Genomic DNA, 60,814 nt, shown 5'->3' with positions numbered 1-60,814 from the left:
TTTGCAAGCAAGTGGCCCCCTGCTTGGTGCTGGAGGAGAGCCCTTACACTGTAGTCTAGAGTTCCCAATATGCTGGCCTCAGCTTCCCAGCGCGCTGTCAAAATAGCCGGACAAACTACAAAACAAGAGAGAGAGAGAGAGAGAGAGAGAGAGAGAGAGAGAGAGAGAGAGAGAGAGAGGGAGGGAGGGAGGGAGGGAGGGAGGGAGAGAGAGAGAGAGAGAGAAAAGAAAAAGAAAAGAGAAAGGAAAGAAGAAGGAAGAAAAGAAAGATAGAAAGAACAATAAAGCCGCACCAGGTTTGAGGTTTAGCAAGCCAAGAGATGTGCTTATTCGGCCATTCGAGCAAATATTTCAGGAATAATTTGTCTTTCACACCATGAGGCTTTTAGGAATTTAGAAAAATAAGCCACCAGCAGAGAGCAAATGAGGTTGCTACCATTCCTGGGATTAGCATACTTGTCCTGAGTCCCCTGTGAACCCTCACAGTGTGTCCTGTAAGCTGGGCACTGTTCTGTACACTCAGTGCAAATCCATTCCGTGCCTACTAGCATCCTGATTACTGGGGGTTCAGTTCTGCACCACCACCCCTCAGCATGAGGGACCAATGTGAGCCTGAGTTCCCAGAAGAAAGGCACACCTGTGTTCAACATTTTACAAGCCAGAGTGCTCGATGAAACTGCAAGAATTGTGGGGAGTTGGAATGCTGCATATCTAGAAACAAATTATCTTAGGCAATACTAGCCATCAAAACAGCCAGTTATTAAACACCTCTGTGATTGACAAAACGTTCTTGTGACTGTTATGTAATTCTTTTTGGAATGTTCAGACCTCTAACTTCTACCCAGCACAAAGGTGGGTTCTCCAGATGGCATCTGAGATGGCATCAGATGGCACCTGAGTCCTACAGCAGAGAGCCCCACACCCTTCCTGGTAACCAAAGTCTGTGTTCCTGGGCCATTCCCACTCAGTATTTGGCTAGTTACTTCCTGGTAACCAAGTCTGTGTTCCTGGGCCTTAGCCACTCAGTATTTGGCTAGTTACTTCCTGTGGAGCAGAACTGGCTTTGTATCAACACCCATGAAGGCAGTTGCTACGCAAACATGCCCTAACTCCCACCTCTTGAGGAGTTCATGCAGTATTTAAAATGGTGTGTCTCCTACTGGAGACACATGAAGCCTGACGGTGTGCTTGGTAAAGACGGTAAGTTTTCTGCTGTGGCTCCTGGTTACTCAGAAGTTAGAGATCATCTAGAAGATACGGAAATTTAAATAAATTTTTACTTATTGGGTGGGAGAGGCTCCTATGTAGAAGTCAGAGGACAACTTACAGGATTGGAATCTCTCTTTCCACCATGTGGCTTCCTGTGGTCAAACTCAGGTCAGCAGGCTTGATAACAAGTACCTTTGCCTGCTGAGACTTTAATCTTAGTCTAACATCATTTGCTGATTAAAGCTTATTTTTAAAATGAGATGATCTAAGGGGATGGTGTGAGATAAGTTCGCTGTAGCTGCTCCTGCAAACGTCCTCTATTTGGTGACCCTGTGTGCTTCTATGAAGCTTTTTCCAATGCTGAGTTTGTTTAGAGTTTAAAATATTTCATAATAAAATGTTTTTAGGGAACACTTTTAAAGGGGAATTTCCTTGTCCCTCCTTGGAAGGTGTACAGTTCTAGAAACAGAGAGCAAACAAGAAGAATTGCCTAGAAATAGAGAGGAAGGTATGGGGACTCCCAGATCCTAACATACATACATGCACACACACACAAAAACACATACATATACACAAACACAGACATGCACTGCCCCTGCAGGACCACTACACGAGGGATAGGATGAGTGAATCTGGAGAGAGCCCAAAGCTGGCTACAAGTATATTCTGTCAGGGCCACCACTGACCTGCACGTGCCGCTGGCTGTGTCATCTGAATGCCAGAACCTTCTCCCTTCTCCTGAGTCTCTGGCTTCCAGTGTGGGAGGTTGAGCTTGGAGAAGGACACAGGACACTTCCATCTGGGAAGGGTATCACAGATCTATCAAGATGTCAGACACCTCCAATGGACAGCACCATTATGGGCAGGAGCCCAGTGCCCATTGCATAGAAGAAGATGCCGCCATTTATCAGGGCTCTGCAACCTGGGGTACATTTTGGCTCAATTTCCTCATCTCTAAAATGAAACTATAACAAAGGATGTGTGGTTAGCAAAGAAACGGTACCTAACAGGACTTCAAGTAAAGTTTATCTGCTAATATGTGATGCCATGGTCTGAGGGCTGTATCTTCTGATGAGGTCCCTAAGTAAGCTTGTTGCATAGACTGACCTGCAGGGCATCTCAGCTAGCTGCAGCGGGGGTGCAGACTAGTACTGTAGCCCAGCCTATCGGCCAGGGCCTGAGAGAAGAAGCTCTGCAGCTAGTGAAGGAAAAACCTTGGGACTTCGGTTGGAGATGAGCCTGTTCATTGTTCAGCTTCCCTCCCCTGCCCCACCTCTACTGCTCAGCCTCCAGGCCCGGACCCATAGACTCGGGTGACTCTGGAACCTCCAGGCTGTTCTCAGCCTAGATGTCTGTAAGCTTAATGTGGAACAGAATGAAACAATCTCAGGACTTCCCAACTTCAGGATTAAAGCACCACCTTCCAAAGGTCAAATGTCAAGTCCCAGAATGCTTGTGTGGAAGTTCTTTCTTCTAAGAGGTTGCATGTTCTGGAGCAGTAGCAGTGCTTTGTAGCAAGTGAGAGCTCTACATGGAAAGATGGCTGTTGCCTGGGCCACTTAATCTCTGCTGAAGACCTCTGGGACTATCAGAGGAAAGCTGTGCAGGACCTGAAAGACTCTGAAGACACCCCACCCCCACCCCACCTCTAGCATGTCCCCTACTCCAGTGCTGTGATGGCCTTACAGAGCATACCCTACTTGCTTTCTATCTCAGGCAAACAGGCTAATGGAGTCTTTATCCTGCTGTGCTCACTGGATCAAAAACTCTAAGTGAATCTCAGAACCTAGTGTGAGATTCTGTTGGCTTTGAGCACTGAGGAGTAGGCAGCCTGGGGTAGCACTATTGTGGCTAGTTTAAAGATAAATTGGCTTTAAACAAGCAGATGGAATGGCTGAAGAGGAGGAGAAGCAGGGAATAGCAAAGCCTAAGTCCAGGGAACACACATGCCCGGAGAGGGCTGGATGTTGGGGAGTGTGGTGGTTTTAATGAAATGGCTTGCTTGGGGGAGTGGCACTATTAGGAGGTGTGGCCTTGTGGGAGTAGGCGTGGCTTGCTGGAGGAAGTGTACCACTGAGGGTAGGTTTTGAGGTTTCAGATGCCCAATCTAGGCCCAATGTGATTCACTCTTCCTGCTGCCTGTGGATCCAGATGTATAACTTTCAGCTCTTTGTCTAGCACCATGTCTGTCTGTACGCTGCCATGCTTCCTGAAGTGATGATAATGGAATAAACTCTGAAACTGTAAGCCAGCCCCAATTACATGTTTTCTTTTCAAGAGTAGCCATGGTCATGATGTCTCTTCATAGCAATGGGAACCCTAGGATAAGAAGCATGATGTTGGGGACGGTGGTGATGGGGAGGCAGGTTCCTGCAAGGTCAAATGGTCCAAAAGCAACCAGGATGTGGGTTTCCCCTACTCTCCACAGAGCATAGGTTGACAGGGCCACTGTCAGATACAATGTCAACTTCAGCTCTGGAAGAGAGTCGAGAGGACAAGACAAGGGTGGAGAAGATGACAGAAAGCAACGGCCACTGTTAAGCAAGAAACACTAGTGACTTAGGAGAAGGAGAGGTAGCTGGGGGGGGGGGAGGTGCTTAATACAAGCTTGGAAGAACAGGTAGGGTGGGTGAGGGGCAGGGAAGGCATGATGCCTGGGCTGGACTTAGCTGCCATAGTGGAACTGACGGGCGTGTGTGCAGAGATGAAGTGTGTAGTGGGCTCACTGGCTCTAGAGATAAGTCTTGTGAGGGTGGAGCCTAGGTTCACCCTGAGGCTGACCCCTCTTTGATGCCTGAACATGGAAGGACGATGTTTACTCTATTCCATTTGCTAATGGAGACAGGACATTTTTCTAGAGTGAGGGAAATATTCTGGAATCAGATGGTGATGACTTGTACTGCCTGACACAGGAAATGTGCCTCAAGTGGCACTGAGGTCTTAGAATGTGAGAAAAACAAAGCCACGTCTACAGATGCTGAAGAACTGGCAAGAGACACTGGAAAGACATTGGAGGGTAGCCTTGGGGCTCCTGAGCTGGGATGTGTCACGGGGACAATGCATGGCAACCACTCCCTCAGCAATCCTGGCCAGGACTCCATTTTGCTGCCTTTGTTGGTGTTGTTGGCATAAGTGGCCCTGGGGCACATTCTTCCCTTAGCTCTGGGCCAGACTAAGTTCTCTAAGCCAAACCAGTGCCTACTTTAGAGGCAGAGCATCAAGTCTTGTACAACGAGAAAGAGTGAGACCATTGCACAGTGCTAGCCTTGAACAGAGGCAAGACTACTTGTGGATGGCCTGTGGTCTGTGGGGAAAGATGAGACTAATTCAGGCCCTCAGGCTGGTGAGCAAAAAAGAAGAGAAGGAGGGATGGATAATAAGGATGAAGGTAATATGGGTGTGCCATCCTGCTCTGTGTGGAGAAGGCCTGGGGGACCTGATGGGGAGGAAGGGTGGGAGGTTGGTGGCAGGTCTATGCCTGTGGAAGACAGAGCCACTACCTGATTGCCCCTCCACAGCACAGGCTGGCATGGTCAGCAAGGCAGATCACTGAGGGAGCATTAACCTTTGACTCAAGAATTGTCTCTGCTAGCAGTGATTCTGATAAGAAGTCTCACATAATGGGAACCACATCAGACCACTTCCCAGCATGTCTCCTAAGCTAAAAGCAAACAAACAACCCCCAAAATAAAACACAAACTATAATGTCCAGCTTGCCCAGACAGGAAATGGTGTGGGAGGGCAAGACTGAGCCCTAGGGTACCTGGTCCTAGTGATGCTGGTGAGAGCCTCACTACCCTAGTTCATGGTGAAAGGGAGGTAGGAGGTTTGAGCAGCTGCATCATGTCTGCTACACAGTAGACACAGGATCTGTGAGGAGGGACATAGTAGATTATGATCCAAGGAAGGGTTTTGTTCAAGGCTCACCCAAGCAGCAGCCCAGAGGAACACAGCACAGGCTCTGCCTTGGGCAAGTGCAGGAAGGAATTATCCCCCACATGCGCACACACCTGAATGTACTTCTACACGTTAGGGTCATAGCCATTATGTCCCCCTATTTTTATTTTTTCTTGCAATCAGCTGGAGAAATACATTTTTTCTGTCATAAAATAAGCGAGTAGCAGTAATTCCTCAGTGACCCATTGCCCTGTGATGCCCAGCCCTGTGTAGTGACTGAGGAGGTCTGAGAAGTCTGGTCTGTGCACCCTCGGTCCCTGCACACCCTTCAAACCCTGGGCTCTGAGCCTACCCAGCATGAGGCTTGATCCAGACCACCAACTCCTCCTTCCTGCTCCTTCCTATCCTAACATGTCAGTTGCTCTGCCTGGACACCCCTGACCCCAAAGTCTAGGCTGATATGCTCCTGGTGAGTCCCCAAAGCAGTAGCCACCCTCTAGTGCCTCTGCAGTGATTCTCATGAGTACAGCAGCCACTAGGCAACACTGAACCCAAAGTGCCTCTGTGTAGGATCCAGGACATCCTGTGCAGAATGAAGGACTCTGTCAAGATGGCCAAAGCTCCTGAGGATTACTTACTATTTGCTTATCTAATTATCATCAGACAGAATTTTACTATGTAGCCCAGGCTGGTCTGAAACTTCTTGGGTAGATCAGGCCCTTAATCTTGTAATCCTCCTGCCTCTCAGTCTAGAACTGAAGTCTCAAACCATCGTGTCTGGGTGTGTGCTGTCAGCTTCGGATGAAGCCACCCCACCTGTCTTGCTGGGTAGTTAGCTCTGTGGGGTGGGTTTATCTTGTGTGTAGGTGCGGCACACACGCTGCTGTGCAGAGTATGACTTCAGAATGGACCCGCAGGTGAGGCAATGTCTACGCTCACCACTGGGTGTCTCCTGTGCTAGCGAGAATCCTGGGCCCTAGTGCTTGCCTTCTGCAGAAAGGGATTTACAAAAAAAAAAAAAAAAAAAAAAAAAAAAAAAAAAAGGAACCCTTTGTCCCTTTGTACCCTCCAGGTGAAAGGTTCCCAGTGACGCAGACCTGTAAACAAGTTGCAGAGACACGGGAGCTGGGACCCACGTCAGGGGAGACCGTGCAAACAGCATGCACTGACCTTGCTCTGCTAACCCTGGTGTTCCTGGGGAATAGAGTACAGGTGGAGCCCACAGCAAAGTTCTCAGGCCACAGTGTCCAGACTGTACCTTCTTTGGATAGCTGTGGAAATCAGCTGAGATGTGGCAAAGTTGAGAGCCTCAGGGCTACACCTACCTACCCCCCATTCCCCCCCTCCAACCAGAAACACCTTCTTCTACCCAACCTGGTTCTAACTTTCAGGGCATTCTAAACTCAAAAGTCAACACCACCCCAGGTCAGTAGCACCTGGCCATCATCAAACCCCAATTTGTTCTTGATCTCATCCGGGCTTACATTTACACCAGATTTCTACTGGGAGGGGGACATCCAACCTCAGGGATTCTACAAGGCTGACTGAATGGTTAAAATTGCATAGATGTGGAGGGTTGGAGTGTTGCAGGTCCAGAACCAAGTTATCTCGGACTGTGTTTAGGTCCCTAAATAGTCACTCCTTGCCCACTTCCTGTCTAACCTAATATCCTGTAGCTAACACCTTTAATCTTTTCAGATATATTCACAAACCAAAAGCTAAGAATGTCACCAGGCAGCACTTGGATCCTAGAGCAGTCCTTTGCTTTAACCCACTATCTAATGCTTCTATCAAAATATTTGAGAAGTACCTTGACTTCTGACTTCCTTCTGTTACTATAACTGACAAGGCTTTCTGCACTGGAGGGTTGGTACTTGGAGAACCTGAGTCCAGGTACTGAGTGTTTCTTAACACTGCCTTGTTCAGTTTCACCCGAGGTTGAACTTAAACCCCTGGGTCTGTGCCCTTCTGGAGCTGCTTTGTTTGCTGGGCACTGTGTGCCACAGCCAGGGTAGGGGGAGCATGTGGCTTCAGTGCCACTGGAAGACACCCTCAGCAAGAATCCAGCACAGGTCGTTTAGCCATCTACCACTGAGAACATTTATTCTGTGCCATGTTGCCTTTCATGAGCAACGTATGTCTCAGTGCACAGAGAGATGTTGCCCGCACATGCTCACGGCTGCCCTTGCCACTCAGAGCCTATACATGAGTTCATGTCATAAGATCCTGTCACGCTGCTTTCCCAAGCCACTGTACCACTAAACTCCCCAGCAGGTGAGTTAAAGGCATTTCCTTGCTGCTGTGGAACGCAGTCCTCGAAGAATGACAGCAGTTACCGTGTTCACAGCAGCTGTGGCCACTGGCAAGAGAGCTGTTGGCTTTTCCCACGAAAAGCAATAGTGGAGAGATTGTGACGTTTGAACTGATGTGCATGGCATCTGGGGCTCAGGACATGCTGTGAAGATGGAAGGTTAACTGATGGGGGGAAATCCATGTAGGCAGTGATGCAGATATCCTCACCCATGGTCCTGTAAATAAGCCCAATAAACTCATTGATCCGTCAAGATATTTAAGTACAATCATACTTTGGTATGAGTTGTTCTTGTTTGTTTTGTTTTGTTTTGTTTGAGACAGGGTCTCTTATAATCCAGACTGGGCTGAAACTCATTATGTGCCTGAAAGTAACCCTTAGAACCTGCTCCTACAGCCTCTGCCTGCCTTGTACCTCTGATGCTGGTGTGTGCCACCCCCATCACCATGGCTTCACTATGACTTTAATCTGCTTGTTTGCATGAACTGTGGAGACCAATATCTTCCCAGGTGCTGATTGGCTCTCAGCTTTCTTCTGTAACATGTCACCGGACATCCTTTGTACGTTTCCTCCTCTGTTCATCCCTGGCTATCTGCAGTCTGTGTAGGCTAGATCACCTTGCTGCCATCAAGGCCTTAATTCATCCTTGATCTTTGATCATCCCATAGAACTCAGAATAACCACAACCAGCTACTAAGTAAACCCAGAGAGAGAAATTGTGGCCAGGTCTTCTTTGCACCTAAAGAGGTCAGCATGTTCTTATGCAATTTTCATACTTCTATAAGTCGGGTGGGGAGATTAGCCCAGTAGTAGAGCACTTATATACCTCTATAGGCAACCAGTTGATAAAATATAGCAAAAAATGAATAACCCTCACATCTCCAAGTATCCTGACATCTAGACTCTTAGACAGTTCTCAGCTTGCTGTTGGTTATCTGAAAGGTGGGCACCATGGTCTACAACTCTGGGAAGCTTAACTGAACAAAGAAGATGTGGCCAGAAGCATGAAGGTGACAGTGACATGACAGTACTGGCCTGAAGTACCTTTGTGTTATGCCTAATCACAACTGACTTAGGCCCATGTGGAACTGGTTCACCCCAGACGTTGTCAGCAAAGAAACACTTCTCTTGAACAAGGAGCAAAGCAAGAACTTTGTAAATGTTTGGGGAATTCACCCAGGAGCTTCCTGGGGCCTCTCGGGTAGGGCTCAGAATCAAACAAGTGACTACAACCTCTGGAACAGAGGCAGATTGATGACCTCAGCAAAGTACTTGTCACCATGCAGTCACTGTCAACTGAGTGAGGAGACCCAAGAGGGATTGAGGGACACCCTGGTCCCCAAGGGCAGAGCTGCAGCTTGCTTGTCTCCCAGGCCCTGCTCTTCCACAACCCCCATAACTCCCATGCTAAGCAGACTGATTTAGCCTTGATCCCTACCAGGAAAGATTGCTTGAGCACTCAGCTCACGACAGCAAGTGCAGCTGAGAACAAAAGATGCCAAATCCTCCCAGAGGAACTTTCTCACGGATGGAGGCCCAGGGGACAGTGCAGGAGGCTAGTGGGCAGCAGGCCAGGCCAGAGAAACCAGGGCCTGCAGAGAAGCTGCTGTCTAGAGGGGGAGGGGTGGTCAGGGTTTTCAGTGAATGGTCAGGGGAGCCTGGGAGACAGGGTCCTGCAGGAGCAAGGGCTTCCGGTCAGCAGGCAGCAGGGCTATCTCAGACCTAGACATAAGAATGGTGAGCTAGGGCTGGAGAGATGGCTCAGTGGTTAAGAACACTCAACGCTCTTCCAGAGGTCCTGAGTTCAATTCCCAGCAACCACATAGTGGCTGATAACCATCTGTAATGAGATCTGATGCCCTCTTCTGGTGTGTCTGAAGAGCATAACAGTGTATTCACATACACAAAATAAATACATGTTAAAAAAAAAAGAATGGTGAGCGATTCATGCGTCTGCACAGTGGCTCCCTGGTCAGGGACTGTAGGACTCTTGAATCCTTGGGTATGCTAGTTCCTGATAGGGACACAGAAGTTCACTTTACTGCAGAAGGGTTCTTGTGGGAACAGGAGCTGCATCCAGAGGCAGCTATAATGGTCTAAGTAGTAAACCCATCACCTTGTCATCTACCATGGTAGGTTTTCACCTTAGCTAAGAGCTTGCCAGATCTCAGTACCATGAACTTGATCAGAATACCTTATCATTGGGATCAGATGGAAAGAAATTGAGACCCACAGAAGCCAAACATGAACTCTACGTAGGTAACCAATCTCTGAACAGAGTCGGTGCGTCTGGAGACATATTCCAAATTGTCCTGAATCCCATAACTCTGTGTCCCCTCTCCAGGGTCCTCTCCACTGTCCTCTCCTGCCTGTGACTGTTTCATCTCCAGAGCTACCCTACTTGTTCCTCCAGGTCTCCCAAGTCAGTGTCCTACTGGACAGTTCTGTGTGGGCAGCTACCCTCCCTCTCCCATATTCCCAGAAAATGAATTAGAGACGGTAAGGGGGTTCCCCTGGCCCATCTGGAGGAGTCATGGGGCAAACCACCAGTAGAGTCAGTCATAACCTCTACTCACCTCCAGCTAGCTCACCTTTCAGATGGTCAGGCTTCTATTTTCTTTACCAAACAGTTTTTTATATGGGAGGTGTTGTGATATTCCTTTTTAAGAGCCTGGCCTCTGGTTTCCAACAACCCAGGTTCAAATCTTGACTCTGTACTCTTCTACCTGTGTGGCTTAGAGTGAGTTAATTAACTTCTCTGTGCTATCTCTGCAGTAAATGAGAACAGTTCTTTACTGGGCTATGTGAGCTAATATTCCTCAAGCACTTGGGCCAGAGCCAGTGGGGTGAGCAATGGTCCGCTAAGGACCCTGGTGAGGATCTAGCTGAGGTTTCCCTCCTTCAAATGTCCTTAGAACTTGATAGACACACCCACCACTGGCCTCCTGGTTCCACCCACCTCCTCTGTGTTCTGCTCCTGGTGAGTCAGCTTAAGAGATCTTCAGAAGATCGACGTTGGACCACATCCTCACCCAGTAGCCTCCATTCAACTTGAGTCACATCCCTCTTTGGGCCTACAAGGTCCAGCATCTGCTCACTGCCCTTTGGACCGCTTCCAGACACACCATCCTAATCACACCAGACTCACTGCCCCAAGACCTTTGCTCTGCCTGCTACTGCCTCTTCAGCCTCTTCTTCAAGACTTCTGCCACCTTCTGGACAAGCCTTCTCCCACAGATCTGTTTGGAATCATTGTCCACACCTTATCTTGGCCGCGTCAATACTCTGGCTTGCGTCTTTTGCATTTCTGTCCCTTCTGACATTGTATGTCCCTGGCTGTCTGGGACATACGAAGGCAGCCCTGCTCATGAACCTTCCCGTGTAACAATGGTAGACACGGTTGCCTTCCACATTCTCTAATGGGACAGATACCTCTACAGCCTGTTGCATGGCTGAACTGGGAGTCTCATATGCTGTCACCTAGCAGTTCAGATTCCCTGACTTCTACGAGTTTCTCTGGGGTAGTACTACTCAACCTCCCACACTGGGGATGGGCCTAAAGCAGGAACACATTGAACAGGCAGTGGGGGTGAGGTGGGATCTGCACCCCCACCCTCCCCTGACCACAGGCACATGCCTTAGATCTCTTGGTATTAAAGACCAGACATTTCTCATCTCTCTACAGTGGCAAATGCCCAACACCTTGAATCAGCCAGAAGCATGGAAGGGAGCCCCAGTCAGGAAGGGAATAGGTGAAGAGCCATACCAGGAGGCTGCAGATACCCCTCAAAGAATGGGGAGGCGGCCCTACACTATACCACTGATCACCAGGAATGTGAAGGCAATGGGAGCTGGGTCGGCCGCAGTGCGTTCTGATACTACTCAGGTAGAAGAGTCAGCAGCCATTAAAGGGTCCCATACTGTAGACGAGGCTGGCCTCCAACTCAGACATCCCGCTCCTGCCTCCTGGGCTCTCTCCAAGCCTGCCAGATGATTCAAACGCACGCTGTCTAATCTTAAAGGGCAGACTTAATGCTCCTTTGCTGCAGCAAACAGAATGGCAGCCAGAGGCACTAGTGAGGTGAGCATGGGTCCTCCCTCAGGACTACTACCCAGAAATTGTCTGGATATCCATGCCGGACAGTCTCATTAATGGTACAAGCAAGCCATGTCACAATCACTGGGTCTTAAAATGATCACACTTGGGGTCTGGGGAGATGGGTCTATACAAGTCTGGAAATCTACCTTTGATTTCTGGCATGCATATGCACCCTCCTACCTTAATAATAACTGCATTTTTTTTAATGGACACACTTTTCAGGCCAGCATCCCAAGGGAATACTTGAAAGTATGGGCAGAGGAGGTGATTTTTTTCTTGTGTACCCTTTTGTGATGCACTGAGTGACTCTAGAGTCTCATATAAACACTCCTGCTGTGGAAGCCAGCTCATGTGTCACCATCCTGGCAGCTAGAGCACTGGCAGGATCCTCGGGAGCCCACAGCGAGCCACTGCTGCTCCCTGGTGTCCTCTTCAGGCTCCGCCCACTCTGGCCCAGGCTTTGTCCTTTGAGCCAGCCTTGCCTAGGGACCTTTGCACACCCTAGGCTCCCAGCCAAAACTCCTTGCTGGACCCCCTCTCTGCCTGGATAGGCACTTGAACCCTGTAGGTCTCTGCACGAAGTCCATTCTAGGAAACACCAGTCAGATTCTGTCCCATCCTGTCTGTCTTCATCGCAACCAGGCCTATCCTGAAGACAAGGCTAAGCATCCGTGAGGGCTTGAGAGAGCAGTGCTGGTCTGCTAGGCTGACCTCTCTCCAGGCTGGGGTGGGGTTTTATATGTGGTTATAACACCCCACCGTCCACCATCATTCTAATCTTCACAACAAGACTGAGCATTACGGCTGACCCAAGTACTACTCCTCTTCAGTTTGTCCTCACCTCTTGGGCTCTGATGCTAGTTCTCAACCTCAGCAGTCTAGGCCACCACCTTGCAAGGCCCAATACCGATTCCTTAGACCTGACAGCTACAGCTGGGTGTCGTTGCTCCCAGGTAACAAATCTGTCCTGGAAATAGAAGGATCTTGTCTCTCTCTGCAGTCTGGACTGTATCCCTGCACATGTCCTTGGTCTTCTGTGCTGTTTAGATTCCCAGTACCTTGTCTGAGACCTAGGGAGTGACATACCTGTCCTGTAGTACAGGGTACAAACTGAGAGCCTGAGGGAAAAGCTGCCTTTTGGGGAAGACCAGGACTCAATGCCCTGCCTGTGGTTAATTATGTAGCCCCTGCCTCATGATGGCCTGGAATGCCGAGTCCTCTTGGCTTCTGGCTCTAGCTTTGTGGTCACAGGATGCTGAATAGAGACCCCACATAAGATCAGAGGGAAGGACAGGTAAGCCAGGCCTGTCCAGTCTGTAAGAGAACAGTTGGGTCCCCAATGTCACAATGAAAACACCCTTCAATTCTCTCTGCTGTCCATCAGATTCTCCTTTAAGAACTAAGAGAGAGGTTGGGAATGTGTCTCTGAGTGCTTGCTTGCCTACCATGCAGAAGGCCTTGGGTTCCATCCCAGCACTATAAACTGGGCATGGCGGATCAAGCCTGTAATCCCACCACTGAGGTGCTAAAGGCAGGAGGATCAGTAATCAAAGGTCATGCAAGGTCATCCTCAGCCACACCTTGAGAGTCCAAGGCCAGTCAGAATTACAAAAGAAACAGTCTTAAAACCAAGGGGTGGGGAGAGAGGGTGTGGGGGAGGGGGATAAAGACTGAATGGGAGACTGGAAGGAGGGCGGAGGGTCAGAAAGTAGCTGGGGTGGAGCTCAGCACGTACACTTTAGGTGGGGTAGCCCTGGATTCCATTTGCATTAAACCCCCATTCCAAAGTAAGATAAGTTTACAGAAATACATGCATCAATCTAGAGCATTCTTTGCTATCGATGGTGTGTCACTGTGCTGTGCACTTGGCACGGACACACATTCATGTGTGTAAGGCTAGGCCTCCCACCAAGTGCCAGCCTCAGCCCCTTTTATTTTTGATTTTGAGGCAGGGTCTCATTGATCCTGAAGTCATTGTCTAGCCCAGGCCCCAGCCTCTGCAGTAGCTAGATGTCAAGTTCGTGCCTCCAGGCCTGGCTTTTTATTAGAATTTTATATGGATAGTATTGAATTTTCTAAAGTGGAGGAATCATAACCTCCAGTAGCTTATTTCACATTTCAAATAACAGATGGTGAGGATTTTAAATGCCCCCAGTCCAAAGGAGGAGTAGGTATCTGAGGCCGTATGTCACTCACGTGTCACCTGCTGATGTTATCTTGTACTTGATAATGCCAAGTAAAATAAAGTACATGCTCTTAAAGAATAGCTCTGCCTTAAGTGAATGAATCCACCTCTATAGGCAGCTGGGCTACTAGTTATTGTAAAGGTTTATTTTTATTTTAAATATGTGTTTTGTGTGAATGTTTGTCCCTGTACCAGGTACACACAATGTCCAGGGGCTGCAGTAGGTGGCTGATTCCCTGGAACCAGAATTACAGATGTTTGTGAGACTCCATGTGAGTGTTGGACATTGAACCCAGGTTCTCTGCAAAATCAGTGCCTTACCGCTGAGCCATCTCTCCAATTAAAAAAAAAAAAAAAAAAAAAAAACTCCAAAGCAGAGCCCTGCCCCCAAAAAGTGCCCCCTTTCTTCTGTAATAAGAAAACTGAACGCTGGGGTGGCCACCCACATTTCCTTTCCTTTTTATATTTGTTTATATTTTCTGACATTTTGAAGAATTTTTAATGTGTGTGTGTCTGTGTATTTGACAAAGCACAAACTGGTCTCTTGCTGATCCTTCTTGTCCTGCCTCCGACTACGGAATTTCAGGTGTATGGTACCAGGTCGGGCAATATTTACTTTTACACATATTAAATGGGCTATTTTAAAATAATGTACTAAGTTACAGAATTTTTATTAAAAATGGTAAAACTATTTTGTTTTGTTTACAAAACAAATTCATGACCATTATAGAGAAGTCTAGAATGGGTCAATAGGTGCTAAAAAAAAAAAAAAAAAAAAAAGATAGCTGAAGCCCCCGGTGCTCTGTGTAAACATTGGTTAAAATCTGGTACTTGTCCGGCTGAACCTCATTTTTCCTACAGTCCCCCACCCCCACTTAGGTAGGATTGTATAGAGGTATATGCCAGTTTTTCTCTTCCTGCCTCTCCCCTCCCCCACCTCTTTCTCTCTTTTGAGACAAGATCTTGATAGCAGCCCTGGCTGGTCTTGAGCTCTCGGAAATCCTCCTGCCTCAGCCTCCCCTCCCACTTGTGGAAACGCAGGCATGAGTACCAGGATCACATTTTTTTGGTTTGTTTGTCTTTCACTTTAAGCCTCATAAAATGCTCTTTAAATTTTTTAAATTAAGTTGACACATGAGGACTGGAGATGTGGCTCAAGCCACATGAGTGGCTGCCTAACATGCGTGAGGACCCTGAATTCCGCCCTCATGGTTTTGAAACAAAACAGAAGTCATTTTGCGGTGGTAAACCATATTCTACTGCACAGACTGCATGCTGACATCTTTGATGATGGAGAGTTTTGTTGTTGTTCTGTTGGGGTCTTTTGGTTTGTGGGTTGGTTTTTTCTTTTAATTTTATTTTTGATGAGCTAGCTTCTGATATTTTTCAAATGGTGGGGAAAAGTGTGTTTCCTGGAAATCTGATCTTTCTTTATTTTGTGTGAGTACACTGTCGCTGTCTTCAGACACACCAGAAGAGGGCGTCAGATCCCATCACAGATGATTGTGAGCCACCATCTGGGTTATGGGAATTGAACTCAGGAACCTCTGAAGAGTAGTCAGTGCTCTTAACCAATAAGCCTCTGAGCCCCACCTGATCATTTCTTAAGAAGGTTCCTGAGTATAGACTTGTGGCAGCTTTGAGTGGTAGGGACACCAGTTTAACGTCTTTCCAGCATCGTAACTTTAAAAGAGCTGGTTAGATGGAGCGTCTTTTGCTTTGTGTTTCTTTGACCCAGAGTGAGGTTAAAACCTCTCTGAGCGAGGAACAGCCTGTACACCCAGTCCCTCTGTGTGTACCCCTTACTGTGCCTGGGTAAGCATTTCCCTCAAGATTTGTGAGGTGACCAGGGACTCTTCTCCCTAGGATCAGAGAGGAGGCCAGTGTTGGGCTGGAAGTAGGGAGGGGGGTTACCTTCTCCAGGGTCCCCCTCCTCAAAATACTGTACAGGACTCTTTGTAAATTGGTGTTACTAAAATTCTTTCTGTAAAGAGGTAAACAACATCTACCCTTCCCTCTTAAGGTCTTGACAACAAGCTGAGGTGTGGTGGCACCAAAGTCCAGCCTGGGGATTCGGTAGTTTATTTGACTTCCTTACAGATAGTGTGGATAAGGGGTCACGGGCAGGATCATGGGCGGCCTTAAAGGTGCCACATTAAAGGTATCTATTAGGTGTATTCGATTTTAAAGGTCTGTATCCATCAGGGCTGATAATTCCCTGATGGCTATGTAGATGGAGACCCTTCCCCAATCCTCCCCGTCTATATTTACTCCACCCCCTCCCCAGGCCACTGGCTGGAAGGTGTGGCTGTCTGCTCAGGCAAGGGTCCCATGACCCTTGGCCCTTAAGAGGCAACAAGCTCACTGTAGTGATCTTTCTCCGGCTGGCACAGCTGGTTGGATGAAGATGACAGTACTTGGCTCTGTTGGGCTTAAAGAGCAGGTGGCCTAGACACCATGGGTCAGAACTTCAGCCTGAGATTTGACTCCCTGTCACCAAGTGAGGCCCATGTAATGTGGCTTGGGAGGGTGGTATCTGAGTCCATCTTCACTTCAAGCAGATCCATGTCACTGCTGTGACCCTGAACTTACCCAGCCAGCAGTTCACTCCTGCTCTGATGGCACCAGCTCCTCCTATGGACACTTAGGCCCGTGGCTGCAGGGCAGCAGCAACCTCCTAGACACAATGAGTAGGAGAAGTGAGCCAGGATTTGTCAAGCACTGGGACAGAGCTGGCACACAGGACACCTGTGTTGGCTCTTGTCCTTTGCCTGGCATACGATGGGCACTCAGGAATGTAACCTGTATCAGCTGGAGAGTCACACAACCTCCTCAGACATGCTGTGACAGTGACCTGGGTGGGTGTTGCCTGCCTCACGCCTCCTATCTGCCCCTGCCAGAACACCAGTGGGCCACTCGGCTCCCATCCTCCACCCTCTCCAGAGTGGAGAAAAGGAGTCTGCAGCACTGCAGGGTGTTTGACTACCTCACTGCCTTGCAGTGTGCAGCCTGCCCCGCAAAGTTGTCTGTGACATGACTAGGGAACAGACATGGCCCTCATGTGTAACACTCCTCAGACTCAGGGTTCCTCTTGACACTCTCACCATACACACAGCATGCATTAAATACACCTGATTATGGAGCAGCCTTACTCTGCAGCACAGCACAGTACCCTGCACATAGTGCCTGCTCCCAGTACTCTGCAAACCACACCTTGTGGCACCTGTACCAGAGCATCTTATACACAGTACCTGTACCCTGTGCATAGCACCCTGCATAAATCACCCTGCACACAGCACCTTGCACCTAGCCCCCTGTATTCAGACTGTGGCAAGCAGTTGACTGGGAGCTGTGGTCACTGCGGTCACGGTGCTGCTGCCCAGTACCGGGAGAGCACCAGACTGCAGTTCAGTAACGTACTGGCAAGTTTTGGGTGTCAATTTGACATGAGCTGGAGTTATTACAGAGGAAGGAGCCTCTCTTGTGGAAATGCCTCCATGAGATCCAGCTGTAAGGCATTTTCTCAATTAGTGATCAAGGCAGGAGGGCCCAGCCCATTGTGGGTGGTGCCATCCCTGGCCCAGCCCATTGTGGGTGGTGCCATCCCTGGGCTGGTAGACCTGGATTTTATAAGAAAGCAGGCTGAGCAAGCCAGGGGAAGCAAGCCAGTGAGTAACATCCCTCTATGGCTTCTGCATCAGCTCCTGCTTCCTGACCTGTTTGAGGTCCAGTTCTGACTCCCTCTGGTGATGAACAGCAATATGGAAGTGGAAGCTGAATAAACCCTTCCCTCCCCAACTTGCTTCTTGGTCATGGTGTTTTGTGCAGGAATGGAAATCCTAAGACAAGTAGCCTGGGGAATGATCTGAAGTCAAAGTCCTACTGGGTGCCACTCAAGCAATCCCAAGCCAAGGATCCTGAGTCAAATAAATCCCTAAGCTTCAGAGATTATTGGTATTATTAGCCCTTCAAGGGTAACAGGCTGGACGCATGGTTAGAGTAGCACCATTTGCCACAGACTGGAAGCTATGTTGGTTTATTAGTGTCTCTTTCATGTCCTCTGCTGGGAGCCCACCTGGTGAGTTAGAGACACTGTGGGACGCTCTCCAGGGTCTTCTACCCTGGCCTCCTATCTCCAGATGATGGCTTTTTTCTGCCTGGCCCCGGAGGGTTCTCTCTGTTCTGACATTGGGAAGAAGCATAAGGAGGCTGAGCCAGAGCTTCCACCCCTTGCTTCTGCAGGGCTCTCTGGCCAGCTACGGGAATGTGGAGAGACGGTCTTTCCTGGGGTCATTCAGCTGAGAACTAGAAGGTCTGAGAAAAGAATGAACAGAATTGTCGTACTGGCTGCTTTTGTGTCAACTTGACACAATCTGGAGTTATCACAGAGAAAGGAGCTTCAATTGGGGAAATGTCTCCATGAAATCCAACTGTTAGGCATTTTCTCAACTAGTGATCAAGGGGGGAGGGCCCAGCCCATTGTGGGTGGTGCCATCCCTGGGCTGGTAGACCTGGGTTCTATAAGAAAGCAAGCTGAGCAAGCCAGGGGAGCAAGCCAGTGAGTAACACCCCTCCATGGCCTCTGCATCAGCTCCTGCTTCCTGACCTGCTTGAGTTCCAGTCCTGACTTCCTTTGGTGGTGAACAGCAATGTGGAAGTGTAAGCTGAATAAACCCTTCCCTCCCCAACTTGCTTCTTGGTCATGATGTTTGTGCAGGAATAGAAACCCTGATTAAGACAGTTGTCAATGCTCACTATGGGAGACAAGCATTAATTAATGACCACACTAATGGATCAATACAAACCTTGAGAAATGCTTAGAAAGAGAGGTACTGGTTATAAAGGAGGTTGGGGAAACCTGTAAACTCTGACCTAAGGAATGTAGAGGTGACTAGGAAGAGGAAGCAGAGGTGCAAAGGGCCTGTGGTCAGCAGAAGTGGAACACATTCCAGGCCCTTAAGCCTTTAGCAGAGAACCTGGGTTCAATTCTCAGCATTCACACAGAGGCTCACAACATCTGTAACCCCAGTTTCTGGGGATCTGATGCCCACTTCCAGCCTCTGTGGGCACTGCATGCACCTGGTGCTTAGACATACATACAGGTAAAATACCCATAAATGTAAAATACCCATAAATGTAAAAATTTTAAAAAAACCTTTATAATACTGATCTATTTGCCTATAGAAATAGATTCAGTAGCTTAATGATAAACCTATTTTTAGTACATATTTTATTTTTCTTTGACTTTATAATTGCTCATTTATCAATTACAAGATGATGTCAGCAAGCATATGCACATGAGAGACATATGACCTCAGAAGCAGATGCCGAAAGCGAAGGACTTAGAGTGGTTTACAGAGGCAGTGTGTGGGAGGCATAGCAGAGAACTGTAGCAGAGACTGTCCCAGGCCAGAATGCAGGTCTGATGTGACACTCTCACTGCAGACTGGAGAGGGCTGGGCAGGAGCCCCAGCACTACAGCTCCATTAGCTGTGTGGGACTCCTATACCCAGCAGGATCAAACAAACAGCACCAAGCTCTGTTCCCAAGTGGAAAGCCAGGACAGCCATGCAAGGGAGGCTGTGTGGGATCCAGAGCTGGGGTCACCCAAAGCCAGCCTCTGCACAGGGGATCTGAATGAGTTGCTTCTATGGCCTACACACCTCAGGAGCATCCTCATTTTCAGATAGGAATGGACACAACTTGCCTAGAGTCACATACCCAAGGCCCAGGGGCAGGGTTGGCAATGAGGCAGTACCCAGCCCCTTGCTTTGCCATTCATGTCAACTGCCCTCCTTGAGGTGTGGCAAGTGGGAGCAAGAAGCCACGTGGCAAGGATGCAGCTGAGCACAGCCTTGAATACCGAGATAACTTCAACTGGGGCTTGTTTTGTGGCCGTGAGCCAAAAGCTCCCAGCCAGCAGGACCCTCAGGCTGCAGACCCATGTGGACCATGTGAGGGTGGAAGCTATCAGTGGGCAATGTTGCCTCAACCTCTCTGGTTAACTGGATGGGGGTTAAAACGACTCCAGATGAGACATTTAGAACAGCCATTTACCCAAGGCACCCAAGGGTAACAATGTCTCTGCTAATGCTTATGCCATGTGCTGAACTCCAGTCCTTCAGGAAGCCTGTGTTCTGCAGACAGGGCCTTCAAAGATGGAGTTAAGTCAATATGAAGTCACTGGGATGGAATCCTTATGAGAAGAGACCAGGACACAGACAAATGCAGGGAAGACTATACAGAAACTTGGGAAGAAGAGTCCCATGGGTTCAAGCCAAGGAGGAAAGTCTTGGGGAAGCCATCCCTGTGATGCCTCGTCCTGGACTTGCAGAATCATGCTTGTTCATGCTGTAACTAAGAGCTGCCTGGGAAGCAGACGTCCCACACAAAACAAGCCCCAGCCAGCACGCCACGGGACTTTTGCTGAGCCCACATGCATTGCTTCAGAGTTTGCCTCTGTGGGAAGAAGCTAGCTGAGTGCCAGCAGGATGGGGGCCTTGTTGTCAGCAGCTGGGTGTCACAGGTCTTGGAGTGCACAGGAACTGGGTCATGTGCATAGGAGAGGAGATGAAGCTAAGTTAACTGAAAGGATGTCAGTACATAATACACATCCTTTATGTCCTATGAGTATGTGTGTGCACACATGCGCCGTGCTGGCAGATCAAACCCAGGCCCTAATACAAGCTAGGCAAGACCTCTATCTCCAGCCCAAATCCATGGTCTTAAAGAGCTTGTTGGCTTGTGGGAGAGATACACAAAAACACATGGGTAAAAATAAAAATAAAAATCCCGAACCGTGGAATAGAACCAATCAAGGCCAGAGATCAGAGAGCACTGAAGAAATGGTTTTCAGACCAGGTGACCAAGAAAGCCATAAGCTAAAGCAACATTTGAGTAGAGGTCTGAACAGGAGGGACCCACCCATGAACATATCTCAGGAAGGAGGGAAATGATAGAAGAATATTCCCCTGACAATGAGAAAGACTTCTGTTTCTCTAACATGTGAGGCTGGGGCCCAGGAGTAGAGTACTTCTTACCTTTGAATGTATGATGCCCTAGATTCAGTAGCAACTATTAAGGGAAAATAAGGTACAGAAATTCTAAAGAAGGAATAACAAAAATCTTAAATCAAATGTATATTGATTAAATGTGTGACATCTGGTAGGAAAAATGTCCCCTTCCCCAAAGGACCCAGTACCAGATGGTTTTGCAGGCAAAGCCAGATAATACTCAAATAATATTTATATTCATTTTATTTCTCTTAAAAAGCATGCAAGTCTTTTTTATTAGAAGGGTATTTAAAATTAAAATACATGAGGCTAGAAAAATGGCTCAGAGTGTAAAAGCATAGGTTAATCTTGCAGAGGACCTAGGTTTGATTCCCAACACCTACTTCCCAACCATCTGTAACTTCATTCCCAGGGATCTGACGCCCCTTTCTGGCCTCTTCCAGCACTGCATATTCGGGGTGTACATACAGGACACTCATACACATAAATCAGCATAATTAAATGTTTTTTTTTAATTAAGGTTTAAAAGAATGAGACCACAGTGGGCCTGGTGACACAGGTGTGGTTTGAGCACTCTGGAAGCCTGAGCTAGGAGGACTGTGAGTCCAAGACCAGTCTAGAACCCATAGCAATACCTTGTTTCAAATAAACAAAAACCTAAAAACTTACAGAAGGATAAATTCCTCCAGTACCAAAAGGTTGTTGTAGAAGTTTAAAAGTCTCCCAGAGACTAGGCATCCAAAACAGGTATTTCTTTGAATGGATGGCTGTTTCTGGGATGTTTCTACTGCTGTTTCTGCCCCACTAAGGCCTCCCCTGAAGTATTTCTACTGTGTTACAACTCTGAGGGGGAAAGTTTCAGCAGTAAGGGGAAAGGTTCCTGGGAGTTGGAAGCTTTGGATTAGTACAAAGTCACACCTCACAACAAACCTCACACAACAGATTTATTGGGAAAGACACTATAGGGTCGTTACCTCTCTGCCTGGGCAAGAAAGAAGCAGCAAAGAACTGAGCAGGAGGCAGGTTTTATATAGTGTTTCTTGTGGTGGCCTGGGATTGAAGATGTTTTATTCAATAGAGTGGGGCCTGGCCTCTCTCCCCACTTCAAGGGACTGGAAATTCTAGCCACCAGCCTTAGAGAAGTCTGGGGGTTTAGGCCTAGCCACTTGTACCTCAAGGACTTTACACGACTGTTTTTTGGGTTTTGTTTTTTTTTTTTTCCTCCTCCCTAGTAAGAGTGGAAGCATAGCACTGGAGAGAATTTCCTTTCTTTTGAAACCCAATGCCTGGTTCTTAGCTACAACTCTGAAAATCAGTACATAAGTCCTTTCTATTACACTGGGTTGTTGTTCTGTCTAGATGGTGAGAAATGGGTGTGCTGCTGTTCATGGGAGCGTTCAGGTGGTCAGGATCCTGTGCCCTGTTCCCTCAGTCATCAGGAACGCCTTGCACTGAGACTGGTCCTGGCTCTGCACTGTGATGGACATGTAGAGGTTATCTAGGCTGTGGTGGGAGGTATCTGACTGCTGACTGAGAACGGATGGCTGATCAGACCCTGCTGGTGAGGGAAGCAGATCGGGAGCAAGGGAGCACAGCAGACATGAAGGCAAACCCTGGAAGGTTCTGTGGGAGTTGTTAATGCCTCTTACAAGAAAACTGTTCTGATTTCCCCGGGGACCAGGTATCTCCAGTTTAGGGGGTAAGTCTCTGGAAGCCTATTTAATTTTCTGCGTGTGTGTGGTGTGATTATGCATGCTTGTATATGTGGGCACACATCATATGTGGATATGTGCAACTGGAGGCCTGAAGCTAACATTTGGTGACTATTCTTAGTCATGGTTTCTATTCCTTCACAAAACATCATGGCCAAGAAGCAAATTGGGGAGGAAAGGGTTTATTCAGCTTACACTTCCATATTGCTGTTCCTCACCAAAGGAAGTCAGGACTGAATTCAAGCAGGTCAGGAAGGTGATGCAGGAGCTGATGCCGAAGCCATGGAGGGATGTTACTTACTGGCTTGCTCCCCATGGCTTGCTCAGCTTGCTTTCTTATAGAACCCAGGACCACCAGCTCAGGGATGGCACCACCCACAATGGGCTAGGCTCTCCCTCCTTGATCACTAGTTGAGAAAATGCCTTACAGACAGATCTCATGGAGGCATTTCCTCAACGAAGGCTCCTTTCTCTGTGATAACTCCAGCTGTGTCAAGTTGACACAAACCAGCCAGTACAGTGACTTTCCCCACCTCTCTCCACCACATTCGAGGCAGTATCTCATTCAAAACCCAGAGCTCACAGATTCCAGCTAGTCCTGCCTCTGCCCTCTGTGTCCTAAAATTACAAACAGTTTTGAGACCTACAGTCCTGGGCTGTGAATACACAGACATTTTTGTCTGTGCTGCTTACATTTTCTGTAGGGGACAAGAGTTTACAGAATAAAATGAAAACTTCTAATAAAGTAGAAAACAGTAAGTATCCAGAACTGTTAAACTGGATAGAAAAATGCCCCCCCCCCGCACCCCAGAAACACAGCAGGGAGCAGGGGCAAAAGCAGGCTCTCCTGAAGGTGCCAGTTCAATAAAACCTGAAGGATGGAGCCATGCAAATGTTGGGAAGAGAACTGTTCCCAGGTGAAGGGAGCAGTTTGTGCAAAGGTCCTGAACTTGTGCCTGGCAAGTTAACCTGAGCAGCAAGAAGAGGTCATTGAACAAAAGAGACCCAAAGGAGACTGAGGGAGGCTGAGAAAATGTAATTATATATACTTCCTGTGAGTGGTCGGGGAGCTCCCGGAAGGTTCTGAAGCAAGTAAGCCTAATATGACTCAGGTTTAGGCAGAATGTCCTAAGTTAGTCATGGGCTTCTAGACAGCTGGGACATCTTCCCTATGGACTAGGGCAGCTCAGCTACCAGATTGCTTTCAAGTTTCTGACCTTGGGCTGCACTTCTCCCCAAGGGGTGGGAGACATTGAGCAAAGTGTGTAAGGAATGCAGAGCCCAAGGTAGGCAGGGCTGTGGAGAAGAGTGCTGGCCCAGCCTGACCCCGCCCTGCCTTGACAAGATAGAATCAATCAAATTTACTGACTCGCTAACTGCCTGCTCTGCGCGCTAGCCCTGGCTGCGGAATACTGCAGAAGCCCCATACCTTGCCTGTGATCAGAAAGTTGATGACCATCTTGTGCTAAGCACAGATTAACTGTTGGGTCCTGGGCAGTCATCTGGAGAGACCTCAGATCCTTACTTAAGGGGGCCCAGACCCACGGACTATAAATCCTGGCCACAGCAGGGACGGCTGGGAGAAGCAGGGGGCAAAGACTGGCCACCTCCCAGTGCCAGGTAGGAAATGCCAGGAAGGCAGGCCTGTCCAAATGTCCTGAATGTTTGTTAAGAAGCAGGGGAAAGAGACCTAGCCATGCCTTGCCTTCTATCTGCAAGGCTAGGAAGGCCCATGCTCTCAACGCCCCCCCACCCCCGCCCCTGCTGGCTGGGGAGCCAGGCAGTGTAGGCTAAAGTGCACAGCAGGGTGTCCAGCACTCTCTGCTCACGTGTTTTCGCGGGCTTCACTTTCCTTATTAAACCGGTGCAAAAGCTGTCTATGATGGCTTGGAACTCCCTCTGCAGATCAGGAGCACCCTGCAGTCTTTTGGGAGGTGCCTGCAGTGTCACTAGCTTAAGGTAGTGGTCAGCAAGCCTCCTCAGTCAGTCAGACGCAGAGGTTGAGGGCATCTCAGCGAGCGCTTATTCCCCGTAAGTAACCATGACCGCTGGAGGAAAAACCAGATGTATTTTTAAAATTGGTCCCTTTAGACACGGTCTCTACTAGACCGGGCCTTGTTGGGAATGCGGAGGGGGCTGCCGGGACGATTCCGCTCCCGAGGTCCCACGTGGTCTGCACTTCGGGACAGTACGGGCTTTCGGTGGATTCTGGGTCCCGTCTCAAGTGCGCACCGGAGGACCCAGTGCAGGTCCACGAAGAGGCTGGAGAGCGCGTGGGTAACGGGAGGGTGCGGCCGAGGCGGGGCGGGGCGCGTGACGCGCGGCGCTAGCCAATGGGGCGCGCGCCCGAGGCCGAGCCTCCTGCGAGCCTTCTCGGCGCCCGCGGCATCACGTGAGCGGCAGGAGAGCGGGGAGAGCGGCGAGCGGCGAGCGCCCAGCTCGGCCGCAGGGAGTGCGGGCTGCGGCCAGAAGCGCTGGACGCGCGGCCGCATACGGAACCGGGCCGCACGCGCCAGGCCGCGCCAGGCGACGCCGAGTCCAGGTGGGAGACGCGCGATGTACCGCAGCCGCGTGGGTCCCCCCGGGGGATCACGGGCCGTCCCCTGGCGCGCGCGGTCCGAACCACGCGCGGGGACCGGGGAAATGTGGGGACCCCGGAAATGCGGGGACCTCCCTAAGCGCGCTGGGCCCGCAGAGGGCAAATCCGGAGTGCGCAGCTCCTGCCCGCGGAGCCCACGCGCGTCCGTGGCACTTCTGGACCTGCGCTCCCATATGGCGGCGCCTGGAGGGCCTGGCGACCAAGGGGCAGAGAGGTTACTGTCGGTCACAGCAGCGGTGGCCTAAGAAGGGAAGCGAAGGGGGTCACTGGGCGGAGGATAAGGGCCTCTCTGAAGCTGTGCGCCAGAGTCTGAGCCACCTCCTTCCCATGTAGTTCACATCTATGGGTGGGCACCCACGCGCGGGCACCTGGCGGACATCCGCACGGCTGCACTGCGCCCAGCACACGCAGTCACACGACACAAGCTCACACCCATTTGCGCGTACCCGCAGCGCTTAGGTTCCGTTTCCCCACGCAGAGTCCTCGGGCCCCTTGACCAAACATTGCTGGAGCGACCGCTGAGGGTAGCAGCCGCAAGGGACAGGCCACCCCTCTTGGAAACATTCTCGCCTAGAGGCACAGGGGCTGTTTGCTACCATGGTATGGGAAGGTGAAATCCCAGATGTTTGACTGAGTCCTTTAGATGTTTCCCCGACCGTGGGGAGCCCCCGCCGCCCTACAGGTGCCAGAATGGCAGTAACTTTGGGGCCTTTGGACTCCTCAGGGAGGAGACTCTTATTTTGAAGACCGGCCCCTATTCGCCACCCCCGTGATTTGCACGCTGACCCAATGGCTAGCCCTTGGCCGGCTCTCTGCTTGTTATCAATTACATGTTGTTCCTACAGCCGCTGTGTCCCCGGGAGGATAAACAGCAGGCCTGGCCTGCTAAGAGAGGGGGCGGAGTCCAGCGGCCTGCCGGGGACCGTGCCCAGAACAGGGTGCCCCCTCCCCCTGCACGCAGCCTGCGCCTCTGGCTGCGCCACGTGCTGCTGTTTTTCAGGGACCGGCTTGAGCGCTGGAACTCAGCCTTTCAAGTCCTGGGTCCAGGAAGTCCTGAATCCCCTGGGCACTTAGTACCTCAGTGTCCCCAGGGTTGCTCAGCACTGTTTTTTAAGATTGTTAACTGGTTGGGGTCACTCCTGTATTCATTTACTCCAGGATTCTGGAATCATTCAGCAAAGGCTAGGTCTGTCTTTGACTAGATCCAGTCCCGTAGTGAACAGTCAGGACTGCTTGTATTCTGGTGGGGCAGCAAAGCATATAAGGCAGTTTTCACAGTGATGCCTGGCTGTGAAGAATATAATCCTGGGTGGTTTGTCCAAGCGGGGAGTGATTTCTGAGTTGAGATTTAAATGATGAACTCCCATCTGGAATGCCGAGAGAGGCAGGACTTCCACAGAGGGGGAACATTGGAGCCAAAGCACAGGCTCATTGGTGCTGGCGAGCCAGGCCTGGAGCAGTTGGAGGGGCAATTTGGGGGTGGGCAGGGCCCTAGTACTCTGAGCCCTGGAGGAATCTGAAACATTTGGTGGGGGCTTCTTCCGATGTAATTCTATTTTGGCATCAAACTTTCATACCTGTTCTTCCTCTCCCTCCTTCCATGTTTCAATGGGATCTCACATGGTTGCCTTTGAATTTTAGGATTTCCTGGCCTCAGCCTCCTGAGTGCCAAGATTATAGTTGTGAGCCACTATGCCTACCCAACCCCGCTGTTCGATTTCATACCAGACCTTGGTTTCTATTGGTTTAAAAATGAAGCCCTGATACCATGATCCCCTTTGAAACAGTGTGATCGATTGCTCGGTGTTGTGGTGTGCCCAGCTCTGGTCAGATTTCATTTCAGGAGAAATAGGCAGTTGTTCTGGGTCCTGGGACACCATGTGCCCTGCATTTTCGTGACCAGACGCTAGTGAGTTTGCTAGGAGCCACGTCACACTGGGTTACACTGGCAGCACCCAGATGTGTACACAGAGAAGGTGTGTTGCTTGCCTGAGGTTGCACAGCTGATAGCTGCAGACAAGGTGTGTGCTAGGGGAATGGATGAGATGAGGTTGGGAGAAAGGTGTGTGGGGGCTCTGCCCAGCTGCTTCGCCCTTCACGTTGTCTGGCGTTTCATTCCTTCCCAGACCCTGCTTTGGTAAAGAGTGTGTATTTTAAAACACATTCCCAGTCTTAAATCCTTAGCTGAGTATTTAAACTCAGATTGCCTTTGTTCTCTACAGCAAGAGAGAAACTGAGAGAGCACTGAGTCATAAGACTGTTGGGGAAACGGGATGACTATCCTCTCAGCTGCTGGGCAGTACCAGGTGCCAGGTTGTGGAGTGGACCTAAAGTCAGGTGGACAGGATGCAGCCCGAGCATCCTCCTCATCAGTTTGATAATCACACAGGCAGCAATGGTCACTGGGCGGGACAAAGGTCCAGAGAGGTGGCTCTGTCACAGCAGATACTGTTGACTCTTCTCGGACACCAGACCTAGTATGGCCTTTGGCTTCAGAGGACACAGCTTTCCCTTCTCCTTCCTATTCCCACTCTCTGAGCCCCTCTTGGATACCTGGGGTGGTGCTGAGTGCTGGGGACCCAGGAGAGTGTGCTGCCGAGAGGGGACACAGGCATCTGAGTGTCCCAGGAGAGCTGGGATGGGGCGTCACACATTGGCCAAGGGCAAATGTCATTCCCCATCCTGCCCAAAGGTTGTGAGGCTCAAGGAAGTTACCCGCACCTGAACCCCCAGACCTTCTATGGACTCATAGTCAGGCGCTGAACCTTGTTCATTATGGCAGGAAGCACGGTGGAAGGGAGCTTTTTGCTCAAGTCTGTGATACCTCACCCAGTCATGGAGAACAGTGACTCTCTACACAGGTCTGAGGACTAGACTGTAGAGAAATACCATGTAGCCAGGAAGGCACTTAATGGCCTTTAACCTTTTTCTAAAGTCCAGGCAGCCCAGATATATGTGTGTCTCATCCAATCCTGGGGACACCACGCTTGTGTTCACAGTTCATTTTTGAGCATCTGAAGTGAACAAGTGAATAAGCAGCCCGTGTTTTATTTGCTCACTCTGGAAACCCTACAAAAGTCCCAATAGCACAGGCTCAGAGTGCAAATGGCCATTTTCCTTCTCACCCCCTCTCTGACTCAAGGTAGGGAGCAGAGTCCAGGGTCTTTCGACTTTCAGGGCCTCTCCTCCCTGGCCCCTTCCCCCCCTCCCCCCCCCCCGCAGCCTCAGCTGTTCATAGACAAGAGCATTTCTTGTCTTATTCTTTTCCAGGATCATTCTGGAAAATGTTTGAAACCAGAAGTACCCTGGGTTGTGCAACGGGCCTGGAGAGGGAGGGCTCTTCTGCAAATAGGGTGATGCAACTTTTGAAAACATACTCGCCGGCCCCACTCTCCCTTGGGATGGAAGCAGGATCTGGACATTTGTCCACAGGAGGCCTTGGGCAGGCAGCCGAGAGTAGGGGCTGCAGGGCACTGGTAAGCTTGCAGCTCTTCTAACCTGGCCTCCCTTGTTCCCTCTCTGCAGTCACCACAGGCTCAGCCAGGCCAGCATGGTGGACCACTTGCTTCCGGTGGACGAGACCTTCTCGTCACCCAAATGTCCAGTGGGATACCTGGGAGATAGGCTGGCCAGCCGGCAGTCATACCACATGTTACCCTCGCCCATCTCTGAGGATGACAGCGATGTCTCCAGCCCCTGCTCTTGTGCCAGCCCTGACTCTCAAGCCTTCTGTTCCTGCTACAGTGCAGGTCCAGGCCCTGAGGCCCAGGGCAGCATCTTGGATTTCCTCCTGTCCCGGGCCACACTGGGCAGTGGTGGTGCCAGTGGAGGCATCGGAGATAGCGGTAGCCCTGTGACCTGGGGATCATGGAGGAGAACCTCTGTGCCTGTGAAGGAGGAACATTTCTGCTTCCCTGAATTTCTGTCAGGGGACCCTGATGACGTCTCCAGGCCCTTCCAGCCTACCCTGGAGGAGATTGAAGAATTCTTGGAAGAGAACATGGAGGTTGAGGTCAAGGAGGCCCCAGAGAACAGCAGCAGGGACCTGGAAGCCTGTAGCCAGCTCTCAGCTGGATCACACCTGAGCCACCTCCATCCAGAGTCTGGTGGAAGAGAGCACTGTACCCCACCGCCAGGTGGCACCAGTGGGGGTAGTACCCAAGGTGCAGGTGGGGGGCCAGCACATGATGGCCCCATGCCGGTGCTACTGCAGATCCAGCCTGTTGCTGTGAAACAGGAGGCAGGTGCAGGGCCAGCCTCCCCAGGGCAGGCCCCAGAGAGTGTCAAGGTCGCCCAGCTTCTGGTCAACATCCAGGGGCAGACCTTTGCACTCCTGCCTCAAGTGGTACCATCCTCCAACTTGAACCTGCCCTCAAAGTTTGTGCGAATTGCGCCTGTGCCCATTGCCGCCAAACCTATTGGCTCAGGATCCCTAGGGCCTGGCCCTGCTGGCCTCCTTGTGGGTCAGAAGTTCCCCAAGAACCCAGCAGCAGAACTTCTCAAAATGCACAAATGCACTTTCCCAGGCTGCAGCAAGATGTACACCAAGAGCAGCCACCTCAAGGCCCACCTGCGCCGGCACACAGGCGAGAAGCCCTTTGCCTGCACCTGGCCGGGCTGCGGCTGGAGGTCAGTATTTTTGGACAGGCTGGGCGCAAGCAAGTAGGCTCATCTTCTGCTCACCTAAGAGTGTGGCAAGGCCCCTTTCTCCATTAGATAAGGCGGATTAGGAAAGGAGCAAGGGATGGGCAGGGGGCAGATCACACTTGGAGACTAAAGCTTGAAGCCCCCTGGTCTCTGCTATCCTTAAAGAGTAGGTGAGTCTTGCTGAGGCTTGTGCTATTGGGAATCTCTCAGACTAGGATGGAAGGAAGAGGAGGGGCTGGGCTGAGGTGGAAGGAAACTCATCTAAGAAGCAGATGAGCTTGGTGGCACATGGGCCTTACAGCACCTCCAGGTAAGTACCACCATCACACCCATGAGTTTCATGGAAACTCTGACTGGCTAAGAAGCACCCAGGCCACATTGCTCTGAGTGGAACATGAGCCCCAAGACTCGAACTAGAAAATGCTACTTCCCTCCAGCCAGGAGATGAAAACTGATCACAAGTATGGGCTAAGCTCTGCCTTGTTTGTTCCTGGGGACCTGGAGGTGTGTTTGGAAAGCCATAGAGAACAACCAGAAGGAAGGTCAGATGGCTGTGATACAGGGTCAGAGGTAGCAGAATACCTTAGACTTATGCTCCAGACAATGGGGTGCCCAGCTTTTCAGCCCAAGGAGCCTCAGATGGCCAGATGTAGTGCCAGGGACCATGGAACCCTGCAGTCACCCTGGCCTGCTGACTGCTGCTCATCATCTTCAGGAGGCTGGTGGCCTGCAGAAGCTTGAATATTTGGTGTGATATGGCCAGGGGGAGGGTGTTCTGGCCTTGGTAGCTAGGCTGTGTGCCAGCAGTGTTGGTGTGTGCATGCGTGTGTCTGTCTTGTGTGGTTTTTCTGTGTGCTCTGACTGACAGAGGAACCACCTGAACAAATACCTGCTGTGTTGGACGTACCTGCTTATGTATTGCGTAATCATGTGTCTTGAACCTGGTGAGGGTCACACCAGGTCACAGAGGTGGTGGTGTGAGCCAGTCTTTGGTTCTGAGTTGGTGGTGCTGGCCCCAGGGCAGGTGCTGTAGTAAATGGGTGGGTTGTAAAGCAAGAGAAGCCCAGACAGATAGGACTGGGTTGAGGGGTTTACTGAGGAAGGGGAGAGCAATGGACCCTGTTCGAAGGAGGCACTGGGACAAGAGGATGTGAACCCACCCTAGGACTGCAGTTTCCTGTCTGGCCCTTTTTTGTTTCCCGGAGCCAGGAGGTAGTGTGGAGGTCTCACTGTGCCCTCATTTCATGAAGTGAACTTTCACTGTCCCACAGTCAAACTGAAGAGGAGCCTCAAAGGTGTCCTTCCTGGGATACTGGCAGGTGTTCACACTCACAGGGACTGCTCATAGGCAAGCCACTGAATAGCCTTAACCCAACAGTCCTGACTCCATGACTTGCTTGCCCTGTGCTCTGACCAGTGCTGCCCAGAGGGAAAGGGGCCAGGTGGGAGCTGCAGGCTATGAGATGTAGTCAAGGATAAGAGCTTGGAGATAGGGCATTACCCACCACACTGCTGCTCCAGGAAACACGGGTGTCCAAGGGCAGCCTTAGCTGTGACCCTGAGCCTTGCAATGAAGCCATCATTCAGGTAGAACCCACTCAGCAAGACTAGGGACATGGTATGCCTCTCAAGCTTCTGCCTCAAGAAAGGGCTGGTTGTGTGAGTGTGAGATTTTTAGGATCCTCTTGGGTATCAGAAGCCTAAGGGTTGTGCATAGAAGGTTTGCAATTCTCTGCGTATGGCCAGTCTTCCACCCAGAGGCCGTGGGATGTGCAGCAATTTCTTGCCGCAGTTAGGAGGGAGGATGGACCCCACACACACTCTGGTTCTGGCCAGGGTGGATTGAGGTGACAATGAAGATGGTGGTGGTAACATGTCACACTTAGGGATCACCATGTGCTGGGATGATTCCAAGCTTCAGAGAATCCCCATCCACCCTTTCACTTGTGTATGCCCTTCTGCGGGGGCCCATTACTCCTGAGACTAACCTGTCCTCTAAATGCAGAGAACACCTTGGAGTGTTTGAATCCCTCTGGCCCACACACTCCCCAGTGTGCACCCTGCCCTCCCCCTTTCTCAAGCAAGATCATCCATGCCCTTCCTCTGTGTCTCTTTCCGTCCCCATGGGCACAGGGATGCTATGGTGTCTCAACCTTTGCGGCGCACCCCCAATGCAGGCAGTGTTTCATCACACCCTAACAACAGCTCTACGAGCATCTGTAGTATTCCACATTCTACAGGGGAAACCCAAAGTACAAAACATCTGTCACAGGGATGTGCCTAATGAGTGTATTTTGGGGGTTGGGGTGCATCCCTGGGAGTGCCTACCTCACTGATTCTCCAGCAGTACCGCCAGGAATGGAAGTGGCCATAGTTTCTGCCATGCTTATTCGGGGTGTGTATATGTATGTGTGTGTGTGTGCGTGTGTATGCATGCATGCATGCATGTGTGTATGTCTGCATTCGAGTATGTGTGTATGTGTATATTCCTATGTTCAGGTAGATATGTACATGAAGGCCAGAGATACTTCCATCTTGCTTTTTGAGATAGGGTTTCTTACTGAACCTAGGGCTCATGGGTTGGCTAAGCTGGCTGGCCAGTGAGTTTTAGCCTGCTCCTGGCCTACCAGCACTGATATTCCAGGTAGACCCTACTATGTCCAGTTTCTATGTCAGTACCAGGGATCTAAACTTGGGTCCTTCCTCATGTTTGCCCAGCAAGCACTTTGCCAAATGGGCCACATCCTCAGCCCCTGGGCTGTACTTTTTTTCTATTGTGCTCCTGGCTATGGGAAAGGGGATCACAGCAGCAAGCATGGTTGTAACAGCCTGACACGCACTGCTCTGAGCATGCTGTATGTTCCTTTAGCTCTTAAACTTAGGGCCCAGAGGAGCAAACAGCAGTTAAGCACATTTTCTGTGGTCATGCAGTTTAAAAGTGGTAGAGTTGCTGGGTGGTGGTAGTGGCACACGTCTTTAATCCTAGCACTCAAAAGCAGAGGCAGGAGGATCTCTAAGTTCAAGACCAGCCTGGTACAGAATGGGTTCCAAGACATCCAGGGCTACACAGAGAAATCCTGTGTGGTGTGTGTGTGTGGGGTGTGGGGGGAGTGCCAGAATCAGGAGTTTAACAGATGTTTGCTCTCTCACTCACCCTAGACTCAGTAATTCTCCATGCTCCTGCACACCTCCCTGGGAGAAAGCCTCTAAGGAGAAGAGGCCCCTCCCCCACCTGCAGCTGGGCCTGGCTGGTCCAGCACGTTCTGTGCTTCCCATCTGCTCTGCTGCTGGCGCTGGGCCCTGAGTTCCTACATTTGCCTGAGCCCCTGTGCCCTGCCCCCACTCCTTAGCCCAGGGTACGGCTCCACAGCTGCGGTGGCACCTGTCCCAGTCCAAAGCCCACTGCCTTCTGCTTTTGCACACCCAAGATTCCCTATCTCTCTCTCTCTCCCTGTTGGGTCATAGTTTTGCTTGCAGGAAGAACTAAAGCTTGTTGTGGTCTAACCATCTGGGAAGTGGCTGTCTGCCGCCTTCCTAGAAGTTTCCTCTCTCGCAGACATAGGCCTCCTTTGTTCCCTGCAATGGAACATCCTGTTCCAGAGTGGCCAAGCCAGCCGCTCCTTCCAGAAAGAATCTCTCTGGGCCATAGCTAAAGTGAATATTAATAGCTGTCAGCAGCCTGTGTGGCGTGTTCTGCCAATGTCCATGGTGGACACAGGAGGCCCTGAGAGACACAGTGGACTCCAAAGCCACTGTTGGGTGCTGGACATAGGATTCAAGCTTAGTGGTCTGGTTTCAGGCCAGCATCTTTAGCCCTCATCACTGCTGCCCATAAGCAGGGATGTGTCCTCTGGCTTGTGGTTAGCAGATGCTCCATGTGCTATCTGCAGGTTGTGCGCTGTACGCACAGCCTTAGAGCCTGCAGCTTCTGAAATTTGGCTGTTGACAGTGGCTTTCTGACAGATGGCCACTGGTGTTTCACACAGCTCCCATGCTGACATTACTGGTGACCCCTGAGCTTGCTCTGCTCTGTGACCCAATAGCGGTTGTCATAGGGCTGCCACACAGGTGCCAGGTACCAGGTCTTTTCCATGCATCAGACAGGCCCTGTGCTCTACCCTGTGCCTTCAGTAGGAGCTCACAGTTCTTAAACAGTTACCACAGCTGAAGCATTACTGCCATGGCCACCACTGCCACGGTCCTCTGACATAGGTCTGTTTCTGTCTCAAGGCAGGGAAATGGGGTTGAGCAAGGTTATCAACCTACCCAGACCAATCCTAAGACTGTCCTACCTAGCCGAGATTTCCCATCTCTTGCTTCAGTGTTGTCTCAAGCTTCTTCTGTGGCTGTGATCAAAAGATGTGACCCAGTGAGTCAGGGGTTATCTTCAGACCAGTTACAAGGACAGTCTTGTCAGGTACCAAGAAGCTGTGGCAGCAGAGACGGACTCTGGAATGAGGACAGCTTGTTCTCTGGCATGGCTGCCTCTCAGCTGCCTGTCTCTCTCAGAGTGTCATATAACAGGAGGACTGCTACCCATTCCCTGGAAGGCAGGCAGGAAGTAAGGAGGAAACTCAGGCCCAGGATGCTCAGGACCATTGGGTTAGAGGCTGTGAAGCCTGGTTGGGTGTAGGTGTGTGTCCGACTCCTGCTTGAGGCATGTGACTGGCACTGGGTCCTTGTCTAAGCACTCCCAGGCCTCAGGTGTTCTCAGTTCACAGCTCTGTACCAGGTCTCCTGATGCCTAGGCCAGGGTGCAGGGCAGCGGCTGGCTTGGTAGCTCTACCTGCTGTCAGCAGCACAGGAGATTGAGGTCCTTGGTGTCCTGAGCCCAGCCTGCTCTCGATACCACTGTTCTTTCCCAGGTTAGCATGGCCCACTACAGAATCAGAGCTGAGATGGCCACAGCTCTCGACACGAGTGTGATGCAGCTGCGGTCCACTTATTTTGTATCACCAAGTGGCCCCTGTCTAGAAACGGGATGCCAGACCTGGGGTTCCTGAGTGCTCCTGGGAGGATCCACAGTGAGCAGTGTGTGACAATCCTGTTTCATCCTGAGGTGCCAGGCCCCTTCTGAGCACAAAGAACTAGGAGTATATTCTCCTCCTTGGAGCTAACACTGTCAAGAGACGGCTGAGCATCAAGATGTTGAGACTAATTTTAAAATGCTGTGAGGCTGAAGGCGTAAGCTCAGTGATGTGGCGTTTGTCTAGCACGTTCAAGCTTTGATGCCCTAGCACCCACGACAGAAAGATGATCTGTGAGAGGCAAGCATAGGATGTAGGCTCCTGAGGAGGTGACATTTGGGCTAAACTCCGGTGAAGGGAGGATAGGAGAGATGGATGGGGAAAACGTCCAAATAAGGGAGGCACAGAGGAAGCACGTGTGCGGTGGTGGAGTGGCGAGGGTCTGCCATCCTGTTGTTGAACAGAAGCCAGAGGGAGAGTCTCAGGTCCCAGAACTTACTGACAAGCAGCCTGGAAATCTTGGCCTGTCCTGTGGATGTCTATTCCCAGGCCTACAGTGTCTGAGAGAGGGATGTCCCAGGAAGCTGTTTGAATGCGCAGGAATACCATGCAGGTATATTTGAGGCAACTCAGAAGGAAGGCCACATGTCCAGATCTGCAGGGTGACATAGCCTGGCAGGTACAGGTCTAAGGTCCTCCCTCCCCTGTTGCCAACAGAAGCAGAGAAGCCAGGCACTCCTGTGGGCTGAGAGTCTGTTTCCATTGGTGGGCCGGTGTCACCTCTGGCTGGTCTTCACAGGCCGTTCAGAGATTTGTCTGTAGCCTCTTCCAGGGGAAGGTGAGGCCAGTGGACCAAACATTGCTGACCCACTGTTGCTAGTGCAGGAGTGATCCAGTGCCCAAGGACTGAGTGACTATGGGAGTGAGTCCCAGGTGGCTAACAGCCTTAGGTCCCTTCCTATGTGGAACAGCCAGATACCATGGGAAGTAGGCCCTGGCCAGGAGAGCAAACCTGTGTGCCTTGTGGTCCTTGACTCTTGCCCTCAATAGGTCTTGGGGACACTGGGGCTTGCCAAGAACTCCTTAGGTGGCTATAGATGTGGTCTCACTCTGGTTTTGCCTGGCCCACAGTGCCCTCCTGCCATCTGCCCCCCAACCCACCCTCACCTCCACCTGTGTGGCACTGGCTTTGAAGTCACTTGTGCCCACGATGGCCTGGCTGACCACCGTGTTCCACAGGTTTTCCCGCTCAGATGAGTTGTCACGGCACCGGCGATCTCACTCGGGTGTGAAGCCGTACCAGTGTCCCGTATGTGAGAAGAAATTCGCGCGGAGTGACCACCTCTCCAAACACATCAAGGTGCATCGCTTCCCACGAAGCAGCCGCGCAGTACGCGCCATCAACTGAGCGCAGTGGCCGCCCTACCCTCCTCCAGCTCCATGTTTTGTTTTTAAATGCAATAACTTATTGCCTCTTTCAGAAGGATGTGACAATATTACCAGTCCCCCTTCTGAATCTTAGGAGGTACGACCCAGAGCCGCCGTGGCTGCCTTTCTGGAGAGGACCTAGAGTCTCCACGGTCCCTGGGGGCTGGTTCCCCAGTGGCCCAGGTGGCCCAGGCAGGCCTGTGCCCTTGTGCCTTTGTGCCTTCCTGCCAGCTGGAAGCAGTGTTTGGGGGGCCCTTGCCCTCCTCCCATTGGGCTCCCTACCTGGGCCAAAGCCAACATTATTGCTGGGGAAGAAGTATTTTGGCTGTGTCGAAATAGTAGCTCCCAGAGGAAGCCATGCTGAGAAAAAGGAAGTAGGTCAAAAGCGCGGGGCTGCACTGTGAGTGAGGACCGCCATATGCAAGAGGCCTTTGAGGGTCCAGGAGGATGGCCACCCTCTGTCTAGGCCATAATGCATGTGCTTAAATGCAAGACAAATGGAGTCATATTCATCCGTACCCAGCCTGGCTCACCGTCTTCCACACACCAGCCTCCTGGTTGTGACAGGAAGCGAAGAGAACAGGTCTGGTGGATGGAAAGCAACTAGCTAGCGTCTCCCGGTCTGACTTAGACTCGCATTCCTCATCAGGACTAGAAATTAGTACCAATTGAACTAGCTTGTTTTGACAGGTCTATTTCACATCCTATGAATGTATGTAAATAAATTGTACATAGGTACGCATCTACATAAAATATCTTTTAATAACACGTTGACATTTGTGTAAATTTGAAATTTAAAAAATTCTATAAAGTTGGTGTACATATGTTACAATTATGTATATTTTCTTTGGTCCTTCATAAAAAGATATATTTACTTTGCCAATAAAAAGAGATAAAAAAAAGAACTCAACTATTCTTTGGCCCTGTATTCCTCCACTGGCCACAGACATATGAGTGATTCTGGGGCCATGCTTTTCCCAGATCCCTGCATGGACTTTGCTCCGGTGTCACCTGTGCAGTCTCAGGACAGCAAGTCATGGCCATGTGAGACCTTTGCTGGGCACTTCTGTGTGCTGAGGCTAACATTATACATCCCGTTGGCCCTTCTGGAGTTCTACTGTTAGGTTTTCATCCAGGTACACACCCTCTACAGGCCGGGCTCTAGGATCAAGGGGAACAAACAACAAAGGGAAGCTGTGAGCTCTGTGGGGAAAGAGCCCAGGGAGGTGCCTGGAGCTAGCCACCTCAGCACCTCAGCTGCAGGAAGACCTTCCTGGTTCACCTGTGCACAGTGTAAGGTGAGAATTTTCTAGAAGGGGACTTTTTCTGTTGCCCGCACTAAAACAGCTGGATGCTGTGTAAGCAAGGGTTTCCCAAAGGGCTCCTCAGAGATCTGGAAGCAGATGACAGGCAGGTTTTCAGCAGAGAGATCCTATACTGTGTGGTGTGAAGCTGTGAGTCTCAAAATGTAGAGACCACTATTCTGGGGGCCTGGAGTAGGCCTGCTGATCTGTCCTGTCCAATGAGAGCTGGCAGTCATTGAGCATTCATGTGACCATTCGTGTGTGATTCATCTCATTAGAGGCTGGACGTCCCATCTGACCAGCCTGTGACCCCTGCCCTTTGCCTATGACCGAATGTACCTTCTAAGGACAAACAGGCCCTGGGGAAATGAGACATTGATTTCCAGCTGTGTTATCGTAGTTTCTCTTCATCATTAAACAATCAATACGGCCACGGATACAAGGGACATTGCAGGGACAGAGGAGGTTATGGTCATGTTGATCGCATTAAAGAAGGAACAAACCATGTCCACATTCACCATGGCTGAGGATGGATGGGCATGTTCTTCCCCTCATCGGCACATCACCGACAGCCTGGTTACTCCATCCAGCTTGGCTGTGAGCCATCTTGGGGAGAGGAGGGGTGCAGATATAAGTCAGCATGGGCTCCCAGGATCTTCACCTGAGTTCTCTCTTCTCGCCCCAGCACTGCAGGGAAGGCCGAGGTAGGCACAGTAAGGCAGGGTTTAGAGTTACTGCAGCCTCCCTCAAGCCACCTCTCAGTGCTGCCACTGTGGGTGGGTTTCCGATACCCCAGATTGTCACTGGACCTTGCACAACAGGCTGATGGGAAAGGCCCTGGTAGCATAATGGTCCGTGGTAAGTGGGGGTTCAAACATATGTTGCAGGGGAGTGCAGTCTGGGAAACTGTCCTCGATGCTTGCAGTGGATGGAAGAGAAGTTTTTGTCCTGTTCTAGGTGCTGGGATGGCAGAAGGAGACATAGTCCTGTGGCCCTGCAATTATTTGTGATAGGAGAGGAATCTGGAAGATTATGAAACAGGTAAAATGTCCCAAATTTCCTCCAAGGTTTTAGTTAAGAGCAGAACACTGTGAAATATTAATAAGAATTTTAATGATAATGATAAGCAATCCTTTTTCATGTTTTTCTTTTAAATAAACTGAGTTGTTAGGAGCTGGAGTAGTTAGACTCCCCAATTTACAGTTGTCACACCTTTCCCTGGTACCAGGCTGCCTTATGTGGTGGACTGCCAGCCGGGCAAATTGCCAGTTGCTCTCATAGCAGCCGGCTGCTTTGAACTCTCCCAGACACCTTGGGGATATGAGCTGTGATCGGCTGCTGGTTTGGAAGCATGATGCTGGTTCCTGAGTCACATCCCACCTACTCAGTGGTTTCAAAAAGCTTGCAAGTGCCCACGACTAGCCTCTCTGAACTCTAGATGACCCTGTAACCACTCACAACAGAGAGGAGCCTTCTCATGTTGAACTGTGAATGAAAGACTGTTGGGATTGGTACAAACATAGCTAATTTTCATGAAGCATTGCTTCTGATTGGTGCTTACAGTCTTGCCACACCCCTTTCTGATATATAAGTCTGCCTTCCAGCTCCTTTCTTGAGTCAGCTGAGCAGCTGTGATTCCCTCACCACTGAGGCCAGCGAGATGCTAGTCCAGACCTGCAAGAGACACAGAAGTCCAATAAATGGAGAGCCAAGAAGCCCTGGAGTCTCAAGAAGCTGGGCTCCAGCCTTGAACACTCTTGACACAAACAGGGTTCTCACAGCTTCCCAGAGCTGGCTGAAGTGGGTTAAAGCCCAACAGAGTCTTCATCTTGAGCACCTGGAACCCAGAGTCTTTGCCTTCTACACACTCACCCTCACCTCCCCAACTTGCTTATAACTTAGACTGGTTTCAAACTTGCCACCTCCTCCTGCCTCAGCCTCCCAGGTGCTAGAATAAAAGGTGCATATTGATATACTGGCTTCTAGTCAATAATTTCTACCCCTGTAGAACAAAAGGTTTCCAACCTGCTTATCCTAGTTTGGTTTCTGTTGCTCTACTAAACACCATGGCCAAAGACACATTGGGGAGGAACGATTTCTTTCATCTCATAAGCTATAGTCCATCACTGAGGGAAGTCAGCCCAGAAGATTGAAGCAGAGACTGTGGAGGAAGTCTGATAATTGGCTTACTCCCTGCATTGGCAGCTAGCATTCTCCTATGGTTCAGGATGGTGCTGTCCACAGTGCCTGGAGCCCTTCGCCATCAACTAGCAATTAAGAAACCCCCCCCCCCAGACATACGCACAGGCCAATCTGGAAGCGGCCACTCCACAGTTGAGGCTCCTTCCCAGGTGTATGAAATCAATAAGAAGCAGAGCAATCACACAACTCACAGATGGCCATCACAAAACCAACTCACAGGCAAAGGAGTCCTGACCAAACAGAAGCAAAGCCTCACATACAACCATGAGATGCTCCAGAAAAGAGAAAATGCCATGTTGGGACCACAGGGAGGAGGGACACACTAGTTTTCTGTATATTGCATTGGTTAAGAAAGTCAAAGGCACAAAAAGGGAGATCTGCTGGGGGTTGGGGGGTCTGTGAACTTCACAAATGTGAAAAGGGAGCTGAACTCAGGAACCTGGTAATAACGGGTAGGTCCTGTTTAATTTAAGGCTATGTACAGTGGAGCTTACTGAGAGGGACCCTTTCTAAGGCAGAGGGTGAGCAACATCCTGCATGTTCCTAGACCTCACCACTTTCAATAAGAAAGAAATGAGGGGCTGGAGAGAGGTCTCAGCAATTAACAGCATCTGCTGCTATTTCTGAGGACCAGCATTCAGTTCCCAGCACCCACATGGTAGTTCACAACCACCTGCAACTCCAGCCCCACAGGATCAAACACAGTCCAACATATACCCCACACACACAAGCACACATAGACTGTTGCAGTAAATATTTTTAAAAAATATATAATTCTTATCTCTTTACCAGCCCTGAGATCTCACTCCTCAGGCCCAACCCTGATACGGAGCCACAAGCACCTCTGGCGCCCGGTCCGAGCTGCCACCAACCCAACTTGTTCTTGCAACTCCCCTCCTTGTTGGTCTTCTACCGCCTATTCTCCGACTCTGTCCCAGGGTGTTTCTGTACCTCAAAATCCCACATAAACTGGGCCATAGGGGCAGCTCAAACTGCTAGAGGTGCACACAGCTCTGTATCAGGGTAGGGCCTGAGGAGTGAGACCTCAGGGCTGCTAAAGAGATAAACCTTTTTTTTTTATTATTTAATATTTACTACAACAATAGTAAATTTTTAAATATTTACTGCAAACAAAGAACTACTTTTAAAAGGCAGGGATGGTCCTGGCTCCAGGGAGCCTCAAAGAGACCCAGAGCACAGTCAAAGCCAGCACAAGGTGGAAAGAGAGATTTGAGGAGGAAGGGAGGTTGCAAGAAGAGCAGTGGCTATAGAAGGGGAAATGGGAGGAGACAGTGCTGTGAGTGCACTGGGAAGGACAGGAAGGAGGCTACTTGGCCCTTCCCCCAGCACAATGGGAAAGGTAAAAGGAAATATGGATCTAGGACAGTGAAGAGGTGGGAATTTGAGTCAAACTATGGAACAACCAGATCCATGCCAATGACACAAAATGCAAGCACAAAACAGTTTTTTAGCAGCCGGGGGGGGTGGGGGGGTGGTGATCACTACAGAAGCCAATCACTTTGACAGAAGAAAGAGGACCACCCAGGGTGCTGCAGCAAGGTGTGGTTGGAATGGCCTTTATCACTTTTGTGAGTCAGTTCTCCACTACCAGGTGAGTTCCAGGGATTGAACTTGAATTCCAGGGAATGAGTGGCCAGGCTTGCTTGGCAGCCTACGCTCTTACCGCTGAGCCATCTCACCAGCCCTCAAACATGTTTTAAATGTGACTGCACTGTTATTAAGGATTATATGTAGAAACCATCCCCTTTATTCTTTCTGAAAAGAGTCAGCTTCTCTGGAGGCCACTCCTCAAAGTTTTACTGTCACAGGCTCCAGTGGCTTCATGTGTTATACACATATACATAATATGTTTAAACAATATTATGAAAGATATAGTGTCTTTATATTCTGTTATATAATTAATTATACATAACTAATATAAGGTAACACATGCTAAAATTTAACTATATATTAATATATCATAAAATACATAGTATGCATATTGATGTAGTTGCAATAAAATAGTGCCAATCCAGTAATGTGTGTACAAAGTCTAGATAATTATAGATATGATGTCATTTCCAACTGAAAAATATGAGATTTTATTGTGCAGGGTATTTTGCCTATGTGTGCCATGTGTATACAGTACCTGGAGAGGTCAAGACCCTCTGGATCTGGAGTTACAGATGCTGTGAGTTGCATGTCAGTGCTGGGAACCAAACCTGGGTTCCCTGAAAGAGCAGAAAGTGCTCTTAACTGCTGAGCCATCTCCCTACCCCGTCACTTCTAATTTAAATGCCAGTGCAACCGTTGCATGTGGTTTAACAAAGGGAATTTATCCTGCTAAATGCCACTCTGAGTTCAGAGTAGACTCACTTTGATGACCTCAGTAGGTACTGTAATCTGACGAGGACATCATCTATGACCCACGATGGACTGACGCATTGTGCGGTACTCCTGAATATCATATGCGATCTAACTCAGAACAGCGCTGGAGGTGCCTTCTCACAGGTCACAGAGAAGACAAAAGAGAAGACAGTAGATGGTCCCTGGCAGATGGTGAAAGAGTCAGGGGTTTGTTAGCAACGCTGGGATTAGAACCTGGAGCATAGACACCTCCTCCCAACCTCCCCACCAGACTCACCGCTGTCTCTCCACCAGACTCACTGCAGCCTCCCCACCAGACACATTCCTGGTCTTTTCTTTTTTCTTTCTTTTTTTAAAAAAGATTTATTTATTTATTTTGTGTATGAGTACACTATATTCAGACACACCAGAAGCCATCAGATTCCATTACAGATGGTTGTGAGCCACCAAGTGGTTGCTGGGAATTGAACTCAGGACCTCTGGAAGAGCAGCCAGTGCTCTTAACTGCTGAGCCATCTCTCCAGCCCCACTGGTCTTTTCTTTACTACTTATAACTGCCTTTAATGTTTCTCAGGTCTCCCTTTTGTTCCAAGGACTGTAGTGAGACAGTTGTCCTAAGTGAGCCCGGCAGCCCTCCCCATCAATGTTTCATTAAAGCAAGTGTTCTCTGGTCACTAAGCCTGAATGTCCTCCTAGATGGGCATTTGCAAGAAGCAAGTCCCTGGAGAGGCTGCCTCTCCATTCTCTCTCACAGGCCATTAACTTCCCAACAGCCAGAACACCAGAACACCGGAAGCATTAGTACAGCCACTGTTCAGGGCCAAGCTGTAAGTGAGATAGATAAACAATGTGAAATGCAGGGCTTGGCTCCCTGGGTTGTCTTTGCATTTTTCTAAATAGGTGGCTAGTCACCTGACTGCTCCAGCCCATGCTTGTCCTGGGGGCTGTGCTCCTGAGCTAGCAACTCTTCCTTGCTGGCTGTCACCCCTCCTGCACTATCAACTTTCCTTCTCTACATAGAGGTGGACTTCAAAATTATTCCCATCTCAGAAGACCTAAGAGCTGAGAGCAGCTCCTTCTGCACTATACCACAACACTAAAACAGCTGTAGACATTCATCCTTCAGCTGAGAAGGCCAGTGGACATTTCTTTTGGGTGCCCATGGTGTGAGTTGGTGACTCTTAAGTTTTGGTCCCCGGACTTGTGCATAAGGGAAGCACATTACATGCTTTGTCTCCATTCTTTGTCCTCAGCCACTCTGCCACCTTCCCTGTTTTGGAGAGGGACAGATCGTCTCTTCAAGCCCTACTCATGTCTGTGCATGCCTGTTTTGCTGCATGTGTAGCCTAGGTATGCAGGAGGCTACATACACACTCTCTCTCTGCTGCCTACTTGAGAGGCATTCTGGACACAATCACCATGTCTTCAAGACATTCTCAGGCTGTTCAAGACACTCAGTTCCACAAACTTACCCACATTCTCAAACAACAGCACATGCATGAACAAACTCTTGTAACTTAGCTCATTTTTCATTACTAAAATGAAATACTGGAGGCAAGGTACTTTATACAGAAAAATGGTTTAGTTTGCCTCATTATTTTGGTTCAAGGTCAAGGTGATGACATTCCTACTTGACAGAGTCAAGGTGACATTACCTGGGAACAGGGAGTGTGCACATGGATTGGGAAGGAGTCTCCCTTTTTACAAAGATGTAAAGAATCTCCACTCACCAGGGCTGCATTTCATTCCCTAGTCTAAAATATTCTTAAGTTTTTTTAGTTTATATGTATAAGTGTTTTGCCCGTGTGTGTGTGTGTGTGTGTGTGTGTGTGTGTGTGTGTGTGTAGCATGCATGTGCCTGGTGCTTGGGGACATTAGATGAGGGCATCAAATCTTCCAGAACTGGAGTTATAGATGACTGTAAGCTGACACATTGGTGCTGAGAACTGAGCCTGGGTTGTAAGAACAACAGGGGCGCTGAAAGATTGCTAAGCCATCTCTCCAGCTTCTCCCCATCCCCCATCTAAGCCTAAGTACCATTCAAGTCCCTGCCGCTAAGCACCAGTTGATGGTGCTTTTTAATTGCTGCCTTGTTAATAATCAGACAATGAGAAACACATTTCAACACAAAAAGCCTTGGACAACACACTAAAACCTTATCCTAATGATGGCACCTTGCTAATGTAATGCAGCAAGACAAGCTAAAAATAGTAGAGACCATAGTAGGACAAGACAGGGTGACCTTTTGTGCCCATTTGGCATGACTATGAAGAGATTAAGAAGTGGTCAGAGGAAGGCTCAGAGCACGGCCAGTTGCTGTCTAGACGAGAGGCAGGATGTATATGTATATATGATCAGGTCATATATGTCACCATGCCCCGGAGTCAGCTGCTTCAGCTCTGTCTTAAGGAGTGACTGTACTTTAGCACCAAAGTTATGAGCTCCCTTCTCAGAGGGAGCAGTGGGCCATGGGCAAGCAGCATGTTCAGAGTCACCTGGGGTCTGTGGGAGACTGCAGATGCTGTCTAGTAGAGGGTGAGGAAAGGAAAGTGGGTTGAGGAGACACTGTGTCGATGAAGCCAGGTAGGAAGCTAACTGATGCAGGTAGACGAGGAAAGGAGGGGCTGTGGGGGAGAGACAACCTCCATTCATCTTCCGTTTACCTTCTCATTCCCAGAGCTTCAGTGGGCTGGGCTGCATGGACAGGCTATGCACTGTTCACACTTGTGTGCTAGTGTGTGAGTGTGTGTGTGTGTGTGTGTGTGTGTGTGTTTAAAAAGGCCATTGCCTATCACAGTCAATTACCATGGAGGTCCCTGGACCTCTCTGGGGTGGGGTAGTTCTGCCAGGCAGATCTGGGTTATGTCTGTATTTCCTCTGAAGCAATACTTTTAGTGGGAAGAGCCACAGACATGATGAGGTTTTGGTTTTTGGTTTTTCCTCAGTGTGATCTGTAATCAAGATCATCAGGATCCCTCCCCTAAATTTTTCTTTCTTTTCACTTCTTTGCTGAGGGAAGCAAAGATTCCCAGCCTGGGCAGCCCTTCAAAGGGTAGAGAGCAGCATTCCTCTGCTTCCTTTTAATACTGCCCAGGCTCTTTCGATGCCCAGGGCATAGAGCGAGGGGAGACCAACTCTTCCAGTGCTGATCAGTGTGCCCAGGAGACAACAATTTCACACAGAAGAAGATGGGGGGCTGAGTCTTTCACAGAGGGAGACTCCTGTCTGTAGGGCAGGAAGGCACCTGGGGCTAAAGCCATGCATGGGAATCTATTCAGACTCTTACAGCCCTGCAGTTTTGGCTTCATTGACTCAGCAGGAAGCTCATTTCTCTTTACTTCTAGATTCTTCCACATTTTCTTATATTTTCCCTTAGTGTGCATCACCAGGGGATGTGCCCCTGTGTATTCATAGAGATCAGAAGACAGCTTAAGAGAGTGTGTTCCCTCCTTCCATCACATGTGTCCCAAGGATTGAACTCAGGTGATGAGGCTTGGAACTGGTACACTAGGCCGGCCTTGAACTCACACAGATAAACCTGCCTCTGCCTCCCAAGTCCTGGGGACCATACCTGGCTCCTTTAAAAGGACTTTATTCACACAGAATATGATTTCTGATCATGATAGAACCAATTCAGAAATCTGTAATTATAGGGTACTTGGAAGATGCACATACACATTTGGTAAATAAATCACACATTTTCTTTCCCCCTTTGTCTTATTTTTATGTGTATGGGTGTTTGCCCAAATGTATGTCTGTGCTCCACATGTGTGCAGTACTTGTGGAGGGCCAAAGAGGGCAATGGATCCCCTGAGTTACTCATGGTTGTGGATCGCCATGTGGGTGCTAAGGGCTGCACCACAGGCCTCTCTCTGCAAGAACAGCTAGAGCTCTTATGGCTAAGCTGTCTCTTCAGCTCCATAGTACACTTTCAATAATTCTCAGGTCCAAGCAAAACATTAAGAAGGAAAATTTTAAGTCTTCTAAATGCAACAAAATGAAACCATATGAAACGTCATGGCTTGTTAGTGGACGGATTGATAGCATTAAATGCTTACACTGGAATTGGAGAAGTGGGCTCAAATTAATATTCTCATCTTTCACCTTAAGAAGGTGTGGGGGGGTAAATAAAATCTGAGGAACTCTGAAGAAAGGAAGCAATAAAGCCCTGACTAGAAGCCGTTGCAGTGGAAACAGGGAATCTGTATGTGACTTTGTCCTTAGCTCCTGTCTAAGGACACCAGCCAGATTGGATTAGGACTGGCTGTATGTGTGACACAATTCTACCTCCACGGTGAAGTGGTCAGTGGGTGGAGACTGCCTTCTATGTGTATCTGGGTTCTTATCCAAAGGGTAGTAAAAATTCTAAGACCCTGGTGTCAGCAGGATGCCAACTGAGATCCAATGAGTACCAGTTCCAAGGGCAGCACAAGTTTTGGAATGCCTAGGTGAGAGGTTGCAGATGCTACACACCCTGTGTTCTTGGCAGGCTTCCAAATACCATCTGAGTGCAGTGCCTTGGAAAATATAGCAGCAGGTCATCCATAGGAATGGCAATAGGTCTCCTGTCTCCAGCAAGTCTCTGGTGGCTGAGATAAGAGAAAATTGTCTGCAGCACTATTTAAATCCCAGTGACTATCTCCAGTGAGCTTGCTGCCCTGGGCTGAAGCCTCAGGTGCAGGAAGCCTTTGAGTCTGTTTCTGAAGACTCTTGAAGCAGAAACCATCAGGGAACTGGCAAAGCTGAGAAGCAGGCTCTGAAGTCTTCCTTCACCCTCATGTTCCTAGGCAAAAATGCTTGAATCTTCAAGATGGCCAAATCTATTGAGAAACAGTTGAGCCCTGATTGGCTGAATGTAGGTTTATAAATAGGTTGGAAGATGGGGCCAGGTAGTGAAGAGCCATCCAACAATCTGTTTCTGGCTGTTCTGTGTTGCTAGTTTAATCTTTCAGGCTTGCTCAAACGAGGCTGAGCTGGTCAAACTTGATGCTTCCTCAAAGCTGGGGTTTTGTTTCTTCTGCAGCTGCTGCACAATCAGATGCCAGCCCCTGCTCTTCACCCCAGGGGCTTGAACTTCAGTGTTAAAGAATCCTACAGTGGGTAGGAAGCTCTTCACCAAGTGTAAAATCCAGCAATGATGCCATCGGGTCTGGACTTTTCTTTGTTGGGAGAAGTCACATAAATTCCAAGAGTTATTAGTGATTATTGTGGAAAGCAGTATATTAATAGGTTAGAAAATCTAGAAGAAATGAACAAAATTCTGGACATGTACAATATAGCAAAGTTGAACCAAGAGAATTAAAAACCTTAAATATATTGATATCAAGCAATGAAATCGAGTGCATTATCTGGCTCAGTGCTGTCTCAGTGCTGTCTGCTTTCATGGACAATGTTCGGTCTCTTCAGATCGAATCTCTTGTGTTGAGGAACTTTGAAGAAGGTTAGAGAGTCTGTTGGCTTCCTGTACATTCAGATAATCAACTGATAAAGCATTTATCTTGGCTCTTAATTTCAGAAGTCTCAGGCCATGATCAGTTTGCTCTCATTGCAAAATAGCTCATCAAGGCAAAGGCTGGCACCTCTACCAGGAAATGAAAGAGGGGAGAGGCCAGGGTCCCTCAGTCCCCTTCAAAGACTCCCCTGGTGTCGTTCAGGTCTGCCACCTTCTCTTAGTTTCTACCATCTCCTAATTGTGTCACAAGCTGGAACCAAGTCTTTAAAATAAAAGCTTCTGGCTGAATGTTCAGCATCCAAATTAAATCAGAGAATGTAAAAGTCCCAAGATCATGCCTGTAATCCCAAGAGTGAGCACCAGCCCCCAAGCAGAAGGTATCTCAGGAAGGCAGGAACTGACATCCATATTGTTTAAATATTTAACAGGAAGTAAGTATAAATGCACGTAAACACAGAAAAGGCAGAGCCAGGATCATTTGCATGTGTTCAGGCTGAGGACCACAACTTGTGAGCAGCACAGTGCCAGGCCTGTGCTGTGTTCCAAATGACACAGTGATCTTCTGAAGGCACCACCAGAAGGCTTCATCAGGGTGTTATTAAACACGGGGAGTCACAACCCATGTTTCATGTCAGCTGCATCTGCTCGACCTCAATAAGCCCATTAAAAAACTAGGAAGCTGGCAATGGAGATTTATTTAATGTGGTTACATTAGAAGGAGAACAGAGATCCAGGGCAGGAACCTTCTCAAATCCATCTTCCGGGTTTTGAAGTGAGATCAAAGTTTAAAGAGAGGCCAAGGATGTGCACATCTAAGCAGACCAGACAAGGTGTAGTCCCCACCAACACCACCACCACTACTGAATGATCATTGTCTGGCCTTGAGTCTCATCCTGCAAGGTGGTCTGACAAACTGTTAGAGCTGTGAGAAAACTCTGGCAGAAAGCTCCCCTCAAGCTGGGACCCTTTCCTTTTCCCAGCATGAGATTCCATTGGGAATTCCCATTCTGGTGGAGCCAATTGCTTCAATAGATAGATTGAGAGACACAGGTATCTCTTCAGAACAGCTTCATTTCTGCCAGGCCTGCTACAGGGACACTGCAATAGGAATCCCGACCATCATGAAAGAGACACAGGTCTCCATCCTGAAGGCAGCGAGGTAGAATCAGCAGATAACCTAGGATAAATGATGGAGCCAGGCAAGGTGGCCAGATAGCACCTGGGGATGGGGAATGAGGAACCCAGGAAAACACTATTGTGGGTGAGCAGACACTGAGGATAAACTGGCTTCATTTCATTTCCTAAATTGCATTTTTACAAGTGCACAGATGGGTCTTGAAGACAGTTCATAATCCCAACTAAATTTGGCCAAACAGAGACTCTCTGTCAGGGAACAGGCAGCTTATAGTTGGCAGACATCTGAAGCGGGCCACTCTGGATGGAAGAGAAGGCAGCTCAATGGGGTAGGGCAGATGTTGTGTGATTGTGTTACAGTGAATAGACCAAGGACTCCAGCCATGCCACTTCCTGGATGCAACCTGGGGAGCTGGAGAAGCTTCCTGGGGGACCAAGCCAACAACAGGACCTGTCCTAGCTGCCAGGAGCATCAAGTGAGCTGCTGAGTGTTGGCAGTAAATATTAAAAATAGGTTTGACTTATCTCTTTATCAGCTCCGAGGTTTCACTCCGAGGGCTGGCTTCTAGTATGGAGCGGTGCACAGATGCTGTCGCTCGGTCCTAGCCACCCACGATCTCACTCTGCCCGCACGACTCTTCAACCCAGATAAAATCACCGCCCTGCCCAGCACAAACATGACTCTAAGGCTCGATAGCTTTTCATACAGGTTTATATATTCCGTTCTCAGTCCACAAACCCTCTATGCAATAAGATTACATCCAATAGACAAAGATACAAACTGCCCTTCCATATGAGATAAAAGACCTATAAAATCCTTAAAATAGTCACCTACCTAACGCCAATTAAGTCCACCTGGATTCAGATCAGTCTTCATGAGCTCCATCTTGATCCTTCTTCCCTGTCCCGTCTCCTCCTTCTCAGACCCTCTCCACCTCCCTTCCCCTCCCCAATCACTGGCTCTCACCTTTATTTTACTAATTAAAATGGGAATAAGCTTCTAATAAGTACTGACTAGGCAACACTTCTTGGGGAAGTGGAATTAACATCAAAATACAAACAGCTGCAGGACAATCTACAACACTGAGGACCAGAGTGTTATTGTAAGCTTTTACTATCAGGAGCAAACATCTGAGATTCTGTGTGTGTGTGTGTGTGTGTGTGTGTGTGTGTGTGTGTGTGTCTGTGTGTGTGTGTGTCTGTGTGTCTGTGTCTGTGTCTGTGTATGCCTATGTATGTCTAAAAGCATATATGTGTGTGTGTGTGTATGTGCATGTGGCCATTCATAGGTATGCACATATGTGTATAACTATGAATGAATGCATATATATCTGTGCATGTTTGTATAAATGTGTGATTGTATATCTGTAAACAAGTGTGTGTAGGTGTGTGAATCTGTGTTATGTGTTTGTGGGCTACTAGGAACTTTGGTGCTGGACAGGGATCTCTGAGAAGAGCTTTCCTCTCAGGCAGGACAAAGAGCAAAGAGGCTCAAAGGAGAGAAGGAGCTGGATCTTGCTTCTGGAGAAGCTGGGATGAAGGCCCTGCAAGGCCTAGGACAGGCTGCTGACTTCAGCAGCAGAGATGGGGCAGAGCCAGCGAGGGCAAAGGCAGCCAAGGGTCAGGTCACAGGCAGAGAGAGGTACCAGTTAACCAGTGACTGAGCAGCCTTTGCTCTTCCTCTGTGCTCTGCTGGCCGGTGTGCAGCTTAATTATTGATGTTTAACTCTTCCATACCAAGCAGTATCATTCCTGAACATGGGAGGGGTGAAGGATGAGTGTCTAACAGGAGACTACAGGAGTGTTGACACGTTCAAGCATAAGCAGGAGAGTCTCTGTCAGGTTTCAGAGTGTCACCCCTAAATGGTTGTTAATTATGAAGTTTATAATGGCAACACCTGGCCTGGCCCCACCTTCACTAAGAAAGAGATCAAGGATGATGTCACTGGGTTCAAGGCTTGGTGACATGTACCTGTTGATTTGATGCGGTGAGAAGGACATTGCGTCAGACCTGCTGAAAGTGCATGGTATCAATCTGAGAAAGTATCAGGAGACTCGGGCATAGAGGGACAGCTTGTAGAGAAGGGTATGCAGGCAGGCAAGGGTGGGCTGAGGCCATGACCAGCTGGAGACCAGAGAGACCTGAGAACAGAATCTGAGTGGGAGCCTAGTCTGATCTTGGGCAGAGTGGGGCCCTGGCAGCCATGTTGTCAGAACAAATCTATATCACCATTTCATAGGCTGTGGCAGCAGAAGCTGTCAGCCCATAGATCACCCCCTATAGGTCACCCTGTATAGATCACCTTCAATCCCACACAGGTACAGAGAGAGGCTGTTATGAGGGGACCTAGATGGTGGCTTCAGAGGAGCTGTCGGCACTGCCCCTGAAGGCTATCTGGTGATTCAAGTGGTCTCACAATGAATATTTCTTAAAGTGAGCTCACCATGAAAAAGAGGCAAGGAGCAGTGTAGGTGAGAGTCTACGTGTGGTCCATGATCCTCCCCAGGGATGCACCTCAGGTGATACAAGCACACCACACACCATCACTGAGGCGTGATCACATGATCACTCCTCTGACCTTCCAGAGGGCATGGGAGGGGAAAAGTGATCCTGACCAGAGTCACCTGAGGGGACAGGACGTATCAACCATGCAGACGCACCCAAGTCTTTCCATCTCCTCCCAGATCTGGAAAAGCATCAATGGCTGTGATGAATTCTCACACCCCTTTACCCCAAGCCTATTGAGGTGACTAATTTTATGTCACTTGACCCAAGCTAGAATCATTGAAAGTCATTGAAAGGAGGAAAAACTCAATTGAGACAATGTCTCTATAAGATCCAACTGTAGGTTAATATTTTTAGCATAATATTTTTATTAATTCTTTGGGAGTTTCACATCATACACCTCAATCATAATCACTTCCCAGTCCTTCCATGTCCCCCTGACTCTCAGTAAAAAGAAAAAAAAAACCCACAAAGGTCTAATTTGTGTTGGGTGTGCACTCAGTAGAACATGGTCAAACTCTCAGTGGCTGCCCCCTTAAAGAAAACTGAATCCTTCCCCTCCAGCATCCCCACCAGAAGACACAGTACAAAGAGCAAGGAAGCTTTCACAATGATATCAATGACAGAAAATGCACAGTTGATAAAGAGGAACACAAAAAGCTTCTATGACAACCCCTATTCCCTCTTAACCACCCCACTCCAAAAGTAACAACCTAAACAGCAAGCCACTGAAGAGAACTCTTAAAAAGTGTAGTAAGAACAGTGTGTGTAGGGCATTTTCTTAATTAGTTATTGATGTGGGATGGCCCAGCCCATTGTGAGTAGTGCCATCCTGGGGTTGATGGTACTGGGTTCTATAAGAAAGCAGGCTGAGCAAGCCCTGGGGAACAAGGCAGTAAGCAGCACTGCTCTATAGCCCCTGCATCAGCTCCTGCTTCCAGGTTCCTGCCCTTTTTTGGTTCCTGTCCTGACTTCCTTCAATGATGAACAGTGATGTAGATGTATAAGCCAAATAAAGCATTTCCTCTCCGAGTTGCTTTGGTCATGGTTTGCAGCAGTAATGGCCTGAGACACCCTCTGCCTGACATTCTCCTGGCCACACCAAGCCGGTTCCTTTTTTCTCCCCAGCTCAGCAAGAGGTGCTGAACTCTCAAGCCATTTTGATATTTCCTCCAATGTTTCTGCTGACTCTGCCTCCAAAAATCTATCTTCCAGCAGACCTGCCTCAACATCTTCATTACTAACTGTTCACACAAGAGAAGACATCTAAGCCCCTAATCTCGTTAGGCCACTCTTTGCAACCCAGTGGGCCCTGTCCATTTCCCCATGACTGCTCACACACTGCCCCGTGCACTGTTCTGCCCTGTCCTTCCTGCCCCATGTGTGATTTTCCCCCAGAAGTTTCCTGGAGTGAGACAAGGCCATAGAACTTGGTAACCCTGAGGCTGAGATTTGGGGGAAGTTTCATGCATCTAAGGGGGTCACATGGGAACCCCTGCTTTGCCTACAACAGTAGAACTTTTTCTGCCCATAAATCAGGGTAAGTGGGAGCAGAGACCTGTGCACTCCTGGGCAGCCATGCACAGTGAGCCATTAACTAATGTGGATCCAGCTGGGCAGTATGGAGTCTGCTCTGAGTGCTGGGCAGTCTGGGGCAGGAGAGAGGAGTCAAACATCCTGGCGGAACTGAAGACTAGAGGGTGGGGACAGCAGGCCTAGGGGATCAGGAATAAATGCTTCTGTATGTGGTATTTAGGGTATAGAACAGCAGTTCTCAACCTGTGAGTTCTGACCCCTTTGGCCTACTTCTATCTCTAAACGTATTTATATGACAATTCATAAGAGTAGCAAAATTACAGTTAGGAAGTAGTGATGAAAATGATTTTAAGGTTGAGGGTCACCACAACATGGGGATCTGTATCAAAGGGTCACAGCGTTGGGAAGACAGAGAAGCACTGGTATAGAGGGATAAATCGGGAAAGAGTTTCAGTGCTCTTCTTTTGTGAGGCTGTTATATAGGCACACAGCAGTGGCTAGGGTATTGACCAGCACCTCAGAGCCAGGCTCTAAGGATCCCTTTAGAGTGGTTCCCATGCTCAGATTGATTGCTGGTGATCAAGTCCCAAGTGGAGGACAGAGGCCCCAGAGCAAGCTGGAGTTTGTGTTGGCTCCAGACCAAACAGTGCCTCTTTCTGTAACCCCAGTAAAGCTCATACAAGGGGCTATAGAGGAAACAGGCAGGGGAGGGGGGCAGTGAAGGAAATAAGAAAGCACACAACAAGTAGCTGGCAAAATACCCCTGTCCCACCACAGCAGAATCTCTGAGGGATGACAGGAGCTGAGCCTTGGCCCCAGGAAGGGCGGGGCCTCTTCAAAGCATTTTCTCTTTGACACTTTGGTAGCCCAGGACTCAGGCCCTCTGGCATGCCAGCCTAAGCTCAAAGGCGCTCTGTCTCCCCCAGGCCTGGGGTTGAGAGCCAGGCTCAAGATAATGAAGTGAGTAAGCTAGGGGCACCCATTTGGAGCCTCTCTTTCTCTGGGAAAAGGGAAAAAGGCCCATACAGGGAGGCAGACTTAGGTTCACACAGACTGCAGTGACTCAGCCTCTCCTGGCTGGGAAACCAGGGCTCTCTCCACAGCTCCTGCCATGACCCTATGTCTTCCCACTACTTCCAGAGCCACAGTGAAAACCTTGGCCCCAACTAAAGAAAGGGGACTAAAAGTCAGAGGTGTCATACAAGAAACCAGAACGAAAAGCATGGTAAAAAAGATTTTTATCCCATTTACCTCACAAAAGGAGAATGGGGACATTTAAATATCTCAAAGCAAAATAATTTTTCAAAAGAACTGTCAAGTACCCAAGAAACTAAAAATGTAAATAATGTAGAACCCAAGAAATCTCACATCCCAGCAAAACAAATATAGCAGATTATAAAAACAATCCATTGTGACAAACTTAAAGACCACTAAAGAACGTGGCATGAATCATTACAAAATTGATCAGTGCAGTTCACTAGATTATTAGGCACAGTGAGAAACAGACAATTGTGTTTATGAAACAAAGACAATTTTTATCAAAGCCAGTCATGTTCAGCTGCATATAAGGAGTCCCTGTGGCCCAAGTGTTACAGCCTGGATGTCCAGCTGTGGATGCTATTTTGGGAGGTGGTAGAAATACTAGGAGTCAGGGCCTAAAAGCAGGAAGCAGGTCACTGGGGGCATGCCCTTGGGTTATATCCTGTCGTGACTTCTGCAGCCAGGAAAGGAGCAGCTTCCACCTACATCACCCCTTCTGCCCGGTTAGACCCCACCTCACCTCAGGCCCAGAAAGTGCAGCCAAGAGGTGATGGGCCCAGTTTTCTGACAGTGGCGGTCTCTTCTCTACCCCACAGAATTGTGTTTGGGGAAGACATGCATTCAAAGTTTTGTACTTGATCGTGCAGGGGCTTGAAGCACATTTACATTCATTGAACTGTGGGGAGATCAGAACAGCACAGAGAACAGTACAGACAGCTCTGGACTTAGCTCAGCCTGTCCCATAGCTGTGCAGATGTAGATAGTCCCCTTCTATTGCTCCATGCTCCAGCTTCCTTTACCTTGGGTCATGGTGGTCTCCAGTGATGCCAAGAGGGTCAAACCATCCTAATGTGTGCAAAGGTTTAGCCTTGTAAAACAGGTCAGTGATTGCTAAGCATTCAATGGAGTCGCATGCCTTCTGGTATAGAATAAAAATTCCTGTTTAATCTATGACTACTTCGTAGTGTGTTAAAGATCCTAATCAATGATGTTGCCTAGAAACTATCAGAGCTATAATATTAACAATAAAGGTGAGGCTCATTTTTGCAGGCGACTGCTTTCCTCTTCTTCTTGTTCCTCCTCTTTATCTTCCTCCTTCTCCGTATCTCCTTCTTCCTCCTCCTCTTTCTCCTCCTTCTCCTTCTTCCTCTCCATCTTCTTTTTCTTTTTCCAGAGTTAGAGATCAGACCCAGGGCCTTGGGCATGTGAAAAGTACTAAAGCTAAGAAATGTTCAGTAGGAGTGGGAGTGATGGCTCAGTGGAAAGAGCTTTCTGCCCTTGCAGAGAACCTGGGTTTGCTTCCCAGCACAACTGTGGCAGTTCACAGTGATCTATAACTCCAGTTCCAGAGCATAGGATGCTCTCTTGGCCCCCCATTGTCACTGGACACCCATGTTATACAAGGATAAATAAACATTTTAATTATCTTAAAGGAGGTGTTCCATAAATTCAAAAGATTCCTTCTAAAATACAAATAAACATAAGACAAAAGAAGAGGGGATGTAAATTCTGTTCCCAGTGACAACAAAACATAGAAATGAATTGAGAAATAAATATGAAATTAGGCAGGTGAGGTGGCTTAGCAAGTGAATGGGCTTGTCACCAATCCATGTGACCTGAGTTTAAACCCCAGAACCCATATGAAAGGAGAGAGGTGGCTCCTGAAAGTTATCCTCTGACTTCCATACATGACATAGTACATACACACACACTCAAACAAACAAGTGTAAAAGGTGAGTACAAAATCCAGGTTGGCTGTGTGGAATGTACCTTTAGAGTCTTTGTTGGGACAGATCTCATCTTCAATTGAGGTGCATATGCATTTTTAAACACTGGTATCAAGGCAAAGGTACATATTAAAGTCCGAGGTTAGAAAACCCCTCCCCTAATCCCACCCTCAGTAACTAGTGACTCCAGGACATGTCAGCATCAGACACATCTCCACTGCCTCCTTGAGGCCTGTATCCTCCCTTTGCCCGTGTGCTATAACCCCTGATTTAAACACATACGAATGCACACACACACACACACACACACACACACACACACACACACACACACACACACATGAACACACAGACAGTGCCTTCCATCCTGGCTCAGAAGCAGCCTTCAAATACTCTCCCTTTTCCACAAAGATCTGTTAAATGGTGTGACTTTGTCTGCTGCTTAAATCATAACATGGGGGGGGGGGGGCTGTTCTCAGAAACATCACTCAGGAAGTCCATTTTACAGTTGGGATCTGAATGAGCCAGCCTACCTTTACACTTTAAGGCCATCTGGGCTCCCTTGAAACTGTTCTTGCCTGCCTCTATGCCCGGCCTGTCTGTCCACTGAGGACAGACACAAATGTTCATGCTCACCTTGCTCCTGGCTGGCTTCGGGCTCTTGGGTGAGCCACCACCCACTCCTTTAACTAGGTTCAAGCCAATTTTCACAAAGGCCGCTAAGGGCAACGTACAAGGCCCAAGCTTCCCTCTCACTCTCCACTGGCATGCTTCCTGCTCACTGTGAGGTAACCAGTCTTCTGGGGCTGGGAGAAGGGGAAATACTACAGGTAGAGTGGGCCAGAATGGAAGCAAGGTCATACCCACCCCAATGCCAGTCAGTTACTCCATCCAGCCTCACTCCTATGTCCCCTGTCAACAGCACAGGTTTCTGAAGCAACCAGGAATCCTGCATTCCAGCCAGAGCCCCCATCTGCCCCTCCAGTTATACCAAGCTCTGAAAATGCACATTTGGCTCATAACTATTTGTCAAAAAAAAAAAAAAATGCTGAGCTGAGCTGAACTCACAGAGAGGCAAAACTTGCACAAAATTGACTACAGCTGTAACAGCCTAAATGTGTCCTCTTTGTGATGAATATTCATCATGGTTACCTAAGGACCAGTAATGACTGGCATGCTGTCTCGAGCCCAGGAGAGAGTGTGCACAGAACAGGATAGGTGGGTGTCCACAAGGACACCTAACAGGCCCGGGAATCTGAGGAATAAAGCATCTTCTACCACTCACCCTGGCCTCCTCTCTTTCCCTAAGGAGAGTTCTGTTCTCAGAGAGACAGGAGACAGACAGAGCTCAGTCTGGGACACTGTATGGGGGGAGGGGGCTGTCCCAATTTAACTAGCAGGGGTGGGGCAGAGAGAGAGGTGAGGAGGGAGAGCTCTTGATGTGGGAACTCTTAGAAACGGCCCATTCCAACACTTCGATGCAGTTACAGTTGGAATCTTAATGAGAAGGAACTGGACCGTCTGTGCCTAGAGGTGAGACGTTCTCAATCAGGATGTGCTTCTGAGCACCTCTTCTGGAATGAAGAGTCTGAACTGGAAATCAAGAGAACCCTGCTCCATCAGACTAAAGAACAGAGCTGGATTCCTCAGAGATATTAGTGCCCTACAAATTGCTCTGCAGTGGATCTCTCTGAGAGTATTGTGGCTAGTGACAACAGATGCATGCTTTCCTTTGTGTAGCTACGCAAAGTTCACCAATTAGAACAGATTGGCTATACTAAGTAGCCATGTTCTGTAACAAATGTACACAAACAAGGTCTCACTCTACCTCTGCAACACCACATCACATGTCTCATGATAACAGCATGAGAGGAGGCAGTGCTTTGCTGAGGTAAAATGAGCCAAGTGACTGGGCCTTGAGGCTGAGTGCTCAGCACAGCAGAAAGGCTAAGCAGGACATGTTTCTGATGCGGAGAGGATTAATCCGATAACCTTGGTGACACTAAATGTCAGGACTGGCCAGGGTTCTCTTCAGAAACAAAACCAGTATGTACAGATAATTATTAAAGGGGCAAGTGGCTTGGATGATCCCACTCTGGTCCTCTGCAATCCACGAGACCAGTACCTGCTCAGTCCAGGAGACTGTGGTGGTTAGAAAAGACAGGCCTGTGAAGCAGAAGCCTTGTCTGAACCTGTCGGTCAGGAAGCTCCCTGGGGGGAGTCCCTGTGTGGAAAAGTCTGCAGACTTCTGAGTCTCATGTCCACAGGCAATGGCAACATCAAAACATACACACCTACCTCAAGAAATGTCCCATCAGCCAGTGCTTCCTCTTCAGCTCTGTGTCCCATCAAGGCCCCCATCCTATTGTGCTGCCCAAATTCTGTGACCCACGCATTCCTTGTGAACATCCACTAATCAACAACTTTCTAGGTATCTTTCCCAAGAGTTGACACTTAAGGGCTGGAGAGATGGCTCAGTGAATTAAGAGCACTGGCTGCTCTTCCAGAGGTCCTGAGTTCAATTCCCAGCAACCACGTTGGGACCTGATGCCCTCTTCTGGTGTGTCTGAAACCAGTCACAGTGTACTTGTATATAGTAAATAAATGAATCTTTAAAAAAAAAAAGAGTTGACATTTAAGGTTGACCCTCATGGTGCCGAAATTTTGGGTAGCGGATACACGGCAGGGCCAGCAGCTGGAGAGACATCCGTGTCTCCAGTGAGAAGAAGTGAAAAGCAAGAAATTTTATCATGATGCTCAGAACAGCATGCAGCTTGAAACTCACAAATTTCATCTCTAGAATGTTCCATTTAATATCTTCAAACTACATTTGATTGCAGGTCATTGAAACTGGAGAATGGAGCAGAAATTGCGTGTGCTTTGCACCTGTGTACACATGTGTGTGAGTGCTTTGATGTGTGTGCTTGCATGTGTGTTCACACATGAGTGCTTTTGTGTGTGTGTATATGTGTGTGAGAGTGTATTTGTGTGTGTGGGGGGGGGGAGGGAGAACACAGGAAGTGCAGTAGTAGGCTTTAGAGTAGGTGATCCTGGGTAAGGAGTCAGAAGGTCTCCTCTACACTACTTAAGTACTTACTTTTTTCTGTAAATTATTCTGAGTCCCCCCAGTTATTTCTGTGTGTGCCTAATCATCTCCCACTTAACCTTTTTAATTCCTCATTTCGTAGACTCCCAAGTTTTCTAGAACTGTTCTGAGAGTGCTTGCAGCTGTCTGAGGTTTGTGCTTGGTTTGGTTTTCAGTGACTTCCCTAAGTGTGCATACCCTCAGATCCCTCCACAGGTCACAGTTCATGTCCTCTCTCCTCTGATCTTGATGTTTGCTGAAGTCCCTTTCTTGGCTCCTCAGATCGGAACAGCACGAGCTAGCGGTTCCTCCTGCTATGACCAGAGCTAACGGGTGCCGAGTGCTCTCCTCCTGTTTTCTAGAGAACAGTTATTGAGCCCACCCTGTCCTGCCGGCTTCCTGGTGGCCTGGAGAATTCCATGTCCTGAGCCCCTGTGGTGCTTCTGTGAGGGAAGGGGCTATTCCTGCTGCTCATAGCAATCTGTAAGGCACTCCTTGCCAAAAGACAACCACACACAGGAATGCACAGCCCTTTGGACTCCTGGGTGTCCCAGAGTGTCACTTATCATTTCTCAGAAGGTTCTTATTGTGTCCCTAAGGTGGTGACGGAGTGTGGATGTGGGTGTCAGGGGATTGAAAAGGCATGGAACCACTGGCTTACTTCCCACACTTAGCTAAGGGAATCTCTGAGGGGCTGTTGGGCAATATTTCTCATTTGCAATATGGAAACTTTGCTGTTGTTTCATAAGATCCCTGCAAGATCTGAGCTGCAGAGACTTTCAGGAGCTGATGACGTTTGCTTGACATTTTAGTGTTCAGCTTGATTTATTTATGTTTTTAGAGTCCCCCATCCCACCCCAGATTCCCAGGGAAAAAAGGTAGGAAGGGAGGAGAAAGGAAGGAAAAACAGAAAGGATGGGTGAGGACAGATGAAAGAAGGAAGGAAGAAGGGAAAACTGGAGGAAGAAAGGGAGGGAAAGACAGAAAGAGGAGGTGAGGAAAGAAGGAAAAAATGGGAGAGATGAACAGGGCAGGTGGAAGGAGAGAAGGGGTGGAGGTAGGAAGAAAGGCTGTGGCTCAAGGCCAAAGATCTAAGACTCTCCCTATCTAGGAATGTTTGCACCCTCACTGCCTGGGACACCTTCTGTATACTTCTGCTCCATTAACTCTTCCTGAAGATGTAACAGACATCCACATACCCAGATAAGATACTGACAACAGAGCAAAGTCGGGGGCACTCGAGTCTACCTGATGAAGGTTGCAGGCTTCCTTACAGGAATATGGGGGTTACTTACCCCATATTACCCCAATCAGTGTACCACTAGAATGCTTCACCCCAGCGTGGATGATGACTTTCCCACAGCTGCATGAATGCTCCTTTCAATCACTGTTCTACTCTTATTTCCTTAAGATTGACCTGAGGCCAGATGCAACTGGGGTGGAATTTCACACAGCTGGGAATGGGGTACAGGTGGGAGTGGGGTACAGGTGGGAATGGCTGGGATCTCAGGTATGGGTGCAATGACCATACCTAGCCCCTCCTTCTGTGAGAGAACACCCCCACAATAACCGTATTTGTTAAGGCTCTCTAGTGGTTGCAGCTATTCTCATTAAAATGGCAGAGGCTTAAGTTTCCAGTGAAGCAGATTCTTGCTTAATGATACACAGAACCTTTGAGAGGCCACTGGGGGTTGGCTTTCCCCTCTGCCCATCCCAGGATGGGAAGGGAAGGAAAGTGGGCATTGGGTACAGTCTCCCATGCAAGAGTGTCAATAGTCTTGCTCAAGATAGCTAGTGCCATGAAGGACAGAGGCATCTTCCCAGAGTTCAAAGGTCATTGCTAGGATTGAGGTAATCTTCTACCACTAGATAGAGGTTGATGCCCCTGAGAATGATCTAGAAGAAAGCACAGCAGAGCTCTGTTAGATACAGAGAAAACTCACATAGAACTTGGGTCAGCCAAAGGCCCAATAGAAGTAGGGGGAAGCTCTGGAAAGGGTCTGAAGGCCATCAAGGCACAAGCAACCTACAAAAGGCCAAGAAATAGTGAGGTTCCAGACTAGTAAGAAATGAGCCACCACCTCTGGGCCTGAAAGGACAAAGTAGAAGAAGCCACTCAGATAATCCTAAGAAGGGTAAGGGCAGAGCAGCCCCTGACCCCTCTTCCTCTCCCT

General features: G+C 49.0%; 1 protein-coding gene across 3 annotated transcripts; it reads left to right on the top strand.

Annotated features, from left to right (window-relative positions):
• The first annotated feature begins 24,836 nt into the window (after positions 1–24,836).
• KLF15 (KLF transcription factor 15) lies at positions 24,837–39,342 on the top strand. 3 transcript variants are annotated; one of them, XM_080915015.1, is made up of 4 exons: positions 24,837–24,968; positions 28,551–29,654; positions 38,329–38,412; positions 38,976–39,342. In XM_080915015.1, the coding sequence occupies exons 2-3, from the start codon at positions 28,576–28,578 to the stop codon at positions 38,405–38,407; spliced, it is 1,158 nt and encodes a 385-aa protein (XP_080771141.1). In that variant the 5' UTR covers positions 24,837–24,968; positions 28,551–28,575; the 3' UTR covers positions 38,408–38,412; positions 38,976–39,342. The 3 variants fall into 3 exon arrangements, with proteins under 3 accessions (XP_080771141.1, XP_080771142.1, XP_080771140.1); XM_080915016.1 differs by lacking the exon at positions 38,976–39,342 and adding an exon at positions 38,600–38,952; XM_080915014.1 differs by lacking the exons at positions 38,329–38,412; positions 38,976–39,342 and adding an exon at positions 35,879–38,144.
• Positions 39,343–60,814: the final 21,472 nt, after the last annotated feature.

Source organism: Micromys minutus (assembly GCF_963924665.1).
Source record: "Micromys minutus genome assembly, chromosome: 3".
NCBI classification, from domain to species: domain Eukaryota; kingdom Metazoa; phylum Chordata; class Mammalia; order Rodentia; family Muridae; genus Micromys; species Micromys minutus.
This window is presented reverse-complemented; position numbering and strand designations above follow the sequence as displayed.

Coding starts and splice junctions, on each gene's coding strand:
- KLF15 (XM_080915014.1), top strand. CDS start 28,576: ATGGTGGACCACTTGCTTCCGGTGGACGAGACCTTCTCGTCACCCAAA. Junction 29,655..35,878: donor TGGCCGGGCTGCGGCTGGAG/GTCAGTATTTTT, acceptor CGTGTTCCACAG/GTTTTCCCGCTCAGATGAGT.